At 38.6% G+C, this 72089-nt stretch overlaps 2 pseudogenes; both read left to right on the top strand.

Annotated features, from left to right (window-relative positions):
- Positions 1 to 14504: 14504 nt before the first annotated feature.
- LOC130023008 (uncharacterized) lies at positions 14505 to 14601 on the top strand (annotated as a pseudogene).
- A 47705-nt stretch (positions 14602 to 62306) lies between these two features.
- Positions 62307 to 62400, top strand: LOC130023030 (uncharacterized; annotated as a pseudogene).
- The last annotated feature ends 9689 nt before the right edge of the window (positions 62401 to 72089 follow it).

The following is a 72089-nucleotide window of genomic DNA, read 5'->3' as shown; positions in this document are numbered from 1 at the left end:
AGTTCTGAAACTTCTTAAGAAAAAAACAAAATACTAGTTTAAGACATGTATTTTACTTTTAGTGTGGTAATTCTGGAGGACTGCTGAACTAGAACAGTGTAAAATGCGGCATTCCCTGCCACAGAGGCTGGGTGGGATTGGGGCGATGGGTGTTGGGAGGAATAGTGGGATCCGTGGTGGTGGAGAATGGGCACTGGTGGAGGGATAGGTACTACATCTTTGTATAAATGAAATCTAAGCACAATAATTTGTAAGTCTACAACTGTGCCTCATGATTTTTAACTAATAAAAATTAAAAAAATATATGAAATAACTAGGGAAAAAATGTGGCATTCCTTTGTGTGCTCCTGCAGTTTCATTATATGAAACCTAGATATCCATTATACTATCATAACTTCCAATCTCCATTAGCAGCTCTTATGTTGAGTGTGAAAATAACATGTTGTAAAATGAGTGAGGGGAGTAAACATGAACTTCGTTTAGTTAACTTCATTTCGTAAACTTAAAAATCTCAGTGTATTTAAATAACACCTGTCTATGGACAGTTTTCCTCTTTTTTGACCCCAATTTTTGAATTTTATTTCCCTCCTCTCAGTTTACCTCACATTGATAACTCGATTCTGTGATGCGTTGAGCAGACACAGAGAAGTAGATTCCAGAGGAGGAGGTTGGTGTTTGGTTATTTGGGGGCTGGTCCTCCTTCAGAATCATAACCATTTCTCTAGATGAGATGCTGTAAGCTTGGGGGGCAGAGCCGTTTTGTTCTGTGTATGACATGGAGTCATAGGACTGCAGGCCAGAAAGGTGAGTTCCCAGAGAGCCTTGATGATTGTAATACACCTGGATTCGGTCCTGGGGGGGAAGTGACAGACTTTGACTCTGATATGGAAACCGAGTTGGTGTTTTCTCAACAAGACTGGCAGAAAGTGATGGGTACACAGACAGCGTGTTGTAGGTATCTAGTGTTCTCTCATAGCGAGCTGCCTTAGACATGGAAGAGACAGCAGTGTCTTGGTCAAGGACAGTCACAGAAAAGTCTCCCATAGAAGACTTCACTTCAGCACTTCCTGAATTATCCCATTCCAAAACACTAGTATAGGAAGAAGCTGAGGTGGATATATGACTCTGGTTAAACACTCCAGATATCATTGTTGTGCTGAAATGTTGGTAAAGTTAGGCACTAGCCATCAGTTTTTGAAAGAGGTGCCAGAGGCTGAGGGCAGGAGCCAAGAATAACTTAAAGCTGGAGCAGATAATCTGGAGTAGTTGCAGACACTTCCTGTTAGGGAAGCTGCATCGTACACCACGGGAAGGGAAAGCTGTCGAGTATGTGAAGTTCCCAATACAGATGGATTTTGAAAATTTTCTGTAAGGATCAAGAGGGTGATGAAAAAATTCTGTGAGACTAATAATCTCCTGCAATGCTGAGAGGAACAATATGAACCTAAAATTTAAGTCATTGAGATGCTTCTAGTACCAACAATCAATTGAGTTTCCAAAATTCCAACAATTTGGGGTGATTCAAAGCCTGGAACCTTTTGGCACTTTGTATATTTGATATCGTGCTCCCAAATAAACCCAAAACTGTAGAAGAACAAGGTGATCTTGTCCGTAACTGGATTTCTTGGAAGTCTAGGAGAATGGTTAACATTCCCTGGACAAGAAGAAACCTGAGAGCCAGAAATGACAAAGCGACTTCATGTTTTCCAATCATTTTTATTGGGCGTGGTAAGGATTATAATTTGGACCAATAACTGACAATGATCTTGGGCTCTTTCTGGCTCTACACTCTGGAGTGACCCCTTATAACATTCAGAAGAGTATATGCAGTGACAGAGATTCAACTAGATTGGCTGTGTACAAGGCAAGTGCCTCATCCCCTCTCCAGTACTATCTCTCTGTCCCTTATGAATTTCCAAGTTACGGAACCTAAGCATGTGGACTTTTTTCCAAGATTCTGCATGATCACTACTTTGCAGAAACGGTTAGGAATATACCTTACTTTAATATAGGCATTTGGGGTCTTTACAACTATTACCATTGTAATAATCAGGTTTCCATTTGACTTTTGAAATGAATATCTGTTACTTACGGTTCACTTATGACTTAATCTTGTTGATGCATAGAAGGTTACCCTGAGTTTTGATCCACTTCAAAAATGACTACTTGAGTTTTTCCCAAGAAATGTTTTTGGAAGGAAAACTTTATTTAAATTCTGTGTCTTAAGTTGTTTATCTAAAATGTAGTTACTAATATCTCTAAGAATAATAATGCATACATGAATATAATTTTTCCATTTCATGTGGTTTACATAAGAGGAAGTATAAAGAAAACATATTGAAAAATATGTATCACAGAACTGAAAAAGAAGTATATATATATCAATGAAATCTGGGCTCTGTAGCAAGCAGCATAGTACTGTAACTTATTGAGAGCAGACCCAAGAGTAAGCCCTGAATATCAGTGGATGTGGTCTCAAAAAAAACCAAATAAAACAGTCCAATAAGATTATTAATAAATTGTTCCACATATACAATATGAAGAGTCTATTCGATTTTAGAGAAAAAAGTTAGCCAAAAAAGGGAATAGAAGGTGATTTTTGAGTGCACACTTTACCAGTCCATCAAACAGAAAAGATTTACCAGTAACTACATAACAAAAAGAAAATAGGAATAAACGTGATTGTATTTCATAGACAAGAAATGTTTTAAATGATTAAAATGCAGAAACTTCGAAAGTACAAAAAAATGATTCTCATCAATACCTTTGAATATTAACCAGCAAACAACACATGTTAATCATAGCATAGGATTTCACTTGATCACACAAGAAACACAAAAGACCATTTAAAAAGTGATCACAAAATATTACAATTTTACTTTCAACACCTAGATTAGAATTATCTTTATCAGTCAGGAAAACGTTCTTCTCAATGTTTAATAAATGAGCACCAAATCCAATAAAATATCTTTAATGTAGGAAAACTCAGAATTCACAAATATGACAAAAATGTGCAATTAGACATGTGAGACTTGATTTTTCTATGTCCTCTTAGGATCTAAAAACAGAAGTTGACAATTATCAAAATATTCTCATGTTAGGAAGAAAAAATCACATGAAATAATATTTGTAAGATGACAAGCAGCTTTAACCTGGAACCTACTTACCACACAAATGAATCAAATATCCTGATTCAAGTTAAAATATACCATATTTTAATTTACATGGCAGCGAGTACATGTACTTAAAAACCAGAACGTAATAAAACCATTGAAGATTCCGTTTTCTTCCACCGCCTTAAATAAGCACTATTAGGTATTTATGGGAAGCATCTTTTCTGAAGCATGTTTATACGCCAAATTGTCAAGTACCACGTACTACTGTGTTCTAAGAGATAATAAGGAAAAAAGCCAGCAAGGATGGCTTTCTGATAAACTGCTTTTCTTTTGGTACCCTATTCAAGGCCTAGTATACTTTCTAGTCCTGGCATTTATTGAAGTAAATTGCTTTGACTTGTTCTCAGTGTATTTATGTCAGCATATTTAATATATATTCTTTCTTTTTTGATTTTAAATCTTTGGTTCTCTTCAACATTCTGTCCAAACGTTTTCCCCTTCCTTGATAATCGCCATCTATATTCTTTCTTTCTTTCTTTCTTTCTTTCTTTCTTTCTTTCTTTCTTTCTTTCTTTCTTTCTTTCCTATTTTATTCTCCCTCATATCGTCTTGGATTCTATTGGTCAATGTTTGAAGAAAGTGATCCCAAACGTTCTTACCTTTGAGGGATTGCCTCTCTACCACTCAGCACTCCACACCTTCCCCATGCCCCATATTTTCTTAATACCTGGTTTAAATAGAAAACTCAACGATCAATGATTATTACTGTGTAATAGCACCATATTTAAAATACTGAAGTATAAATACAAGTGGAGAGACCATTACAGAGAAAACATGCTAGTATATATTAACAGTTTTCCACAGCATCTACATTTTCTGTTTCTGTAAAAATACTGTCTCTTATTTATATTTTTTCAATGGATATCATGTAAAATTCACTATTAAAAGGAAAAAGAAACACAGAGAATTAACACTCATACATATATATGTGCATTTGAGCTTGTAAACATTTCTAAAATATAATGTAATCAATGAGGAAAAGCACTTTGTATATGAGAGAACGAAAGCCAATGTCTAAAATCACACAGCAAATGTCCACGTCAAGCTAAAATGAGGCTTATAAAATTCTATTTGAATACTTTCTTTCATTACTACATGTTGTTTTTATTTGACTGCTAAGTTTAGGGATGATATATCTAATGAAAAGCGTTGAAATGTATTATTCCTTACCTGTCATGGTCAGAGAAGAGGAAATACCAATGAAAGGTAGGCGAGAAGAGGAGACGGTACGAGAGTACGTCTGAACACTGAAGAGGCTTAAGACCAGAAGTGTCTAGTACAGATGACTGGTCACTGGTGATTGGTCATTGGTCACTCGTCACTTGCCATGATGATTCAAATTTATTTACAAACAACTGCATAGGAACTCCAAGATTCTACCAGTTGGTAGTTGGATGGGTGGGAGAATGATGCCATAAAGTAGGCAGTTGAAAGTTAGAGGCTAGCCAATCAGGAGGTCAGATTCCCAAGAAGAAGACCGGATTGCATAGAGAGAGAGGTAGAATGAAGCAGGCTAGGGAGATGGAATCCTATAAGACAGTTACAACAGTTTCACCTTCGTCAGAGTCTTCTGTTAGAAAAATACTCCCATTATACTCAAGAGCTTACATATTTCATTCATAAATCAAGAAAATTACTAAAAAATCGTTTATATTGTACTGTTAAAGAAACAACATTTGGTATTACTAGTATATTTTATATAACGTTTAAAGCACAGCGGGTAGGGGATTTGCCTTACAGGAGGCCAACCCTGATTCCGATTCCTCTGCCCTTCAAGATACCCAGAGTATCTTGTCCATAAAGCAAAAGCTTGGCAAACTAGCCATGACATATTCGATAGGCCAAAATCAGTGGCAACAAGTCTCAAAATTTCTTGTAAGATGTTACTGGTTCCTGCTTGAGCAAATTGAGGCATCGCGGGAGCATAGTGCTACAGTGCTATGATTGAAAAAAAATGGTGGTTTCTTTCAATATGACAACACTTACTATGATAAGTTGTAGATGAATCGAGATGTGTTAAAATGTAAAAATAATGAGAAGAAATTTTAAATGCACAGGTATCTTATTTGTACAAAACAAACAGTTGTTCTCAGTTTAAAACTGTAGAAGATAAAGAAAAACATATGCTCATTTGTGTCAAAATTTTACAATCTGAAAGAAAAGTTTAAAATTCAAATTACGTGATCAAAAAAGAAGTAAAACCAACAAGTACTGGCAATTAATATGATAGGCAAAGTATGAATGTTTTTAATAAATTAGTGCTGTGAAATAAATCAGTATTTAGCTAGTAAACTTGTATAGAAAAAAATAAGCATAAACCATGATCATAAAATCAGTATTGAAAGAAGTGTAAATGACTAGTAAACACAAGAGCAATTTCCTTTTTTTTAATTTTTTTTTTGCTTCATTATTGAAATTTCATGAGGTACTGCTGTAGACTTACAAGTTTTTGTGCTTGGGTTTCAGTTATACAATGATTGGGTCCCATCCCACCACCAGTGCCCATTCTCCACTCCAAACAATCCCAGTATCCCACCCAAACCCCATCCCCATCCCACCCTGCCTCTTTGGTAGGGCACTCCCTTTTGTTCTATCTCTCCTTTTGGTTGCTGTGGTCTGCAGAAGAGACACTGGGTGGCAATCATGTTCCGTTCATAGACTACTTTCAGCAGGCATCTCCCTTCCTGGGCAGATCTTCCCAGCACCCTTTATTGGGTGCTCCCTTCTCTATCTGTGCTGCCTTTACCCCTAGAGAATGCAACTGGCCTCTAAGCCATGGAGTGAACAACCTGGTATTTATCACATCTGTTCTTGTGTGTTAGTCTCTTATTTTGTTACTTTATGTTACCCAAATGAATGCAACCTTTCTATGTCTGTCGCTCTCTTTCTGACTCATTTCGCTTAGCATACAATTTTCCATGTAGTACCACACAAGAACAATTTTCAAGCTCACTAGTAGACAAAGAGCACAAATTAAAATGAGAAATTAAAATTTCCCCACAAATTACAAATATTTAAAAATCAGGTAATATCTTTTCCTAAAGATGATCAATATATCCTAGATATATCATAAAATCTAAGAAAAAGTATGCCATGAATGTATAAAATATATACAGATAATTTATTTGATTGGACCCCAGACTTAGAATAGGGGTTAAAGCAATTACCATGCACACAGTCAACCCAAATTAATGACTGGCTCCACCAGGAATGACCCTTGAGCACAGAGTCAGAAGTCCCAAGCACCACATACTATGGCCTAAATGCCCCACAAAAAAAGAAATATAATTTATCACTTATTACTATAAACTACAAATGTAGTATAAAGTCCATTATAAAATGCATTTTCATTTTTTAAAATATATCAAAATGTACAGATTTCCATAACACACATATCACTACTTGGACAATGTAAGTAAATAATATTAAAAAACCATCTTCTTGGTCAATAGCAAACTATTAAATTTGGGGGCTTTCAAAAGTTATATAGGAATTAGTACCCTTAACCTTTATGTTACTCAAGAATCAGTTATATGTTTTTCTTTTCTTCCTTTTTTGTGGCGATGGGAGTGCACCCATATGTGTTCTGGGCTCACTTTTGAATCTGCATGCAGAGATCACTTCTGGAAGGCTCAGGATTCTGGGGATTGAACTCAGATTCGCTGCATACAAACCCTCTACATATAGCACTAACTATGTGGCCCACATGTTTCTTTTTTAAATAACATTTTAATAAAAAATTTTAAATGAATTTTTTAAAAAACATTTTTAATGAAACATTTCATTAAAAAGATTAATGTAGGGAAATACTCTTTTAATGATTAAAGTAAATTTAAAAATTAGAATAATACTTGGTAAAGCATAGGAACACAGCAGAAATATATGATGAAATATATGATGGTATATATCCTATTTGTAAATTTGTAACTGTAACACATTGTCCTTTTCCATTTCAAGGATGAGATGAATCCTTAGAGTAGATTCGTTCACTCACAATACTATATTCTCTCCTGGATGCTTTTTAAAACTACTTGCCAATGTGCATGTTTCTAAACGTTTTGAGTACTATAGCCCTCTTTGCTATTGTTAGATCTTTCTCTTGTTTTATTTTTACTTTCTGTTCCAATCATAATGTTATCACCGTCTACTCAGTCAACCTAGCTAAACCCTAAGGTCTCTTCCACTTTCTCCTGCACAAGTCTCTGCTTTCTGACAAAAGGGAGGACCTCGGAATGCTGACATAAATCTAATACCCAGGGCTGCAGGAGATAGTGTAGTGCTTATGGAACTTGTCTCTCATGCTCTCAATTTGACTCCCAGCACCACCTGATTGCCAGAGTGTCAAAGGCTGTATAGCCTCAGAGGACCCCAGCACCATGGACACGTTTTCTGAGAATTGCCTGTGGGGCCCCCACACCTCCTGAGCATTGCTTTACAGACTCTCCCAGCAACCAATAAATATGTAATGCCCCAGAAACATGTCTTAAATAGGGACCCTCACTTGAGGTGAGGTTCACAAGGAAATATTGCATGAAAACATAAATCAAAGAGCAGGGGAGACAGTGTAAATCATGAGAGTACAGATCATATATTTGGTGAAATGTTTTAAGATTCAGATGCCTTAGTCTTCGCACCAGGGATATTCCTTCAAATATGCCCCCAATATACTGGAACGGTTCTAGAACATTAGATGACTGAAACTCAATTATGAGCAACTTTGTAACTGTGTATCTCTTAGTGATTCTAATCGTTAAAGTAAATTTTAAATATACCCATCAAATTAACCTTTTTACCACTAAATGGGAAAGATACTTTCTAATACTTATCCTCACCAAAAGCTCAACAGAGTGTGACACTTGCCAGGAAATGTCCTCCCTTGCATTTTTCTCATGATACTTATTAGTACTTCACCCTTCTGTTTCTTCCCACTTCTCATGCCAAATCTTCACGTCTCCCTTGCAAGCTCCTGAAACATTATCCATTCAACATTGATGCAACTTTGCCACTGCTCCTCTTGACGTCTTGTCCACAAACGGATTCTAAAACATAACATAGCTGCAATTACAGTATTCAGGCCAAAGACAATCATTGATGTATCTTTGGGTTTAGCATTCTTCAAGATATTGGCATACAGGTGAGTAATATATTTTTCCTACAGAGAACACAAATATATATATATATATATATATATATATATATATATAATGTCAGAGAAATATGTACTTGTCTTAAATAGGGACCCTCACTTCTGGTGAGTTTCACAAGGAAATATTGCATGAAAACATAAATCAAAGATCAGGGGAGACAGTGTAAATCATGTGAGTACAGATCATATATTTGGTGAAATGTGTTAAGATTCAGATGCCCTAGTCTTCGCACCAGGGATATTCATTCAAAAACACCCCCATTTTACTGGAAGGGTGCTAGAACATTATATGACTGAAACTCAATTATGAGCAACCTTGTAACTGTGTATCTCTTGGTGATTCTAATATTTAAAGTAATTTTTAAATGTACCCATCAAAGTTACCTTTTTACCACTAAATGGGAAAGATACTTTCTAATACTTATCCTCACCAAAAGCTCAACAGAGTGTGACGATTGCCAAAAAATGTCCCCCCTTGCATTTTTGTCATGATACTTATTAATACTTAACTCTTCGTTTTTTTTCCCTCTTCTCATGCCAAATCTTTCCGTCTCCCTTGCAAGCTCCTCAAACATTATCCATTCAACATTGTTGCTCTTTGCCACTGCTTCTCTTGACTTCTTCTCCATGAACTGATTCTAAAACATAACATAACTGCAATTACAGTATTCATGCCAGAGGCCAGCATTGATGTATCTTTGGGTTTAGCATTCTTCAAGCTATTGGCACCTACAGGTGAGTAACATTTTTTTTTCTACTGAGAACACAAAAATAGATATGCTGCTTTTTAAAGTTCTAACAGTAGTCTGAGATACCAATTAAGGATATATATTTTTAAATTTTTATTGAATATCTGTGAGTTAGACCATTACAAACTATTCACAATTTGCTTCCAGTCATACAACGATCCAACATGCTTCCCTCCACTAGTGTGAATTTCCCACCACCAATGTCCCTGGTTCTCTACAACATCCCCCAACACCCTACCCCACCGCCAGCCTGTCTCTATGGCAGGCTCTTTAAATTCTTTCTCTCTCCTTTTAATTTTGTGCATTATGGTTCTCATACAGGTACTAAGAGGTCATCATGTTTGTTCAAGTAATTTAGTATTTTTATTGGGGGGGTCACATCCGGCAATGCTCAGGCGTTATTCCTGGTGCTGTACTCAGGAATTACTCCTGGCGGAGCTGAGGGAAACATATGGGATGCTGATATTCGAACCCGGGTCGGCGGCATGTAAGGCAAACACCCTACCCACTGTGCTATCGCTTCAGCCCCGGAATTTAGTATTTTTATCAGGAAGGTAAGGCTGGAGTTGCTTTGAGGTATGGACATGACTGCTGCGGCTTCCATATGTACAGGGCAGTGAGGATGGGCTGCCCATCCTGACTCAGAGAAAGCCTAGAGATTTCAGTCACAAAACCCGCATACCCGAAATTTCAGCTGTTATATTTCAGTGAATCCATCCTGAGATGATGTAATGAGACTAGGGCATGGTGGAGATTTTGGTTTGTGGGAGCAAGTGGCTGCCCTGAGTTCTGGTTGCGTGGGCAACAAACTAACCTGCCTCCCTCCGATTTACCCTAGTGTGTTCTGCCGTGTGCAGGTCCAAGGTTAACTGTGACTTTTGATCTCTTTCAAGATTTATTTATGGGTCACTTAAGCAAGACCAATACATTAGCTTGTATAGCAGAGCCAGGGGTGGTTTGTGAACACGACTCCCACATATCTTTTGGGAGTTTAATTTCTTGGGAAACTTAGTCCTGAGGTGTTGGGATCCAGCCAGAGGCACAGTGGAAATCTGGCGTTATCAGGCAGCATGATGGCACCATTAGACTGTAGATGCACTCACCTCGAGGGTGCAGGTTGACTTCCTGGAGGCACTGCACCCCCAGACTAACAAATATTCGTTGAAATAATGAACAAATAATCAACATTTTCAAAATGTGTCACTTTATTGCATTTTAGAAGGATAACTTCTAACAGGGAAATCATTTTCATGGTATAATCAAGACCTCCGGTTCATCCTTAACATGTTTAATAAAAGCTACACATTTTGGAAATTCATACAAAGAAATTCTTTATATTATCTGTCTTCATAATCTACTTGTAAATTACTCAGATATCCCCGTTTATACCACTGTTCTTAGCATAGAAATTTACAGATAGAAAGTGTTTAGTAAAAATTAATTTTGGGGGCTGGAGCAATAGCACAGGGGGTAGGACGCACCCAAACTAAGTTCGATTCCCAGCATCCCATACGGTCCTTCGAGTACCGCCAGGAGTAATTCCTGAGTGCATGAACCAGGAATAACTCCTGAGCATCGCCGGGTGTGACCCAAAAAGAAAAAAATTCATTTTGGCACTTCTGTTGAATATAGTACAGGAAGTACTTCCAATAGGAGTTATATAAAAAAAGATATTAAGGTCAGTCATGTAGGAAAAGTAGAAATCAGGCTCTCACTATTCACAGAAGATGTGATACTATATTTAGAGAATTCTAAAACCTCTACCAATATACTCCTAGAAACAATAGATTTATATGGTAAAGTTGCCGGCTATAAAATGAATACCCAAAAATCTATGGCTTTTCTATATGCAAATAATAAGAGAGAAGAAAGTGACATGAAGAAAGCAACCCATTCACAATCATGCCTCAGAAAATCATGTATCTCAGAATCAGCTTAACTAAGGAAGTAAAGGACCTATACAACAGAAAATAAGAGGACACGAAGAAATGGAAACACATCTCCTGCTTATGTATTGGGAGAATTAACATTGTCAAAATGACAATAATCCCCAAAACATTGTACAAATTCAGTGTGATCCCTATAAAGATACCCATAATATTCTTCAAAGAAGTTCATCAATCACTCCTGAAATTCATATGGAACAACAAACGCCCACGAATAGCTAAAGCAATTCTTGGGACAAAGACGATGGGAGGCCTCACCTTCCCCAACCTCAAACTCTACTACAAAGCGATAATAATTAAAACAGCATGGTACTGGAACAAAGGCAGAGCCGCCGACCAATGGAACATCATTGAATATACTGACACACACCTTCAAATATATGTTCATCTAATCTTTGATAAGGGAGCAAGAAATGTGAAGTGGAGCAAGAAAGACTTCTTTAACAAACGGTGCTAGAAAAACTGGAAAGCTACATGCAATAAAATGGGTCAAAACTCTACCTAACAGCAAGCACAAAAGTCAGATGAAAATGGGTCAAAGACCTCAACATCAGAACAGAATTCATCAGGTACATTGAAGACAAGGTGGGCAAATCCCTCCACGACATTGAAGCTAAAGGTATCTTCAAAGATAACATGCCACTGGCCAAAAAAGTGAAAACAGAGATGAACAAAGGGGACTATCTTAAATTAAGTAGCTTCTGCACCTCAAAAGAAACAGTGACCAGAATACAAAGACAATCTACAGAATGGGAAAGGATATTCACCCAATGCCTATGTAATAATGGGTTGATATCAACGATATACAAGGCACTGGTTGAACTCTAGAAGAAGAAATCATGCAACCCCATCAGAAAATGGGATGATGAAATGAACAGTATCTTTCTCAAAGAAGATACCGAATGGCCAAAAGGCACATGAAAAATGCTCTTCATCAATAATCGTCAGGGAAATGCAGGTCCAACCAACAAAGAGATATCACCTCACACCACTGAAACTGACTCACATCCAAAAGAACAAAAGCTACCGCTGTTGCCATGGATGTGGGTTAAAAGGGACTCTCCTTCACTGCTGGTGGAAATGCGGACAGGTTCAGCCATTTTGGAAAACATTATGAACGGTTCTCCGAATACTAGAAATTGAGCTCCCATTTGACCCAGCAATATCACTCCTGGGAATATAGCCTGGAGAGGCAAAAAAGTACAGCCAAAGTGACATCTGCACTTGTATGTTCATTGCTGCCCTGTTCACAATAGCCAAAATCTGGGGAAAAAAACCTTAGTGCCCAAGAACAGATGACTTGTTAATAACACTTTGTTTCATCTACACAGTGGAATACTATGCAGCTGTTAGAAAAGAAGAAGTCATGAAATTTGCATAAAGTGGATCAACATAGAAAGTGAAATGAGTCAGAAAGATATGGACAGACATCGAAAGGTTGTACTCATCTGTGGAATATAAAGTAACAGAATGAGATACTAATACCCAAGAATAGAGTGATATGGACTAGGAGGTATGCTCCAGGCCTTGGAAGCCGGCATCACATGCTGGGGGGAAAGGCAGCTCAGATAGAGGCCAGAACACCAACTAAAGGGTATTTGGAGGACCCGCTCTGGGTGGGAGATGCATGCCAAAAGTAGACAATAGAGCCATTTTTTCTGCCCCACCAAGATCACGATTTGACCCCCAAAAGAGGCTATCCGGCGTGACCACAGCCCCAGAGGCACATGGATCCAATTCGGAACCCAGAGGCTTTGGGCAGAAATGAGACTGAACTATGCATTAAGCTTCGGCACCATTCGCCCTCAGGTGGGAAAGGGTATTTGTCGCTTCTGCATTTCTCTCCCCTGGTGGCACGATTCCCACCACCTCAGAGACTATTGGACAGCCAGGTATGAGCTAGGGTGACAGGGCAACTACAGCCTCGTTGGATTGGGGGTGAGGGGTGAAACCAGCCCATTCATCCAGCTAGCCAAGACCATGAGTTGCCCACCACGAGTGGCTCTCTGGCATGCCATGGCCCCAGAGAACAAAAGAGAATGCCCTGCCACAAAGGCACGTTTGGGGGCATGGTGGGAGGAATACTGGTATCATTGGTGGTGGAGAACGATTTCCTTGAGCAGGCACCAGTTACATCTCCATTCGTCCTAGCCCTGAGATTTTAGCAAGTACCTCATTGGAGGTTTTTTCACGGTCAGGGAAATGAGATACTTCATTGTTACTGAGTTTTGGCATATAGAATACACCACGGGTAGCTTGCCAGTCTCTGCCATGTAGGCAAGATATGCTTGGTAACCTGCCATGTTCTCCGAGAAAGAGAACTGGACAATATGAGTTGTTGTCTTATCAACAAGATCCAGTCTCTGGATCTTGGCCAATGATGGGATTACATGGCTCCAGAGGCAGTCCGTGGGTGTAACACTTAGCTACTGGAAGATGTGGGATCTGGATGGAGGAGGCCCATTCTTGGTCCGAGCAGACTTGAATATCTCAGCCCCGGGTCCCACACACCTGGGTTCCTCTGCCAGTAACTTCATGCATGAGGCTCCTTCAAGTGTGGTGAGAGTGGTCTTAAGCATACCTATTGCTGGTTGCAGAGGTCTTCAGCTGTCAGGTCTCTGCACGGGGTGGTGAGGGAAACACAACCCACACCCTTCAAGGGGCCCTGGTGAGGAAAGCCAGGTGCGGCGTCAGGAGACTGTCATTTCAGAGATATTTAGACTTAATTTTAGATCGAAAAGTACACATCACTCAAACAGTTGTATGTGCTTAGTAATAAAATATTACAAACATGGTCAATCACCTAAGAAAGCCCATTCTGCTCAGAGAACTAGATTTTTAATTACAGGTCTGTTTTGCCCATGTGGAATGACTGAGAATCACAATGAGTAGATATAAAACTCACTATACACACAAAGATGCACACAGGTTACTTTGAGTCATCTGTGTTGTTAATGTGTCTTGGCCATTAGACTACATTGAGCCCCCTCTTATCTCCTTTACAGGAGCCTCATGAGTCTCACCTTCCCTTCAAGTTGAACTTGTAGTAAGGAGGAATGAAATCATCAATATGCTTCTCACCTCTTCCTTCAGGAGAAAAATCCTACTTACTTTCAAGGTGGTCAAAGTGCGGACAACGCAATCCACCGTTTTTTGGAGATGTACACGGGACCGAGGTGAGAATATCAAAAAGCTCCAGTTTAATTTTCTTAATCAAGGTTTCAGTGTAGAGCATTAAACAAGACTGATTCACCATCTTCCAAAAGAATTATTTTGCAAAACTGATGCCCTGGGTATGGTAAAAGGTAATATGGTAAAAAAAAAATACTTTTCCTTCTGGGACATTAATGTTCTAAATTTATCACTTCAAGCTGCTTTGATATACCTTCCTAGATTGGGAATCACTGTCTGCCATAGGAGTGAGTAAGGACAACACTCAAAGAAATCAGAAGAGAAAAATAGGGAAAAAAATCAACTCTTATACTCAGTTTGGCAACACATATACTAAAATTGAAATGATACAGAGATTAGCATGATCCTTACACAGAGATGACAGGCCAACTTTTAAAGTGTTCCATATTTTTGTTGCATTAAGAATTAACAGGGCTACTTTAAGCTAAGACAAGCCCCACAAGTACTCCAAATTTCAACATAAAGATAACAAAAATCCCTATCACAATGATCTCTATCAATGTCAATGGACTAAATGCACCAATTCGAAGGCACAGGATGGCAGGATGAAATAGAAAACTGAACCCAACATTCTGTTGCCTGCAAGAAACACATCTGAATAATCAAAGCAACCATGGGCTCAAAGTCAAAGGCTGGAAAACAATTCTTCAAGAAAAGAACACCTCCAAAAAGCTGCAGTGGCAATACTAGTATCAGACCCCATGGACTTCAGGCTAAAGGTTATAAGAGACAGTGAATGTCATTTCTTAATGATCATGGGATCTGTACATCAGAAAGAACTCACCCTCCTAAATGTATATGCTCCTAATGAAAGACCAGCAAAATACGTAAAAACAACTTCTAATTGACTTAAAGAAAAACATTGATAGCAACACAATACTAGATGGAGATTTCAACAGTACTTTCTCACTTCTCAATAGATCAAACAGACAAAAACTCGGCAAGAAAATATTTTATTTGAGGGAAGTAATGAACAACCATTGGCTTATAGAAGAAATCAAAGAGGAAATAAAAAGATTCCAGAAAAAAATGATAACGAGGAACTACCAGAACGTGTGGGACAGAGCAAAAGCAGTTCTAAGAGGAAAGTTTATAGCTCCGCCAGAATTCAACTGGAAGAAAGAAAGGGCCTACAAAAATAACTTACATCTCAAGATTTTGGAAAATGACCAATAAAAGGAGTCCAAATTAGCCAGGAGGAAAGAAATAATAAAACCTGGAGCAGAAATCAATGAGATATAATCCCAAAATACAATCCAGAAGTCCAACAAAAGCAAGAGATTGTTCTTTGAGAAAAGAAATAAGATCGATAAACCACTAGCAAGACTCACAAAGAAGAAAAGAGAAAGAATCCTAATAAACCGAATCAGAAATGCAAAGGGGGACATCATAATAGAAACTACAAAATCCATAGGATCATCAGAGATTATTTTGAGAATCTTTACAGCAGGAAATGAGAGAATCTTGAATAAATTGATAAATTACTGGATTCCAATTACCTCCTAAGGCTGAACCAAGAAGATTTTGAAAACTCGAACCCATCACTACAAGGAAATTGAAATGATAATCAAAAGTATCCCCCAAAACAGTAGCCCAGGCCAAAATGGATTCACTAATGAAGTATTTCAAACCTTTCAAGAGGACCTACTGCCAACATTTTTTTAAGATTTTCCAGGAAATTGAAGAAACAGAAATACTCCCAAACAATTTCTATGAGACAAAGATCAGCCTGATACTCAAATCAGACAGAGACACCACAACAAAGAAAATTACAGACCTATTTCCTTGATAAATCCAAAGATCCTCAAGATTATACCAGCAAAGAGAATCCAGAAACTCATCAAAACGTCACACTCTATGTCCAAGTAGATTTATCTTGGGGATGCAAGAATGGCTTAACATTCTCAAGTCAATCAACAGAATACACCATCTCAATAAAATAAAGATAAAAATCACTTGATAATATCAATAGATGTAGATAAAGCATTTGAGGAGATCCAGCACCCATTCATGATTAAAAACTCTCAACAAAATGGGAGTTGAAAGTACTTTCCTCAATATAGTCAAAGCAAATTACCACAAATCCACACCAAGCATTATTCTCAATGGGGGAAATCTAAAAGCTTGGAGCAGAAATCAATGAGCTAGATTCCCAAAATAAAATCAGGCACAAAACAAGTTACCCACTCTCACCACTCCTATTCATCATAGTACTTGAAGTACTTGCCATATGATTTTGGTAAGAAAAAGATATCAAGGGCATCCAGATAAAAAACGGAAGAATTCAAGCTTTTACTATTTGTAGAAGACATGATAGTATACTTAGAAAATCCCAAAGAATCTACAAAAAAGCTCCTGGGAAGAATAGATTTGTTTACTAAAGTAGCATATTACAAAATCAATATCCAGTAGTCCATGGCTTTCCCAAATACTATTAATGAAAGAGAAAAAAGAGATAGGCGAAAAACAATCCCATTCACAATAATAACCTCAGAAAATCAAGTATACTAGAATCAACTAAAAAGGATAAGGACCTATACCAAAAAAGCTCTACAAAACACTACTTCATGAAATGAAAGAGGATATGAGGAAATGGAGTCACATCCCATGCTCATTGATTGAGAGGATTAACACTCTCAAAATGGCAATACACCCCAAAGAGCTATAAAGATTTAATGCACCTTCTATAAGGATACCCATAACATTTTTCAAAGAAATAGATTAAACACTCTTGAAACTCATACACAACAATAAACTGCCATGATGAGCTAAAGCAATCTTTGGTAAAAAGAAGAAGGGAACAGCTTCCCCAACTTCAAACCCTACTACAAAGTCGTAGTAATCAAAATAGCATGATATTCAGATAATGACAGGCCTGAGATCATTGGAATATAGTCAAATATCCTGACGCTGGCCCTCAGTTTATTATTACCTGATGTTTCATAAAGGCTCAATAAATATGAAGTTGAGCAAGGAAGTCTCTTCAACAAGTGCTGCTGGGAAAACTGGTCAGCAACATGCAAAAAAAATTTAACTCAGACCTCTTTATAGTGCCAGGCACAAAGTCAGATCAAATGAATTAAAGACCTCAATGTCATACCTGAATTCTTAAGATATATAGAGAAAAATGTGGGAAGATCCCTCCATGACATTAAAACTAAGGGAAACTTCTAGAATGATACACCACTGACCAAGGAAGAGGAAGTGAAGATAACCAAATGAGACTACATTAAACCAAGAAGTTTCTGCAACTCAGAAAAAATGGTGACCATGCTAAAAAGACAGCCCTCATAATGGGGGAAAGTTATTTATGCAATACCCATATAATTAACCCCTTATTGTATATAACCCATGATATATATGGCACTGGTCGAACTTTGTAAGAAAAAGACATCCAACCCCACAATAACATGAGCAGAAGAAATGAACAGAAACTTCCTCAAAGAATAAATACAAATGACCAAAAAACAGAGGTAAAATGTTCTACATCATGAATCATCAGGGAGATACAAATCAAAACAGCAATGAGATATCTCACACCACAGAGATTGACACACATCAAAAAGAACAAGAGCAACCAATGTCAGCATGGAAGTGGGGAGAAAGGGTCTCTTCTTCACTATTGGTGGGGATGCCGATTGGTTCAGCCTTTTCGGAAAACAATATGGGCATTTCTCAGAAAGCTACAAATTGAGCTTCCATGAATCCAGCAATACCACTTTTGGGAATATACTCCCGGGCCCCAAAACACACAGCAGAAATGATATCTGCACTTCTATGTTCATTGCAGCACTATTCACAATAGTGAGACTCTGGAAACAACTTGTATGCCCAAGAATTCTCATTGATTAGTTAGAGAAACTATGGTATATCTAAACAATGGAATACTATGCAGCTGTTTGTGAAAATGAAGTTGTGAAGTATGCTTATAAATGGATGTAAATGAAGAGTATCATGCTGAGTGAGATGAGTCAGAAGGAGACAGACAGACATAGGATTACATTCATTTGTGGGATATGAAAAAACATAACGTTAGATTAATACCTTAGGACAGTAGAAATAAGGGCCAGGATGATTGGTCCACTGTTGGAAGCCTACCTTATGTGCTGGGGGAGATGGCAGTTGGAATCGAGAAGAGACCACTATGGCAACGATAGTTAGAAATGATCATGCTGGAAAATAACTGTGAAGTGAAAATAGATAAAGGAAGAGCATGGTAACATATCAGTTGCTGTGTTGTAAACCATGATGCCTGAAAAGGTAGATAGGTAGATAGGTAGAAGAAAGGGAGAGACAGGGGGCGGAGGTAAGGAGAGAGAGAGGGAGAGAAAGGATTTCAGGGGAAAACTGGGGACACTGTAGGTGGGAAATGTTCACTGGTGGAGCAATGGGTCTTGGAACACTGTATGACTGAAACCTAATCATGTACAGCTTTGTATCTCTTTATGTCCTGGTGATTCATTCAACCACTCAATGGTGATTCAGTCAACCACTCATGGTGATTCAGTCAATCACTCAATCAATCAATAAGTAAATAAATAAAAATCAACTCTTTGGGCCCAAAGATACCTAGAGGGCACTCCAGCTTTATAGGCACATGAATCAAGCATTTTCTTAGTTTAAAATGAGTGTGATATGAGTTTGTCACTTTCAAACATAAGAATTCTGATTAATCACCATGGAATGTTTGTTTAATATAATGTTTTCTGAATAATTTTTATGAGACAAGATCTGTGAATAAAACCTTCAAGTGAAGAAACAACATTCAATTATTTCTGTTCCTTATTCATTTATTCAATTATTATTATGGAGAATAGGACTCAGGTGAGAAAAAAAGAAATCTTTTACTTATAGCATGAACCTCTAATGTCTGGACTGCAAATTTCTAACATCTTTAGAATGGCTATAATATAGCTAGTTCTGCTTGAGAAATAATTGACTTCTGTCCAATATTCTGAATTTTGCTTTATTGTGTGGCCTGAATAAGTACTTCTATGAATAGAAATTATTAATTATCATTAGAACCCACTTGAATGTTAACAATAGTTGTGATTTATATTTTAATCTAATTACTTTTTCTAAAAGAGACAAATTTGGATGTGGAAGATTGAATCCCATTGAGTCCTGAAGAGGTCAGGGAGTAAATGAAAATTATAGGAAGAATTTGATGAATTGGAGGAGGGGAAGGGCTTAAAGGCCAACATATTTCACCACATGAATTTAATAAAATTTATTTATTACATTCTCATAATGAATGACAGCATCACTTGGTACAGTAGTTCAGGTGAAATATAGGATTTTTCTAAGAACACACACACACACACGGATACATGCACACACACTCTCTCTCTCTCTCTCTCTCTCTTACTCACACATGCATGCATGAATTCTTATAAACTCAACATTCTCACACAATAGCACTCATAAACACACACACTTATAATCTCTTCCCATCTTTCCATCCTCCCCTGCAGTCCACACCACCCCTGATCCCTATCTCCAGCTACTTATATATATGGTACCCATCTACAGTTTTCATCCAAGCAATTGCTAAAGAAACAACAAAAGTGTTCATGTGTGTACAGATTTACTCATTTTATTTTGCCTCTTTTATATACCTTAGGCCTTCAACATTTTAAAAACGCAATATTGTTTATTATAGAATATACCACTGCCACCCCTAATATCTACAAGCTACTAGAGAAAAATAAATTATCAAAGAAGCTACACGACAGTCCTGAATTTTCTTGTTTGGTATCATTTAACATCTAACAAGTTTTATAATAGGTTGGGTCCAAAATGCTGCTGCGTGTCAGTATTTCCTGGGGCACTATCTTGAAAATCCAAGTATGGAAATCCTTGCTCATAGCATTGTCACTCCCGGTGTGGGTGTGGGCAGCAGCATTGGTACCTGACCACATTTTTTTTTATGCATTGCCTCACTTTTTATTTTTTAATGCTTATTACTGAAACACCATGAGGTACAGTTGTAGACTTACAAATTTTTGTGCTTGGGTTTCAGTTATACAATGATCCAGTACCCATCCCTCAACCAGTGCCCATTCTCCGTCATTTACGTTTTTTTTTAAATTTTTGTTAGTGAAACACCATGAAGTACAGTTATAGATTTACAAATTTCTGTGCTTGGGTTTCAATTGTACAATGATCAAATACCCATCCCTCCACCAGTGCCCATTTTCCACCACCACGGGTCCCAGTGTCCCTCCACCCCCTATCCCCCCATCCCACCATGCCTTTGTGGCAGGGCATTCCCTTTTGTTCTCTCTCTCCTTTTGGGTGTTGTGGTTTGCAAAAGAGGCATTGACTGGCAATCATGTTGGTCTATACTCTACTTTCAGAATGCTTCTCCAATCCTGGGAGGATCCTCCAAACACCCTTTATTTGGTGCTCCTTACTCTATATGAGCTCCCTTTCCCCCTATAATGTGTGGCTGGATTCCAAACCATGGAGCAAAACTCCTGGTATTAATCTCACTGGCCACTTTTTGAATGAAAGCTGGTGTCTCTGGTTCCATGCCAAACAATTTAAACAAGCATCTGCAATAAAGGTTCCCCACTTATTTTGTGAAATGAGGGTCTTTCTTAAGAGCCTTTCAGACTGGAGTGATAGCTCACTGGAACGACTGTGGACTTTGCCTGTAAAAGAAGCAGACTCATTTCCTGGCACAACATAGTATCCTGAGCAACACTGGAAAAGACCCTTGAGCCAAAGCAGCACCTGAACTTGACAGGATGTGTCCCCAAAGAACCAATAATCATCAGAACATCTAGTTAGAGTCACCGTCAACAAAATAGTGCCTCTTTTTTCCATTCATAATACTCAAAATTCTGACTGCAATATCATTAAGAATACTAAATAGTTCCTGTAAATTTTATTCTTCTTCACATATATTTACTCTAAAATAATTTAGATTTCGTTTTAAACTACCTGTAAAAAAGTAAAATTATAACTTTTTAAAAAAATATAAATAACGCCTATACATAGCCAGGTACGACTCAAAAAACAAAAAAGCAAGCAAGCAAGCAAGCAAGCAAGAAAGAAAGAAAGAAAGAAATTAAAAATTAAAAACAATGTTGTTTCCAGTGCTAAGCATCAATCACAGATCAGTATACAATGGAAGGCAAATGCTGTATCACTGAATTATAACCCTGTTCTTAAATATTTACAAAGGTCTTATTTGATGTCTCATTACATTTTCTCTTTTAATTAAAAAATGCTTTTTGTAGTAGACCTGATTGCCTCCTTACCTCCTACTTCATGACCTTTGCTTCTCTTGTATAATTTAATATACATATTATATTTTAATATAAGTAAATATATATAAATACTTATAAAATATTGTATATTTTAAGATATATATCTTGTATATTATAAGACCCAGTTGTCACCTTATCCTTCCTAAATCCATGCTTTCCTTTGACAGACTTTCCAAGATCATGTATGGCTTGCTTTAACTTGGCATAAATGGAAACCTTATTTTCTGTATGCTCTCACGCTAGAGGTGATGATGTTTTTGATCCTGGAGAAGTCTTTTCTGGGGAGTTTTCTGCCTGTTTCTACTTGCCTTCAAAATATCTAAAGGTAAGTCATCATCTTTTTTTTTTGCGTGTTTGGGTCACACCTGGCGATGCACAGGGGTTACTCCTGGCTCTGCACTCAGGAATTACTCTTCACGGTGCTTGGGTGGACCATACAGGATGCTAGGAATCTAACCTGGGTAGGCCATGTGCAAGGCAAATGCTCTACCTTCTCTACTATAGCTCTAGCTCCCACCCCCCCATCCCCATAATTCATCATCTTGAGGGCCTCAGATTTTTACCTTCCATTTAGAAACTTCCTCTTTACATTGACACAGTAAATTGAAACCACAAAACCATTGAATGGCATGTTATAATGGTAGCAACCTTGAGCAAACATTGAAAACCCATAAGTTGGTATGAATGAATTCTGTCTCAGAGGCTTCACTTCTGAGGATACCTGTCTGTTACGTATCCCAGGATCAGAATCTACATCAGGCCATCAGTAGAAATTGTCCACCCGAAAGCTAGCCATCCACTGGGATCAGAATCCTTGATCCATCTAACTTGTAATTTTTCATTCATGACTTGTTGACCTTGTTTCAGTTGGAGGCATCCAGAGCATCAACTCAGCTTTCCAGTAGTTTCCATAAGAAATCCAAATACCTAAGAATGTTATCATTTCTTATGCCACTGTTAAAGATTTTTTTTGGAATCCCACGGTAAGATACTATCATTATTGTTATAATATTTCTGTTCTCCATAGTCCAGATCTCCAGAAAGGACTCTCTACCCTTCTCACTCCAAGTGCAGACTCCTGTTTATGATGTTCCTGAACATACTTCTAATAGTTTCACTCAGGTTCTCCCCTAAAGTGCACAAGTTAAGTTCATACCACTCCAAGTTCTTATTCCTAAACTACCAGAGTCGGCTTGGTCTTAAAGCTTGTGTTCTAACTTGAAGAAATACCGTGCTTCCTTTCTCCATGTCTCTCTGTGCTTGCTTTGTTAAACGAGTGTTCTCTCTTGAACATATATTCCATTCCACCCTAAACCTGTTTCACAAGTTTCTAAGTGTTTTTCAATAAAATCTATTTTGCTTCACTAAAATAAGTATTTGAAAGCACCAGAGCAATGTTAAAACCAATATTTGTATCTTTTAAACCACAAATTTTGAAAATAAAAGGTGGTAAAGCAATGGAATACTAATCAGTTGTATGAAGTGAAATCTTCTTATTATTTGTATAAAAATGAATAACATGAGGATATTATGTTTAGTGACATAAACCAGGCAGAGAAAGATAGGCATCATACAAGTTCATGCCTATGTGGCATATGGAGAAAACAAATTAAAAGAATAAGTGGGACAGACAATCGTCTAAAATATTCTTTATATTCTATGATTCATAATTCAATTAATAATGGTTTTTCATACACATAATTCCAACATGACACTCCTCATTCTCTCAAAAAATAACCCCTCCCTCTCCCCCAAAACCCCCAAATCCCTCCCTCCCAATCCCCTGACTCAATTGTGTGGATCAGTTCTCCCCTTACATTGCCCTTGAACCTTTGTTGCTACCTTGCTGTGTGTCTTTACATCCCACATATGAGAAAAATCTCTCTGTATCTGTTCCTTTCCTTAAGGCTAACTTTACATGCATGATATCCTCTAGTTTCATCCAATGTTGAAAATTGCATAGTTTTGATCTTTTCAAAGCAATAAAAACAAACTATAGAACTATAAGACTATTTAGTTACCAGAAGGAAAGGTGTAATCAAAGTGGAAAAATTGAACAATGGTGAATGACAGAGTAGGCCTTTCAGTGGTGAGTGTAATATGATACATGCATGTTGATTCTGCATAATCCTAAAATATAAGCAGTTCTATAAAGTAATTATAAATAACAAAACAGTATTTAAATAATTGACATTTATCTATGATTTTGACATATCTTTTGTGTCAAACTATCAAAAATAATAATAAAGTGACATAGAGATATGGTGTATCACTATACTTTTAAATAAGAGAAGTGATGAAAATTTCTCTGTCTTGATGAACTGTCATATAAATTGATTCCAAAATCAAATTTATATACTCAAGGAAAAATAAAAGTAAACCAATTTAATCTTTTGCCTTCACTCAGGTTCCCATCTATTGATCTCTGGGAGACAAAACAATTTTTATTTTATTTTATTTTTAATTTTTATTAGTGAAACACCATGAGTTACAGTTGTACATTTACAAATTTTTGTCCTTGGGTTTCGATTATACAATGATCAAATGCCCATCGCTCTGTCATTGCCCATTTTCCACCACCATGGATTCCAGTATCCCTCCCACACACATCCACCCATCCCACCATGCCTCTATGGCAGGGCATTCCCTTTTGTTCTCTCTCTCCTTTAGGGTATTGTGGTCTGCAAAAGAGGCATTGAGTGGCAATCATGTTCAGTCCATAGTCACAATTTTAATTTTCAAGGGATTTCTTGGCAGAGATTTGGCATTTTTTGCTAGCAACCAACTCCTTTTCTTCTGCTTTTTTTTCTAGAAATATATACTTATACTAAGACTGACTAGTCATGGCACCAAATTGACAAATGTCCCTGTTTTTACTTCAGTTCTGTTGACTAATTATCATATATTATTTGCAGTGGATAGAAAGTAACTGCCTAAAATTCTTGGGTAAAGGAAAATGTTTATTCTTCCCTTAGTTTGGAAAATCCCTGTCACTAGTATAGTTACATTCATTGAAATTTGCAAACACAATGATTAATAAGGGGTAAACCATGACTGCCACTTCAAGGAAGAATGGGCCTTCAGCAGACATCTTCGTTTGCAGAAGGATAGCTCTGGCCTGGGTGTGGATAAAACATGAGACCTGTGAGCTACTGGCAGTTAACACATGCTCTGAGGTTATGTGGTGTCACTGCTGAGAAATGTGGAGAGCCCTGATTAGGTAGTGTCATGGGGGAGAATGGAATGATGAAAAGAAAGCCGAGCAACTCGACAAGGTGATAGATTCCTTTGTATAAAAGTTTTCATCTCTATTGTATTAATCTGTGAAAAAGAGAACCAGCTTCTTATCATTCTTTCTTGCAATATATTATACTTAAATAGTGCTTCAGGAAAAAAATGGTCCCCTTGTTAGTTAATATAACCTGAATATCTGTGAGGTCTTTGAACTCTATGTATACACTGCTGATGACTTAAACCAATCTCACTATTTAACTATCTAAACTGCTATGGTCTCACCATTTAACTCTCTAAACTCTGATGACTCCAAATCTTCTAAGATCAACTTTCATCTTTTCCATGATATCCAGGATTCTCTTCCCAACCTTCAACGTTCCCTTTCTTTCTCCATCTCTCTACCAACTATGCTCTCCATGCCAAAATTTGCTAAGACAAGCTTTCTTGAAATATAGAGAAGTTAAATTCTCTTTTTTTTAACATTTAGGCAATTTTGATTTACAAAGTCATTTATAATGGAGTTTTGTCATACAAATATTCCAATTCTAATCACACCACCAGTGTCTTCATCCCTCGACCAACAAACGAACCATTTCACCCTGCATTCCCAACGATTTCCTTGACGAACACATTTTGAAGTGTAACTATTGTACTTTGGGTTCCATACTTACAGTGGTTTTGGCATTGGTGGTTAAGACATACACCTGAACTTTTTCATGCTGGCCTTCCTAGGTCAATGCCAAATTATACCATGTAGGGAAAATATATGAGAACAAATCATTAAGCTCCATATTTTTTTCCTTTTTTTATTAGTGAAACACCATGAAGTACAGTTGTAGATTTACAATTTTTTGTGCTTGGGTTTCTATTATACAATGATCAAATACCCATCCGTCCCTCAGTGCACATATTCTGCCACCATGGGTAATATCCCTCCCACCTCTACCCCCACCACATCCCACCGTGCCTCTGTGGCAGGGCATTCCCTTTTGTTCTCTCTCTCCTTTTGGGTGTTGTGGTCTGCAAAAGAGGCATTGAGTGGCAAACATGTTCAGTCCATAGTCTACTTTCAACATGTATCTCCCCTCCGGGGAGGATCCTTCAAACACACATTATTTGGTGCTCCCTTCTCTATCTGATCTGCCCTTTCCCCTAGAATGCCCGGCTGGCCTCTAAGCTATGGAGTAATGCTCCTGGTGCTGATCTCAGCTATTCTTGGGTATTAATCTCACATTTTGTTACTTTATATCCCCCAGATGAATGCAATCTTTCTATGTCTATCCCTCTCTTTCTAACTCATTTCGCTTAGCATTATACTTTCCATGTTGTACCACTTGTATGTAAATTTTATGACTTCATCTTTTCTAACAGCTACATAGTACTCCATTGTGTAGATGTACCAAAGTTTCTTTAACCAGTCATATATTCTTGGGCATTCAGGTTTCTTCCAGTTTCTGGCTATTGTAAAGAGTGCTGCAATGAACACACAAGTGCAAATGTCACTTTGACTATACATTTTTGCCTCTCTGGGATATATTCCCAGGAGTGCTATTGCTAGGTCAAATGGGAGCTCAATTTCTAATTTTTTGAGAATCGTCCATATTGTTTTCCAGAAGGACTGAACCAGTTGCCATTCCCACCAACAGTGAAGGAGTGTCACTTTCTTGCCACTTCTGTGCCAGCATTGGTTGCTTTTGTTCTTTTGAATGTGGGCCAGTCTCTGAGGAGTGAGATGGTATCTCATCGTGGTATCTCATTTTGATCTGCATTTCCCTGATGATTAATGATGTAGAGCATTTTCTCAGGTGCTTTTTTGCCATTCGGATTTCTTCTTTGAGAAAGTTTCTGTTCATTTCATTGCCCCATTTTTTTGATGGGGTTGGATATTTTCTTCTTGTGGAGTTCAACCACAAATTTGTATATCCTTGATATCAACCCCTTGCAGATGTGTGTTCGACAAATATCCTTTCCCAGTCTGTAGACTGTTTTTGTATTTTGGTCACTGTTTCTTTGGAGGTGCAGAAGCTTCTTAGTTTAAGATAGTCCCATTTATCTATCTCTGTTTTCACTTGCTCGGCCAGTGGTGTGGCATCTTTGAAAATACCATTAGCCTCAATGTCATGGAGGGTTTTGCCAACTTTGTCTTCAATGTACCTTATGCTGTCTGGTCTGATGTTGAGGTCTTTAATCCATTTTGATCTTACTTTTGTACATGGTGTTAGGCAGATTTCTGAGCCCATTTTTTGCATGTTAAGCTCCAAATTTTTAAAATAATCTTTAAACAATTTTGATCGAAAAGAAAATAGTGTGAACTGGAGGGGATAACCTCCTGGAGCCTGCAAAGTCATTTTACTTTTCCACATTACAAAAGAGGAAATCAGTGAAGGAGGTCAGTCATAACGCAAGTTAGCTGACCCTGCCGAGCTGTGGTCAGTAGGGGATTTTGTGCTCTTTTCTCCTTCCACCAGAAGTCCCAACCCTATTAGTATTGTCTCTTAAGTCCCCATAAAACAAAAAAAGTTTTACCACACAGGCACCCATGTAATGAGCCCAGCCAAGGTGATAAAAATAAATTTCAGAAAACTCATAGGTTAAGCGTGGTGGTAGAAACTAAATATCATGTTTTTTGTATTGAATCAGCACGAATACACAAATTACAAACTTTTTCAGGATTCAGTTTCAATCATAGGATATTTTAACACCCAACCTCCTCTAGTATACAGTTTCATTGCTACTGTCCCCAGTTTCTCTCCCACCACTCCCTCTCCCAACCCCAAACCCCACCTGACAGCCTGCTGTCTCTACACTATGGCAGGCACCTCTCTCTCTCTCTCTCTCTCTCTCTCTCTCTCTCTCTCTCTCTCTCAACTTTTGGGCATTATGGATTGTAATACAGATACTGAGAGGTTATCACCTTTGTTCCTTTACCTACTTTCAGTACTCAGTTCTCATCCAGAGTTATCACTTCCAAATATCATTGTCATAGCAGTCCTTTCTTTATTCCAATTGCCTGCCTTCAGCACTTGTGGCAAGTGTCCAACCATTGACCAATTCTCCTGGCCTGTGTTTCTGTTATCCTTGGGTATTAGTCTCATACTCTGGTTTTTTTATAACCCAAGAAAAGGGGTAGTCCAATCAGTATATCCCTTTCCTTCTGACTGATTTCATTCAGCATGATATTCTTCCTTGTACATCCATTTATAAGCAAATTTCTTGACGTCAGTTTACTAACAACTGCATAGTATTCCATTGTGTAGTTATATCATAGTTTCTTCTGGCTATTGTGAATAGTACTGCAATAAACATAGAAGTGCAGATGGTATTTCTGTTATAACCATCATGTTTAATGTAGGTTTCCAGGTTCCATACATACAGAATCCACTTACAAACCCACCTTTTATAATTTTTTTAAAATAATTTAATTTATTATGAAGCTTTCTAAAAAACTGACGCTATTAACAAAAACTCAGGGAAAACATATTCTATAAAAGCAAAAAAAAATAACCTTAAGAAATGATAACAGCCATATGTTATTGATAATAGCTCCTCAAAGATCCTTGATATATTGTCAATATCTTTCTATAGACTTAAAATTCTTCAACTTCATTTCTAAACATTATTTAAAGTTATATTAATTTTAATAGGTGCAATTAGCTTTATAGAATATGTATTTGATTCCTTCATATTTTGCATAAACAAAGTTTGAATTCACCATATCACTGTAGCACTGTCCTCCCATTGTTCATCGATTTGCTCAAGAGAGCACCAGAAACATCTCTATGGTGAGAATTGTTGTTACTGTTCTTGGACTGTCGAATATGTCACAGGTAGCTTGCCAGGCTTTGCCATGTGGGAGGGTTACTATCAGTAGCTTGCCACGCTCTGGAGAGGAGCAGAGGAATCAAATCCAGATTGGCCGCGTGCAAGTCAAACGTCTTACCTACTGTACTATCGCTCCAGCCCATATATATATTTATACCTATATATGTGTATTTACACACACACATATGTATCTATATATTCATCTTACATGGCCCTTAAGCTCCAACTCTGATTTCTTCCTCCTCCAATTATTTACTACTTCTCTCCCCCTAGTTGGGGCTCAACTAATGTGCCGAGTGCCTTCAGAATGCATTTCTGAGGCCATGATAAAGGCATGCATAACACATAAATGCAAGGAAGGCACAACACATATGTAGATAAATATTATATGGACACATAATTGAGATGACTAGTTTACACACTGTATTGGCTTCAAGTACAGTGTTCCTAATCTCAGCAAGTGTGTATTCATACTCCATGCATTGTGAAATATGCAGCTACTGTCCACAACCAACCAACAACACTCCCCCACATTTTTCAGTCATTTACTTCCCCTCTTGTAAGCACCGTTTTGATGTCAGAGTGTAAAGGTTTGATTTTGTTTTTGTTTAATTAGTCCATTTGATATTTTTGTTACATTCCAGAAAAAAATGAAATATTTTTTAAAAAATAAAGGACAGGAGATGATATCAGGCAACAAATGAAATAGTTCACGTGGTTGAGAATCAGCAAGAGTTTTTGAGGTCAGTGTGAGGAAAGGAACATCCAGTTTTCCTTCCCAGCATATTTCCAAAGGGCTGGCTTGGAGCAGGGTACATGCTGGGAAGAACAGCAGGACAGTCTCAGTGTCTTGAACATATAGGGACCTATTTTCTTCTTTGAAATTGTAATGGTATTGACCTCCATTGCAAACCACAACACCCTAAAGGAAAGAGAAAGCAAAAGGGATGCCCTGAGGTGGGGCTGGCTGGGGGAGATGTGGTGTGGGAGGGTCACTGGGTTCATTGGTGGTGGAGAATGGGCACTGGTGGAGGGATGGGTACTTGATACTTGTATAATTGAAACCCAAGCACAAAGATATGTAAGTCTACAACTATACCTCATGGTGTTTCAGTAATAAAAATAAATAAATAAAAATTAAAAAATTAATAGTGCTCTCAGCTAGTATAAAAAAAGAAAATGTAATGATGTTGACTAGATTATATCAAGATCATTTTTAGCTATAGGTTTTGATGATTCATCCTTGATTCACTGATTGATACTTTGAAATGTACCAGTTCATTCTCATTCAGAGAAGTCATTTATTTTTCCTATTATTGATGTGTACAGGGAATTTGTCACAAAATTCTTTATATAAAGTATATTGAGGGACTCAATGATAATGTTCTTATTACAATTTTGCAAAGAATTAAAAAATACACTTTTAAAAGATTTTCTTGGTTCTATTTATAAAAGTTAAAGTACAACAATTAAGGTTAACTCAATATTTTCTTAAGTTGTTACATTTGTATTTGAAAAGAAATTTTAAAAGATTCTGGGAGATGGGATGGGAAAAAGTCATGGATCCTTAAAGATGAGTAGAAGTCTTTGGGTGTGCGGGGCAGGGTAGTGTCTAGGAAAGTTGAGATCACACTCAGCTATGTGATCTAACCTCTATGTATCTAATCTCTGAATTAGATACCAATGATATATCCTCACAGGTGTATTCATATGACTATCATGTACACTAGTGAGACCAAGTGAAATAATTCTTAGCACTGACATTCTTGGAAACAGAAGTAATAATCAGGTTTTTATGATTAAGTTGTTATGATTTCATAAGCAGTGTTTGTTTCATTAACCAAACTGGAATGTCTTTAAAAGACCAAATATAGTAAAATTGATTCACTTTTAATTTAATAGAGAAAATGCTGAATTTACAGGTTAAATAGAGATGGATATCTTTTTCAAAAGTCTTTTTGGGACACTATCCTTTACTTGTTTTATTAGGAACTGAATGTGGTAACCTATAATCTCTTATTCCATCTGTAGTCCTCCCTACTCTATTTCTACCAATCCAAATAAACTTCAATTTAGACCTAGTTTTCAGTAATCTCAACTAAACTTATAGTAAAAAATAAGTCTGATCAAATAATTCTGTTATCCAGCAGTTGTTGAAGATGCTTATACAAATGAGCAGAATTTTAAGAAATAAATTAAAACTCCAAATTGTCAATAAAGAAGGCAAAGAATACATGTTTTAAGTGACCATATAAAACAAAGAAAATTAAAGTCAATTCCTTGGTAAGTTCTGGTAGTCTTGCAACCATGTTGCCCATGGGGTAATCAGCTAGCTAAGTCTTCCTTAACTTGGATGTTCCTTGTTCACATCCCTGATATCGCTCTTTTCCTCCTCAGAACCCATTCACAGTAAATCATGTGCTCACCAGATCTTGTTGTTTCAAGCTTTGTTTTCGCCAAATTTCAAGTTCTTCCTTTTGCACTTATTGTCTCTTTTCCCATCATTTCAGACTTTTCTCCAGGCAATTTTTCCTCAGTGAATACAACTTTCCTTCAACGGAGTTGAAGCTTGTTAGTTTGGAGAGTTTACTGGGATCATTTTCCTCTAGCCATCCATGAAAGGTAGCAAAACACTTTTCAAGTTGTTCTGTTCCCAGCCAGTCAACTACGCTTTCCTGGGAAAATTTGTTAGCAGTTGAGTCTCAGTTCTGTCAGAAAATGCATCCGTGTTCCTCCATTTCCACCAAAGTAGTTACTGGTACCAAGCAAACTTAGTGAAATATATGTTCCTGTTAACTCACTTGCACTTGGGATCCATGTGAACACCTCCCACCTGGCTTTTATGAACCATGGTCATCCAGTTTGCTTTTCTGGAGGCATTCTGTTTCTCATTATTCCTCTCCGCAGCTAAGTGATGTAAAAATACCATCGTTAGTAAATGGTATGATTGAAAACTCCAGAAGGAATGCCAGCCCTTTCAGCTCTCTCGGTCTTATATGTAACCTGTTCTTTGGAACCTATCTTATTTTCGTATTTTTTTTTGCTTATCATTCACGAAAAACATGTTAACGCAATTAAAAAACATCCACCAACTCTCCCATGATGATCACCAGCTGTCCAGTTCCCTACCCTTCCCGGTTTCCCTGCCATCCATCCATCAGCCCATTAACTCTCCTAGGACCATCTCTTTCCGCCACCACCTTCCAGGCTCAAGGTCAAGCGGTACTGACCGCTTGGGGAGTGGTGACCTAGTGCGCATGTCTTAGTCCGGTACATCCCGCAACGCAGCCCCAACGACACTGATAACGTTGGTTCTTGGGTGAGCTGCAGTTAACAGCGATGTTTAGAGAAGGCTACAGGCACCCGGGACCATGGAAGACCACAGAGCAGCGCCTCAAGGTAATATAATTTGAGCTCCCCCCGACAGAAATGTCCAGATGTTGTTGCCTGAAAGCAGGCTTGGCCACCGTGGGGAGTTCACAAATCCAAAGACTTACAGAGGCAATGGACCTCATTGTTGAAACTAGCTAGCAAAGTGTCACCGTGATAGAGACTCTGAATATTGTTGGGAATAAGGGAAATGGTGCAGCTAGGGGTGCTGAACAGAGGACCCTAGGACATGGTGACTTATCTCTGCATCTCCCAGGAGCTCATCTTCAGGCTTCATGCTACAACTGTTTTCTTGGCTTGGTCCCTGTTAAGAGTCATCCTTGAATGACTCTGAGGGTGCTGACCACTCCTCTGGAAGTTTCATTCCCCAGTCTATGTGGTCGCATCCCCCAGCCATCATTTATGAATAGACCACCCAAACCTTTTAGAGATGTGTCTCAAATTTGGTTATTTTGTAAATGTGACCATGAGGCATAGATACAGCCTCCATGAAAGAAATTTAACTTTTCTTCTGGTCACCTTAGACTCATTTGCTTTCTTAAGCCTATTCCAAATTTATTCTTTTAATCCAAACCCCCAGACCGTGTCATTTCTCCCATTTTTTTTTGGAGGACACCAGGGATGGGGCATACTTGACTGTGCTCTGGTCTTACTCCTGGCTCTGAGCTCAAGTTTCACATCTGGCGGGTCTCTGGGGACCCTAAAGGATTGCAAAAATTGAACTGGGTCATTCTTGCTTGCAGAGCAAATGCCCTGTCAGTTATAATCTTCCTTTGACCCTAACCCACTCTTCATCAGGCCCATGCAATTTCTCCTCTGATGGACTTTAGAACCCTGGACAAGTTTCTCTTTCTCAGAGTCTTGATTATTCCCCCTTTGTCCTCTCTATAACTTCCCATTCTTTCCCATGCCATCCTTCAACCCGCAGCCCCTGCCAAAAACAACCACGTTTGACAGCATCTCAAACTTCAGAACATTTTTTAACAACCAATTAACTACGATGCATCTCTCCAATTTGTTAAAAATGTATTAGAATAAATAAACTGTTTATGGCATTTCTGTGTCTGTCTAAGGCAACTCTCTGGTACCTCAAGTGGAACCTAACATTCCAGCTACTCATATTACGTAGCCATAGTAGAGAGAGATGTCCATCTCTTTTTCTCTCTCAATAAAGAATTGCACTTTCCCCAAAGAGGTGTGTTTGGCAGCGTTCTCACGCTCCTGCTGAGCCTTCCTTTTCATAGCCTCACGCTATGGTCTCTGCTCTTTGGTGATGGGCTTTGACATGACTGGCTCGGGAACATTGGGCTTTCTCCATGGAATCAGTTGGAAACGGAAGTCTTGGAGGAGAAACTGAATCTGACGTTTCGGTGGAGACTGGCGCTTGTTCACACAGACAGGAGGACCGTCCCGCTGGGGAGAAGTGCTAGCTGTTGTCTTGTAGGAAGCAGATCTGGAAGCTGTAGGCTGAGGAAAGGGCCGGCTAGTAGGATTCAGCAAACCTGGACGAGATGGGTTGGTTGAAATGGACTGAGCAGGTTTGGCATGACCAGGCAAAAATGCAGTGGTTGGCCGGGAAGAATTGGCAGCAGTTGGCTGAGCTGCATTGGTAGAGCCGGGTTTGGCAGGGTAAGCTGCAGCAGGATGATGTGAGGCCACAGACTGTGGTCTCCGAGGAACAGGTCGAGCTTGAGGCCTCTCTATGGTCAGAAACGGCAAAGGTACCAATTTGACCTTCCCAGGAGGTGGCAGCTCAGACTGGGATGGAGATGAGCGTTTTTCAGCACAGCTTCTTGGTTTCTGTGCTTTGACCTGAGTTTTCTCAAGGTCTTTTCCATCCCGGGTAGCACCTAGCCATGACTTGACAGCTGAGGATGGCTTGACATCTTTGGGCTTCTTTGAGCTAGCCAGGACCTGGGAGGAAGAGATTCCAGGTTTCGTATCACTCTTCTTCCCCAGAGCATGAAACACTTGCACAGACTCCAGCATGTGCATGCGTAGGCAGCTGCGAGGCTTTTTAAAGGCCTCTTGGCAAAGCTCAGGTTAAATTTTCTTGCATTTCATCTTGCCAATGGTGGGCTTTTCTTCTGCCTTGACCTTGTTCCCTGGATGCTTACACTCCTTAGCTTTCTTAGAGTTTACTCTGGTGTTTTCTATCTTCTCCTGCCCGTGGCTCTTTGTCTTGCTGATCCTGCTGGATGCAGCATTCTGTGGTTTGCTGTTAGTTTTGGCCATGGTCACAGGACACCTATCACTGACTGTAGCATTACGAACAATCCCTGCTCCCCCTAGCAAGCATTCTTGGACTTTTGGCTAGATTTTGGCCTTGGATTCTCCCTCAAGAGGTGCAGAAGCCTCGTTTTTATTCTTCCGTGTTGGACGGGAGGTCCCCTTGTTGCCACTTGAATTTTCATGCACCTGCTTCAGAGTGATGGTGTCAGTGGTGTTCATTACCTGCAGATCTTTTTATTGTTCTAGGTCTACTGGGATCTGGTAGGTCTTCAGAGATTTTGAGTGCCCCGTTTTCATCTGGTCAAAATTCTTAACATTTTGTTCCTGAGTTGGTGTTGAGGTCAGCGCCAAGTTACTTTGGGCTGCAGATATTATGGGAACTTCCCGAAGCTCAGGTGGTGGATTCCTCTCAAGTCTTTGAATCCTGCTAATGCAGGTTGGTGGCATTTCTGAAATTTGTGTCAGACCCAATGTAGGAACTGAAGCTTGAGATGGCAGGGAAGTCTCCATCCCCAGGAAATTCATCACTAAAAAGGAACCAAGGAAGGAATCAGTCCCTGGGAAATGAGATATTCCCTCCACACAAGTAGTGGTGCAACGACAGTGCACCTGCGAGCAATAGGCAAGGCATTGTTACTGGCTATTCTAAGGATATTGGACAACGCCCTGTGCTAGAAGTGGAGGTAAATGTTGCAGTTCTTACTGTTTGTCATGTGCTGCTGCTATTTTTGGTTCTATTTGTATTTGAAAGAGTTTCTGTGTAAACTACACTTAAAAATAAGAGACTTGGAACAGAAGGATAGTCCATTTGGTAAGGCACTGGCCCTGCGCACAGCTGACCTCAGTTTGGTCTTTAGTATCACGTATGATCTCCTAAGGACCTTCAGGAGTGATCCCTAGTATAGACCCAGGAGTAATCCCTGAGCGGTACAGGGTATCAACCAGATTCAACCTGTTCCAAACTAAAGCTTTTTTTAAAAAAAAATTAAAATAGATATTTTTAAACCATTAAGTTCCATACAGAGCTTAGCATTGTAAAGTAGTCTAGTCTCAATGTATTCGATTTCTTGAAAAAAATAATAGGACGTTCATATCATGCAATAGGGGTATGAATGATATAATCTCGGTGTATTTCACTTAAATGCCACCAGTTTATGGAGAGTTTTCGTGTATTTTGACCCCAATTTTTGAATTTTGTTTCCCTTCTCTTAGTTTTACTCACCTTGAAAACTCGATTCTGTGATGGGTTGAGCAGACAGAGAGAAGTCGATTCCAGATGAGGAGGCTGGTGGTTGGTTATTAGGGGGCTGCACACCCTTGAGAACCATAATCATTTCTCGCGATGAGTTGCTGTAAGTTTGGGGCGCAGAGCCCTTTTGCCCTCTGTATGTCATGGAGTCATAGGACTGCAGGCCGGAAAGGAGAGTTCCCAGAGTGCCTTGATGAAAGTAATACACCTGGCCTCCTTCCTGGTAGGGAAGTGACAGGCTTTGACTCTGATGTGGAACCAGAGATGGTGTTCTCTCAACAAGACTGGCAGAAAGTGTTGGGTACACAGACACCGTGTTTTAGATGTCTAGGGTTCTCTCACAGCGAGCTGCCTTATACATGGAAGAGACAGCAGTGTCTTGGTCAAAGACAGTTACAGAAAATGTCTCCCATGGAAGACTTCTCTTCAGAACTTCCTGCAATATCCCATTCCAAAACACTCGGATAGGAAGCAGCTGAGGTGGATATATGACTCTGGTGAAACACTCCAGATAGCATTGTTGTGCTGAAATTTTGGTAAAGAGAGGCACTACCCATCAGTGGTTGGAAAGAGGTGCCAGAGGCTGTGGGCAGGAGCCAAGCAGAACTACCAGCTGGAGCAGATATTCTGGAGTAGTTGCAGACACTTCCTGTTAGGGAAGCTGCATTGTTCACCATGGGAAGGGAAAGCTGCAGAGTATGGGCAGTTCCCAATACAGGTGGATTTTGAAAATTTTCTGTAAGGATCAAGAGGGTGATGAAAAAAATCTGTGAGACTAATAATCTCCTTCAACGCTGAGAGGAACAATATGAACTTAATATTTAAGCCATCGAGATGCTTCTAGTACCAACAGTCAAATGATTTTCCAAATTTCCAACAATTGAGGGTGATTCAAAGCTTGGAACCTTTTGGCAATTTGTGTATTTGGTATCGTGCTCCCAAAGTGAACACAGAACTGTAGAAGAACCAGGTGATCGTGTCTGTTCCTGGATTTCTTGTTTATAGATAGTTTCTCCTTACCCTAGCAATGCCTGTAGCTTGCTCTCCTATTGACCCATATGTTATTTCCTATAAGGCAAGCTTTTCCAAACTAGGAAGTCTAGGAGAATGGGTAACATTCTCTGGACAAGAAGAAACCTGAGGGTCAGAAATGACAAAGAGACTTCATGTTTTCCAATAATTTTTAATGGGCATTGTAAGGAGTATAGTTTCGACCAATAACTGACAGTGATCTTGGGTTCTTTCTGGCTCTACACTGCGGAGTGACCCCTTGTAATATTCAGAAGAGTGTCTGCAGTAACAGAGATCTAACAGATTGGCTGTGTACAAGTGAAGTGCCTTATCCCCTCCAGTACTATATCTCTGCCACTTATGAATTTCCAAGTTTCGGACGCTAAGCATGTTGACATTTTTCCAGGACTCTGCATGACACTACAAGGCCAAAAACCGGAAGGAAGATACCTTACATTAATATAGGCATTTGGGGTCTTTACAACTATTACCATTGTAATCATCAGGTTTCCATTTGAGTTGTGCAATGAATATCTGCTTGTACGGTTCACTTATGACTTAAACTTGTTGATGCATTGAAGGTTACCCTGATTTTTCATCCACTTCAAAAATGATTACTTGAGTTTTTCCCAAGAAATGTTTTTGGAAGGAAAACTTTATTTAAATTCTGTGTCTTAAATTGTTTATCTACAATGTAGTTACTAATAACTCTAAGAATAATTATGCATACATAAATATAATTTTTCCATGTCATGTGGTTTACATAGGAGGAAGTATAAAGAAAACATTGTGAAAAATATGTATCATAGAACTGAAAAAGAAGTATATAGATATCAATGAAATCTGGGCTCTGTAGCAAGCAGCATAGTACAGTAAGTTATGGAGAGCAGACCCAAGAGTAAACCCTTAATAACTGTGGATGTGGTCTCAAAAAAACCCAAATAAAACAGTCCAATAAGGTTATTAATAAATTGTTCCACATATACAATATGAAGAGTTTATTCTATTTTAGAAAAAACTGCTAGCCAAAAAACGGAATAGAAGGTGATTTTTGAGTGCACGCTTTACCAGTCCATTAAAGAGAAAGGATTTAGCAGTAACTACATAACAAATAGAATAGGAATAAACGTGATTGTATTTATAGGTAAGAAATGTTTTAAATGAGTAAAATAGAGAAACTTTGTAATTACAAAAAATTATTCTCATCAATACCTCTGAATATTAACCACCAAACAACACGTTTTAAACATAGCATACGATTTCAGTTTATCACACAAGCAACAGAAAAGACCATATAAAAATGATCACAAAATATTGCAAATGTACTTTAAAAACCTAGAGTAGAATTAACTTTATTAACCTGGAAAACGTTCTTCTCAATGTTTAATAAATGACCACGAAAATCCCATTAAATATTTTTAATGTAGGAACAATAAAAATTAACAAATATGACAAAAATGTGTAATTCGACATGTGAGGCTTGATTTTCCTATTTTCTCTTAGGATCTAAAACAGAAGTTGACTACTCTCAAAATACTCTCATGTTAAGAAGAAAAAATCACATGAAATAATATTTGTAAAGATGATAGCAACTTTAACCTGGAATCTAATAACCACACAAATGAATCAAATCTCCTGAATCAAATTAGAAAATACCATTTTTTAAATTTCAACAGGCAACGCGTACATGTACTTAAAAACCAGAACGTCATAAAACATTGAAGATTCCATTTCTTCCACCCACCTAGATAACCACTATTAGCTATTTATGGGATGCATCATTTCTGATGCATGTTTATATTCCAAACTGTCAAGTACCATGTAATGTGTTCTAAGAGATAGTAAGGAAAAATGTCACCAAGGATGCCTTTCTGATATACTGGTTTTCCTACTGGTACCCTACTCAAGGAACAGTATACTTTCTAGTCCTGGCATTTATTGAAGTAAATTGCTTTGACTTGCTCTCAGTGTATTTACCTCAGCATATTTAACATATATTCTTTCTTTTTTGATTTTAAATCCTTGGTTTTCTTCAACATTCAATCCAGACGGTTTCCGCTTCCTGGATAATTGCTGTCCATATTCTTTCATTCTTTCTTTCCCATTTTATTCTCCCTCATATCGTCTTGGTTTAGATTGGTCAATGTTTGATGAAAGTGATCCCAAACTTTCTTACCTTTGAGGGCTTGCCTCCATATCTCTCAGCACTACACAACTTCCCCATCCCCCAAATTTTCTTATTACCTGGTTTAAATATAAAACTCAAAGATAAATGATTATTACTGTGTAATAGTACTATATTTAAAATACTGAAGTATAAATACAAGAGGAGAGACTATTACAGAGAAAACGTGCGAGTATGTATTAGCAGGTTTCCACAGCATCTACATTTTCTTTTTCTGTAAAAATACTGTCTCTGATTTACTTTTTTCAAAGGATATTATGTAAAATACACGATGAAAAGTAAAAAGAAACACAGAGAATCAACATATATATGTTTGTATTTGAGCTCATAAATATGTCTAAAATATAAAGTAATCAATGAGGAAAATCAGTTTGTATGTGAGAGAAAGAAAGCCAATGTCTAAAATCACACAGCAAATGTCAAAGTCAACAAAAATGAGGCTTATAAAATTCAACTTGAATACTTTCTTTCACTACTACATGTAGTTTTTACTAGACTGCTAAGTTTAGGGATGATAAATCTAATGAAAAGCTTTGAAAAGTATTATTCCTTACCTGACATGGTCAGAGAAGAAGAAATACTGATGAAAGGTAGACGAGAAGAGGAGACAGTACGAGAGTACGTCAGTAAACTGCAGCGGCTTAAGACCACAAGTGTCCAGTACAGATGACTGGTCAATAGTGATTGGTCATTGGTCACTGGTCACTTGCCGGGATGATTCAAAATTTTTACAAACATCCGCATGGGAAACCCAAGGTTCTACCAGTTTGTGGTTGGTTTGGTGGGAGAATGATGTCATAAAGTAGGCAGTTGAAAAGTAGAGGCTAGCCAATCTGGAGGTCAGATTCCCAAGAAGAAGACCGGATTGGATAGAGAGAGGGGTAGAATGAAGCAGGCTAGGGAGACGGAATCCTACAAAACAGTTATAACAGTTTCAAATTCTTCAGACTATTGTGTTAGAAAACTACTCCCATTATACTCAAGAGCTTACATATTTCATTAATAAATCCAGAAATTACTAAATAATCATTTTTATTGCACTGTTAAAGAAACAACATTCGGTATTCCTAGTATTTTTATATAACGTTTACATCAAGGCGGGTAGGGCATTTGCCTTGCAGGAGGCCAACCCTGATTCCGATTCCTCTGCCCAGCAAGATACCCAGATACCCAGATTATCTTGCCCTCATAGCAAAAGCCTAGCAAGCTACCCATGACGTATTCAATAGGCCAAAACCAATAACAACAAGTCTCACAATCTGTTGTAAGATGTTACTGGTGCCCACTCGAGCAAATGGACGAACCACGGGAGGATAGTGCTACAGTGCTATGATTGAAACAAATGGTGGTTTCTTTCACTATGACAACACTTACTGTGATAAGTTGTAGATGAATCGAGATGTGTTAAAATGTAAAAATAATGAGAAGAAATTGTAAATGCACAAGTATCTTATTTTACAAAACAAACAGTTGTTCTCAATTTAAAACTGTAGAATATAAAGAAAAACATATGCTCATTTGTGTGAAAATCTTACAATCTGAGAGAAAACTTAAAAAGTAAATTAAGTGATCAAAAAACAAGCAAAACAAACAACTAATGGCAATTAATATGATAGGCAAATGATGAATGTTTTTAATAAATTACTGCTGTGAAATAAATCAGTATTTAGCTATTAAACTTGTATAGAAAAAATAAGCATAAACCATGATCATATAATCTCTATTGAAAGAAGTGTAAATTCCTCGTAAACACAAGAGCAATTTTCAAGCTCACTAGTAGACGAAGAGCACAAAGTAAAATGACAAATTAAAATGTGTCCCCAAATTACAAACATTTAAATATCAGGTAACATCTTTTCCTAGCAAATATGCTAAATAGATCTTTTCAAGTTATTTTATTGAGAATTAAATCTGTATAATAGTACGGCAATATATACTTGGTTTAAAGCAGTTTGATATTCTTTAAGTAAAATAGCTTTTGTGAGCGTATATGGAAATTCAGGGATCGAACCCATAACCTCACAAATGTGAGCCAAATATTTTACCACTGAGATATGTTTTCAACCACAGTTAGTGATTTTGGTTTTTTTTCTATAGTGTGAGGAATAAAACCCAAAATTTCATACTTGCAATCCAAGTGCTTTAGCCCTGAGCTACATACCCAGTCATAAGTAAGTTAGCCTTTTTTTTGGCGGGGGGGTCACACCTCGCGATGCACAGGGATTACTCCTGGCTCTGCACTCAGGAATTACCCCTTGCGGTGCTCAGGGGAACATATGGTATGCTGGGAATTGAACCCAGGTCGGCCGCTTGCAAGGTAAACATGCTACCAGCTGTGCTATCGCTCAAGCCCTAGTAAGTTAGCTTTTAATATCAGATCTTAAGTAAACAATCAGAAAAATAGACAAATAGATATAAATGTTCACAACAATATCATCTTAGCAGTAAAACATTGCAATTATAAAAAACTCAATAAAATGTTATAGTATCTGAGATTTATATTTTAAAGATTATACTTGTATATATACAGATATAAATACATAATTGAAAGACTCCTGCATTTTACTTGTATGTTTAATGTGGTTCTATTTTCTTCTTAATATAGTTATCCCATGAACAATAAAAATTTGGACTTATATAGGATTTTCTGTCAATAATTATATTTTGAAACTTTTTTGGAGATTGGTATTGATGTGAAATAATTAAAGATGATCAATATATCCTAGAAATATCAAAAAATCTAAGACAAAGTATGCCATGCATGTATAAGATATATGCAGATAATTTATTTGATTGGCCCCCAGAATTAGTAGAGGGGTTAAAGCACTTACCATGCACACAGTCAACCGAACTTAATGTCTGGCATCACCAGGAATGACCCTTGAGCACAGAGTCAGAAGTCCCAAGCACCACATACTATGGCCCAAATACCCCACAAAAACAGAAATACAATTTATCACTTATTACTCTAAAATACAAATTCATTATAAAGTCCATTATAAAATCCATTATAACTTTTTTAAATGTATCAAAATTTACAGATTTACAGGCCACAAATAGCACTACTTGCAGACAATGTGAGTAAATACTATTAAAAAACCGTTTTCTTGGTCAACAGCAGACTATCTCTTAAATTTGGGGGTTTTCAAAAGTTATAAACCAGTTAGCACCCTTAACCTCTATGTTACTCAAGAATCAGTTATATGTTTTTCTTTTCTTTTCTTTCTTTTTTGTGGGAGGGGAGCGCACCCAGATGTGCTCTGGGATCACTTCTAACTCTGTATCCAGAGATCACTCCTGGCAGGCTCAGGGTTCCGGGGACTGAACTCAGGTTAGCCGCATACAAGGTAAACACCCTCTACATACTGCACTAACTCTTTTGCCTATATGTTTCTTTTTAATAATGACATGTTAATAAAACATTTTTTTAATTAAAAATCACTTCCAAATTGTGTTTGAAGAAGGCAAATAATACATGTTGTAAGTGACCATATAAAAGAATGAAAATTAAAGTAAATTCCTTGGTAAGTTCTGGTAGTCTTGGAACCATGTTGCCCATGGGGTAATCAGCTAGCTAAGTCTTCCTTAACCTGGATGTTCCTTGTTCACATACCTGATATCACTCTTTTCCTCCTCAAATCCCATTCCCAGTAAATCATGGGCTCACCAGATCTTGTTGTTTCAAGATTTGTATTCAGAGGAACCCAAATTTCAAGTCCTGCCTTTTGGACTTATTGTCTCTATGCCCATCATTTCAGACTTTTCTCCCAGCATATTCTCCTCACTGAATAGAACTGTCCTTCAAGAGATTACTGTTATTTTTAAGAGATTACTGGGATCATTTTCCTCTAGCCATATATGAAAGGTAGCAAAATACTTTTCAAGTTGTTCTGTTCCCAGCCACTCAACCACCCTTTCCTGGGAAAATTGATTAGCAGTTTAGTCTCAGGTCTGTCAGAAACTGCATTTGTTTTCCTCCATTTCCACCAAAGAAGTTACTGGTACCAAGCAGAATTAGTATAATATATGTTCCTGTTAATCCACTTGCACTTGGGATCCATGTGAACATCTTCCACCTGGCGTTTATGAACCGTGGTCATCAAGTTTGCTTTTCTGGTGGCATTCTGTTTCTCACTATTCCTCTCCACAGATAAGTGAGGTGAAAATATCATCTTTAGTAAATGGTATGATTGAAAGCTCCAGAAGGAATGCCAGCTCTTTCAGCTCTCTCGGTCTTATATGTAACCTGTTCTTTGGAATCTATCTTAGTTTCGTATTTTTGTTTTGCTTATCATTTACGAAAAACATGTTCACGTACTTAGAAAACATCTATCAACTCTCCCATGCTGATCACCAGCTGTCAGTTCCCTACCCTTCCCGGTATCCTTCCCATCCATCCATCAGCCCATTAACTCTCCTAGGACCATCTCTTTCCACCACCACCTTCCTTTTGTTTTGCTTATCATTTACGAAAAACATGTTAACATACTTAGAAAACATCTATCAACTCTCCCATGCTGATCACCAGCTGTCAGTTCCCTACCCTTCCCTACCCTTCCCGGTTTCCTTCCCATCCATCCATCAGCCAATTAACTCTCCTAGGACCATCTCTTTCCACCACCACCTTCCAGGCTCAAGGTCAAGCGGTACCAACCCCAAGATTCTACCAGTTTGTGGTTGGTTGGGTGGGAGAATGATGTCATAAAGTAGGCAGTTGAAAGGTAGAGGCTAGCTGATCAGGAGGTCAGATTCCCAAGAAGAAGACCGGATTGGATAGAGAGAGAGGTAGAATGAAGCAGGCTAGGGAGATGGAATCCTACAGGAGAGTTATAACAGTTTCACATTCCTCAGACTCTTATGTTAGAAAACTTATCCCATTATACTCAAGAGGTTACATATTTCATTAACAAATCAAGAAAATTACTAAATAATCATTTATATTTCACTGTTCACCAACATCATTAGGTCTTATTATTAGTATATTTTATATAACTTTTACAGCACAGTGGGTAGGGCATTTGCCTTGCAGGAGGCCAACCCAAAGTTTAATACACGCAAGCCAAGTGCTTTAGCCCTGAGCCACATAATCAGTCATCAGCAAGTTAGCTTTTAACTACTGATCTTAATTAAACAATCAGAAAATTAGACAAATAGATAAAAATGTTCACATCAATATAGACTTAGCAGTAAAACATTACAATTATGCAAAACTCCAAAATTTTATTGTCACTGAAATTTATTTTTTAAAAATCATGCTTGTATATAGACTAATGTAAATACATAATTGAAAGACTCCAAAGAAATGTAACTTCATTTTACTTGTATGTTTCTTGTGGTTCTATTTCTTCTTAATATACTTATCCCACGAAGAATACAAATTTGAACTTCTATATGATTTTTTTAATAATTACACTTTGAAACATTTTTGGACATTGGTATTGATGTGGAATAATTAAAGATGATCAATAAGGGGACGGGCACGGAGGCCCAGCTCTGGCAACCAAGCTGAACGGCTCCTATTCCAACCAGTTACAGCCCGTGCCCAAGGGCCTGGGACCCTCTGTGCGCATGCACAGCTAGCTCCACCTCCTAGAAAGCTGGTTTCACCCCTGATCTGCGCGGGACGGGCACGGAGGCCCAGCTCTGGGCAAACAAGCTGAACGGCACCTATTCCAACCAGGTACAGCCCGCCCCCAAGTGCCTGGAACCCTCTGTGCGCATGCACAGCTAGCTCCACCTCCTAGAAAGCCGGTTTCACCCCTGATCTGCGTGGGACGGGCACGGAGGCCCAGCTCTGGGCAACCAAGTAGAATGGCTCCTATTCCAACCAGGTACAGCCCGCCCCCAAGGGCCTGGGACCCTCTGTGCGCATGCAGCTAGGTCCACCTCCTAGAAAGCCGGTTTCACCCCTGATCTGCGCGGAACTGGCACGGAGGCCCAGCTCTGGGCAACCAAGCTGAACGGCTCCTATTCCAACCAGGTAAAGCCCGCCCCCAAGGGCCTGGTACCCTCTCTGCGCATGCACAGCTAGCTCCATCTTTGTTCCCAACTCCACGCTCAGTGCCAGGTACTCTTTCCGGAGCCGCAGCCGCATTAGCGGCCGCAAAATATTTTCCCACTACATATGCCATAGGAACCATAAGCTACCTTTTTCGATGGAAACTTCTCTAGTTTAGTTCAGTCACTAGAAACACAGTAGCCAATAACTCATAAGCCTATCTTAACTCACACTGCATATCAAGCAGACTAGCAACAGTGAATGTTAAGGACTAAACCACAGTTTTCACAATGGTAAAGCAACGCAAAAGCCCACCAAACTTTCTTATTGAAGTGTCTAGCCCAGATGACACCAACAGTACTGCAGTGTTAGACAACCTCTCTGACAAGGAATTCAGGAGGGAGCTACTTAGGATGCTTAGGGAACTAAAAGAAACAATGGAAAGCAATGCCAATAGAAGACAAGAGGATTTGAAGGCAGAAATGAGGAAAATGCAGTCAGAAATGTCAGACCTGAAAAATCTCGTAGGCAAATTGAAAAAATCAGTGGAAGGCCTCAGCAGCAGAGTAACAGCTGCTGAGAACAGAATCAGTGAGCTCGAAGATGAAGTTCAGAGACTCTAAAGTAAAGAGCAGAAAATGGAAAAGAGACTCACAATTCGGGAACTGATGGCAAGAAAAGATCGTGATGAAGCCAGTACGGGTAACATAAGAATTATTGGAGTCCCAGAGGTACAGGAAGAAAACCTTGATGAAGAAGAAACTGTCAAAGACATCATTGCTACAACGTTTCCAGAGCTGAAGAAAACTTGTGACCATATTCAGCAGGCCCGAAGGGTACCAGCTAGAAGAAATCCGAATAAAAATACCCCAAGACACATTCTGATCAAAATGACCAAAACCTTAGACAGAGACAAAATTCTGAAATCAGCAAGATCGAAGAAAGAAATCTCTTACAAAGGAGCATCCTTAAAATTCACAGCTGATTTTTCTGATGAAACCCTTATGGCCCGAAAACAGTGGTGGCACATAGTGAAAAAACTCAATGAAATAAATGCCTCCCCAAAAATACTTTACCCAGCGAGACTCTCATTCATAATAGAAGGAACAACACACAGTTTCACAGACAAACAACAGCTCAGGAAATTCATAGACTCAAAACCATGGTTACAAGTACAACTAAATGGGCTACTTTAAGGCAAGACAGGCATCTCAAATACACCAAATATCAACAGAACAATGGGACAAAATCCCATAACAATAATCTCTCTGAATGTCAATGGGCTAAACGCACCAATGAAAAGACATAGAGTGGCAGGATGGATTAGAAAATTGAACCCACCATTCTGCTGCCTGCAAGTAACACATCTCAATAGTCAAAGCAATCACAGACTCAGAGTCAAAGGCTGGAAAACAAACCTACAGGCAAACAGCTCCCAAAGAAAAGCTGGGGTAGCCATCCTAATATCAGACCACATCGATTTCAGAGTGAGGAAGGTCATAAGAGACAGTAAAGGCCATTTCTTATTGATCAAAGGATCTGTAAAACAGGAAGAACTTACAATAATAAATGTATATGCACCTAATGAGAGACCAGCAAAGAACTTAAAACAACTATTCATAGATTTGGAAAAAGACATCAACAGCAACACAATACTAGCGGGAGACTTCAACACTGCTTTGTCACCTCTTGAAAGATCAACCAGACTCAAGCTTAGCAAGGACATACTTCATCTGAGGGAAACAATGGAAGAAAGGGACTTAGTAGATATATAAAGGACACTTCATCCACAAAAAGATGAATACACATTCTTCTCAACCGTACATGGAACATTCTCCAAGATAGACCACATGCTGAGCCAAAAACATACCTCCAAAAAATTAAGAAGATAGAGATTGTATCGACAATCTTTTCAGACCATAATGCGCTGAAATTAGAAGTAAATCACACACAAAAACAGAAAACTAAATGAAACACCTGGAAATTAAACAGTGCTGTACTGAACAACGAGTGGCTTAGACAGGAAATCAAAGTGGAAATCAAAAGATTCCTAGAAACGAATGAAAATGAGGACAACACTTACCAAAACTTATGGGACACAGCAAAAGCTGTGTTAAGAGGAAAGTTTATAGCTCTACAAACATTCCTCAGGAAGGAGGATTGAGCACACATAAGTAACCTAACGTCACAGCTTAAGAGCTTGGAGAAGGACCAAAAAAACGAGCACAACCCTAACAGGAGAAAGGAAATAATAAAACTCAGAGCAGAGATTAACGAGATGGAAACCCAAAAAACAATCCGAAAGATCAATGAAACCAAGAGCTGGTTCTTTGACAAAATAAACAAGATTGATAAGCCTCTAGCAAAACTCACAAAGAAAGGGAGAGAGAAAACACTAATAAACCGAATCAGAAATGAAAAGGGGGTCATTACAACAGAAACTACAGAAATTCAAAGGATCCTCATGGAGTATTTTGAGAAACTGTATGCCACGGAACATCAAAGCCTCGAGGAAATGGATCTGTAAAACAGGAAGAACTTACAATAATAAATGTATATGCACCTAATGAGAGACCAGCAAAGAACTTAAAACAACTATTCATAGATTTGGAAAAAGACATCAACAGCAACACAATACTAGTGGGAGACTTCAACACTGCTTTGTCACCTCTTGAAGATCAACCAGACTCAAGCTTAGCAAGGACATACTAAGATTCCTAGACTCCTATAGACTCCCAAGGCTGAACCAAGAAGACGTGGAATACCTGAACAGACCTATCACCATCAAGGAAATTGAAATGGTAATAAAAAGTCTCCCCAAGCACAAAAGTCCTGGCCCAGATGGATTCACTAGTGAACTCTTCCAAATCTTTAAAGAAGACTTACTCCCGATGCTCTTTAAGCTTTTCCACGAAATTGAAATATCAATAACACTTCCAAACAGTTTCTACGAAGCAAATATCACACTGACACCAAAAGCAGACAGAGATACCACAAAGAAAGGGAATTACAGACCGATATCCCTGATGAACATAGATGCAAAGATCCTCAACAAACTACTAGCAAATAGAATCCAACTACTCATCAAAAAGATCATACACCATGACCAAGTAGGATTCATCCCAGGGATGCAAGGATGGTTTAACATTCGGAAATCAATCAACATAATCCATCATATCAACAAAAGAAAATATAGAAAGCATATGATCATATCAATAGATGCAGAGAAAGCATTTGACAAGATCCAGTACCCCTTTATGATGAAAACCCTAGCCAAAATTGGTATAGAGGGGACCTTCCTCAACATAATTAAAGCCATCTGCCACAAGCCTACAGCAAGCATCATCCTCAATGGGGAAAAACTGAGAGCCTTCCCTCTAAGATCAGGGACGAGACAAGGATGCCCACTCTCTCCACTGCTGTTCAATATAGTACTTGAAGTACTTGCAATAGCGATTAGGCAAGAAAAAGATATTAAGTGCATTCAGGTAGGAAAGGAAGAAATCAAGCTCTCACTATTCGCAGATGATATGATACTATACATAGAGAACCCAATAACCTCCACCAAATAACTCCTAGAAACAATAGACTCGTATAGTAAAGTTGCAGGCTATAAAATCAATACCCAAAAGTCCATGGCTTTCCTATATGCAAACAGTGAGAGAGAAGAAAGCAACATGAAAAAAAACAATCCTGTTCACAATTGTGCCCCAGAAAATCAAGTAATTAGGAATCAGCTTAACTAAGGAAGTAAAGGACCTGTACAAAGAAAACTACAAAACGCTACTTCAGGAAATAAAAGAGGACATGAGGAAATGGAAAGATATCCCCTGCTCATGGGTCAGGAGACTTAACATTGTCAAAATGGCAATACTACCGAAAGCATTGTATAAATTCAATGCAATCCCTATAAGGATACCCACGACATTCTTCAAAGAAATGGAGCAAACACTCCTGAAATTTATATGGAGCAATAAGCCCCCACGAATAGCTGAAGGAATTCTTGGGAAAAAGAAAATGGGAGGAATCAACCTCCCGAACTTCAAACTTTACTACAAAGCAGTAATAATTAAAACAGCATGGTACTGGAACAAAGGTAGAACTGCAGACCATTGGAACAGGGTTGAATACACTGACATCTCCCCTCAATCATATGATCATCTAATCTTTGATAAAGGTGCAAGTAATGTGAAGTGGAGTAAGGAAAGCCTCTTTAACAAATTGTGCTGCATCACTGGAGGGCTACATGCTAAAAAATGGGCTCAGAACTCTGCCTAACTCCGTGTACAAAAGTAAGATCAAAATGGATTAAAGACCTTAACATCAGACCAGAAACCATAAGGTACATTGAAGACAAAGTTGGCAAAACCCCCCATGACATTGAAGCTAATGGTATCTTCAAAGATGCCACGCCACTGTCTGAGCAAGTGAAAACAGAGATAGATAAATGGGACTATTTTAAACGAAGAAGCTTCTGCACCTCCAAAGAAACAGTGACCAAAATACAAAGACAGTCTACAGAATGGGAAAGCATATTCGCCGAATACACACCTGACAAGGGGTTGATATCCAGGATATACAAAATACTGGTTAAAATCCACAAGAAGAAAACATCCAACCCCATCCAAAAATGGGGCAATGAAATGAACAGAAACTTTCTCAAAGAAGAAATCCGAATGGCAGAAAAGCACATGAGAAAATGCTCTACATCATTAATCATCAGGGAGATGCAGATCAAAACCAAAATGAGATACCATCTCACACCTCAGAGACTGGCCCACATTCAAAAGAACAAAAGCAACTGATGCTGGCGCGGATGTGGCGAGAAATGGACTCTCCTTCACAGTTGGTGGGAATGTCCACTGCTTCAGCCCTTCTTGAAAACAGTATGGACGATTCTCAAAAAATTAGAAATTGAGCTCCCATTTGACCCAGCAATACGACTCCTGGGAATATATCCCAGAGAGGCAAAAATGTATAGTCGAAGTGACATCTGCACTTGTTTGTTCATTGCAGCACTCTTTACAATAGCCAGAAACTGGAAGAAACCTGAATGCCCAAGAACAGATGACTGGTTAAAGAAACTTTGGTACATCTACACAATGGAGTACTATGTAGCTGTTAGAAAAGATGAAGTCATGAAATTTATATACAAGTGGTACAACATGGAAAGTATCATGCTAAGCGAAATGAGTTAGAAAGAGAGGGATAGACATAGAAAGATTGCATTCATCTGGGGGATATAAAATAACAAAATATGAGATTAATACCCAAGAATAGCTGAGATCAGCACCAGGAGGATTACTCCATAGCTTAGTGGCCATTCGGGCATTCTAGAGGAAAGGGCAGCTCAGATAGAGAAGGGAACACCAAATAAAGGGTGTTTGGAGGATCCTCCTAGGAGGGGAGATGCATGTGTAAAGTGGACTATGGACTGAACATGTTTGCCACTCAATGCCTCTTTTGCAGACCACAACACCCAAAAGGAGAGAGAGAACACAGGGGAATGCCCTGCCACAGAGGCAGGGGGGATGGGGGTATGGGGGTGGGGGGGATATTATCAATGGGCACTGGTGGAGGGATGGGTATCTGATCATTGTATAATCAAACCCAAGTACAAAAAATTGTAAATCTAACACTGTACCTCATGGTGTTTCACTAATAAAAAAAAAATTTTAAAAAATGATGATCAATGTATCCTAGAAAAATCAAAAAATCTAAGAAAAAGTATGCTATGTATGTAGTAAGTATCATGCTGTTTTAATTATTACTACTTTTAGTAAAGTTCGCGGTTCGGGAGGTTACTTCCTCCCATTTTCTTTTTTCCTAGAATTGCTTTAGCTCATCATGGGGGTTTATTGTTCCATTTAAATTTCAGGAGTGTTTTCTCCAATTATTTGAAGAATGTCATGCGTGTCCTAATAGGGATCACATTGAATTTGTACAGTGCTATTGGAAGTATTGCCATTTTGGCAATATTAATTCTCCAGATCTATGAACAGGGGATATTTTTCCATTTCCTCGCGTCCTCTTTTATTTCAAGAAGCAGCGTTTTGTAGATTTCTTTGTACAGTTCCTTTACTTCCTTAGTTAAACTAATTCCTAGGTAGTTGATTTTCTGGCACACAATTGTGAATGGGATTTTTTTCATCTTGTCATCTTCTTCTCTCTCAGTATTTGTGTATAGTAAAGCCATGGACTTTTAGGTATTTATTTTATACCTTTAACTTTACTCTCGAGTGTATTATTTCTAGGAGTTTCTTGGTAGAGGTATAATGGTTCTTTAAGTATAGTATCATATCATTTGCGAATAGTGAGAGCTTGGTTTCTTCCTTAACTCTTTGGATGGCCTTAATCTCTTTTGCTTGCCTAATTGCTATTGCTAGTATTTCCAGTACTATGTTCAACAGCAGTTGAGAGAGTCGGAATCCTTATCTCATTCCTGATCTTAGGGGGAACGCTCTCATATTTTCCCCATTGAGGATGATGCTTGCTGTATGCTTGTGCTAGCTGGCTTTAACTATATTGGGGTAAGTTCCCTCTATCCCCAATTTGGCGAGGGTTTTCATCATAAACGGATGCTGGATCTTGTCAGTTGCTTTATCTACATCTATTGATATGATCATATAATTTTTATCTTTTGTTTTGTTGATATGATGGATTATGTTGATTGATTTCCGAATGTTAAACCAGCCTTGCATCCCCGGGATGAATCCCACTTGGTCATGGTGTATGATCTTTTTGATGAGTTCTTGAATTCTATTGCTAGTATTTTGTTCAGAATCTTCTCATCCATGTTCATCAGTGATATCGGCCTGTAGTTTTCTTCTCTCGTGGTGCCTTTGTTTCCATTTGGTATTAGAGAGATATGGGCTTCATAGAAACTGTTTGGGAGAGTTTCTGTTTTTTCAATTTCCTGGAAAAGTTTGAGAAGGACGGGCAGTAGATTCTCTTTAAATGTTTGGAAAAATTCAGTAGTTAATCCATCTGGAACTGGACTTTTGTTTTTGGGAAGAATTTTGATTACAGTTTCAATTTCATTTATATGACTAGGTCTATTCAGGTATTTTATATCTTCTTGACTCATCTTTGGGAGATTATAGTAATCCAGGAAGTTATCCATTTCTTCTAACTTCTCTTTTCTCTTGGCATACAGACTTTCAAAGTAGTCTCTGATGATTTTTGAATTTCTTTGGTTTCTGTTGTGATATCTCCATTTTTATTTCTGGTTCGGTTTATTAGTGTTTTCTCTCTCTGTTTCTTTGTGAGTGTTGCTAGTGTTTTATCTATCTTGTTTATTTTCTCAAAGAACCAGCTCTTGGTTTCATTGATCTTTCGGATTGTTTCTTAGGTTTCCATGTCTTTGATTTCTGCTCTAAGTTTTAGATCTCTTTCCTTTTGCCCAATTTAGGCTCCTTTTCTTGATCCTTTTATAAGATCTTGAGCTGTGAAATAAGTTGCTTATGTGCATCTTTTCTTCCGTCCTTAGATATGCTTGCCGAGCTATGAATTTTCCCCTTAATAGGGCTTTAGCTGCATCCCATAAGCTCTGGTAGTTCGTGTCTTCGTTCTCATTTGTTTCCAGGTATCTTTTGATTTCTTCCTTGACGTCCTTCCTCACCCACACATTGTTCAGCAGTGACTTGGTTATTTTCCAGGTGTTTGATTTGGTTGTCCGTGTCTGTGTGTGATTCACATCTATCCTCAGTGCATCATGGTTCTAAAAGATTGTTGATACTCTTTCTATCTTCCTGATTCTATTGAGGTATGTTTTGTGGCCTAGCACATAGTCTATTTTGGAAAATGTTCCATGCGCACTGGAGAAGAATGTGTATTCTTTCTTTGGGGGGTGTAAAGCCCTGTATAGGTCTATAAGTCCTTTCTCTTCTATTTCTTCATTCAAAGCCAATGTTTCCTTGCTGAGTTTTGTTCTTGTTGATCTATCCAGAGATGATAAGGCGATGTTGAAGTCTTCATCTACTATTGTGTTGCTAGCACTGTCCTCTTTAAGATCTGTTAGCAGTTGTTTTAAATATCTAGCTGTTCCTTCATTAGGTAGGTATACATTTAAGAGTATGATTTCTTCCTGTTGTATATATCCCTTGATGAAGAGAAAGTGGCCTTGGCTGTCCCTTCTAATCTTTTTCAGCCTGAAATCAATGTTGCCGGATACTAGTGTGGCCACCCCAGCTTTTGTGAGGGAATTGTTTGTTTGCAGGATTGTTTTCCATCCTTTCACTTTGAGTCTGTGTTTGCTCTGATTGTTCAGATTAGTTTCTTGTAGACAGCAGAATGATGGTTTCAGTTCCTGGATCCATTTTGCCACTCTGTCTCTTGGTAGGTGCATTTAGACCATTGACATTAAGGGAGATTATTGTCAAGGGGTTTTGTGCCATCTTCCTGTAGGAGTTGATTGTGTTTACACTTGTTTTCCTTCTTATCTTACAGGAGCCCCGTTAGTTCTTCTTTTAGATTTGGTTTTGAGTGTATGACGTTCCTGAGCTTGTGTTTATCTAAAAAGTGGTGTATCGTTCCATCGAATTTGAGTGAGAGTTTAGCTGGATAGAGTATTCTTGGTGAGGCGTTCATTTCTTTGAATTTTTTCACTATATACAACCATTGCCTTCGGGTTTGGAGGGTTTCCACTGATAGGTCTTCTGTGAATCTAAGGGGTGCTCCTTTGTGTGTAATTTCCTTCTTTGACCTTGCTGCTTGTAATATTGTGTCTCTGTCCACAGCATCCATCGTTCTATGATGTGCTTGGAGTGTTTTTTCTCGGGTCTCCTTTAGCTGGTACCCTTCTGGCTCCTTGGAACAGGATGTCTGCTTTCCTTAACTCTGGGAACTTTTCAGCAATGGTTTCTTTTACTCTAGCTTTTTCAATGGAGTTGTTTCCCTGTCCTTCTGGTACTCCAATGATTGTAATGTTGTTCCTCTTGGCGCCATCCCCTAGGTCTCTGATTCTCCTTAGAACCATTTTGAGGTCTTTTCCTATTGCTTGTTCTTCCCAGTGGGATTTCTGTTGCTCATCTTCAAGCTCGCTGATCCTCTCTTCAGCTGCACTTATCCTATTGCTAAGGGCACTTACTGAGTTTTTAATTTCATCCACTGAATCCTTTATTTGTGACTCTTCTTTATGTAGCTTTTTAAAATTCTGTTCTCTTTTCTTCCTGTATTTTCTTGGCTCTCTGTTCTATTGTTTCTTTCATTTCTTGTTTTAGTCTTTGGATATCTCTTCCATTGATTCTTTGAGTAGATCCTTGAACACCCTCTGCATTTTATCCTGGAATTCTTTATCAAATAGAGCGCAATTGTGGACAACCTCCATTGAGGATTTTTCTTTTCTTCATATTCTCCTTGTGGTGGAGATTTGCGCTTTGGAGGAGGTACTTTTTAGTTTTGAGCTTGTACAGCACATTTCATACAGGTCTTTTGTTAGAAATGGAGTAGGCGAGTGGGATGTTGTTGTATTCTAGTAGAGGTGGTCAGAAATTTTTAGTCGGTATTAGGCGACAAAGTGAGAGATGAAAGTCCTGAGTGCCCAGATTGGGAAATATAACTGCGGCTGCCCACCCAGGAGAAGGCCACGCCCACTTCTGGGAGGACACACTCCCTATATGGTGGCCACGCCCCTGGCCCATCCAGGGTCACTCCCACCCAGGATCCTGGAATATAGGAGGAGCGATGGAATATCCCATGGAGCTGCCTCATGTGTCCCCTTCTGGAGGGTGTCCAGTTCTGCAGGAAAAGGCAGGGGGCTGGGGGTTAGGAGTGGTGAACCTGGCTTGTGCTCCCCCTACCCACCTGGAGGGGAGGGGCTGATTAGGTGATGGACAGTCCAAAGGAGCTGCTGCAGGTGTTCCCCGCTGGTGTCCCCCTGTGGAGGGTGTCAAGTTCAGCGGGAAAAGGCACGGGGCTCTTGTTTTATTTTTACTTTATGTTCCAATCTTAATGGTATCACCAGTTTCTCAGTCAACCTAGCTAAACCCTAAAGTCTCTTCCACTTTCTCCTGAACAAGTATCTGCTTTCTGACAAAAGGGAGGACCTCATAATGCTAACATAAATCTAATACCCAGGGCCGCAGGAGATAGTGTAGTGCTTATGGAACTTGTCTCACATGCACTCAATTTGACTCCCAGACCACATGATTGCCAGAGTATCAAAGGCTGTATAGCCTCGGAAGACCCCAAGCACCATGGCCACATTTTCTGAAAATTGTCTGTAGGGCCCCCACACCTCCTGAGCATTGCTTTACAGACTCTCCCAGCAACCAAAAAATATGTAATGCCCCAGAAACATGTACTTGTCTTAAATAGGGACCCTCACTTGAGGTGAGATTCACAAGGAAATATTGCATGAAAACATAAATCAAAGAGCAGGGGAGACAGTGTAAATCATGTGAGTACAGATCATATATTTGGTGAAATGTGTTAAGATTCAGTCTTCGCACCAGGGTTTTTCCTTCAAATATGCCCCAAAGTACTGGAAAGGCTCTAGAACATTAGATGACTGAAACTCAATTATGAGTAACTTTGTAACTGTGTATCTCTTAGTGATTCTAAATGTTAAAGTAAATTTTAAATATACCCATCAAATTAACCTTTTTACCACTAAATGGGAAAGATACTTTCTAATACTTATCCTCACCAAAAGCTCAACAGAGTGTGACACTAGCCAGGAAATGTCCTCCCTTGCATTTTTCTCATGATACTTATTAGTACTTCACTCTTCTGTTTCTTCCCTTTTCTCATGCCAAATCTTCCCATCTCCCTTGCAAGCTCCTGAAACATTATACATTCAACATTGATGCACTTTGCCACTGCTCCTCTTGACGTCTTGTCCACGAACTGATTCTAAAACATAACATAGCTGCAATTACACTATTCAGGCCAAAGACAGTCATTGATATATCTTTGGGTTTAGCTTTCTACAAGCTATTGGCACACAGGTAAGTAACATTTTTTTCCTACAGAGAACACAAAAATAATTATGCTGGGTTTTAAAGTTCCATCAGTATTTTTAATGTTTTATTGAATATCTGTGACATAGACCATTACAAATCTATTAATAATTTGCTTCCAGTCATACAACCATCCAACTTCCATCCCTCCTCTAGTGTACATTTCCCAAAACCAATATTCCTGGTTCCCTAAAACCATCCCCCAACAAACTACCCCCACCCCCAGCCTGTCTCTATGGCACGATCTTTAATTCTTTCTCTTTGTCTCCTTTTTATTTTGTGCATTAAGTGTCCCATACAGGTACTAAGAGGTCATCATGTTTGTTCAAGAAATTTAGCATTTTTATCAGGAAGGTAAGGTCAGAGTAGCTTTAAGGTATGGAAATGACTGCTGAGGCTTCCATAAATACAGGGTAGTGGTGGTGGGATGCCCATCGTGACCAAGAGAAAGCCTGGTGATTTCAGTCACAAAACCTGTATATCCGAATTTTCAGCTGTTATATTTCAGTGAGAGCCATCCTGAGACAGTGGAAATCAGACGAGGGCATGGTGGCGATTTTGGATTGTGGGAGCAAGTGGCTGCACTGGGTTCTGGTTGGGTGGGCACCCAACTAACCTGCCTCTCTCCGATTTACCCTAGTATATTCAGCCATTTGCAGGTCCAAGGTTAACTGTGGCTTTTGATCACTTTCAAGATTTGTTTATGGGTCTCTGAAACTAGACCAATCCATTAGCTTGTATAGCTGAGCCAGGGGCGGTTTGTGAACATGGCTCCCACATATCTTTCGGGAGTTTAGTTTCTCTGGAAACTTAGTCCTGAGGTGTTGGTATCCAGCCAGAGGCACAGTGGCCATTTGAGGTTATCAGGAAGCCTGAAGACACCATCAGACTGTTGATGCACTCACCTGAGGGTACAGTTGGACTTCCTGGAGGCACTGCACCACCAGACTAACACGGATTCCATGAATTAAAGAACGAATAAATAACATTTTCAAAATGTGTCACTTTATTGCATTTTAGAAGGATAACTTCTAACAGAGAGGGGAATGAGATCCATTTATTACTGGATAAATGGATCTCATTCCCCTCTCTGTTAGAAGTTATCCTGGTTATGTCTGAGGCTTATGTTATGTTATGTTAGGTTATGTTATGTTAGGTTATGTCTGAGACATGGGAGTCTCCCGATGGACGGTTCCACAATGAAATAGACCACATCATATTCAATCGGCGGTTTTGCCTAACCGATGTTGCTGTTGTCCCAAAATTCCAAACGGGATCAGACCACCGTCTTCTTCGTGCAAAATTCTACCTCACAGAACGAGGAGAAAAGAATGCAAGGTTTAAGAAGAAGACTCCCAGAACAACCACCAACTGGGAACTCTTTGGCTCTGTTGCAGCAACATGGGAAGATGCCGTCATTGACAACATTGATGAGGAATACGATCGAATGATTCAGCACCTCCATGATTGTGCAAAGAATGCCAAGAGAGAGATAACCACAAAAAACCGTCTTTCTTCGAACACTCTTGAACTTATTCGCCAACGTGGCGTGGCACGTGCCTCAGGCAACCACAAGCAAACGTCCGAACTGGCAAAACAGTGCAGAAAAGCCATCAAGGATGACCTCAAAAACAGGAGAGCAGCAGTACTGGTAGATGCAGCAGAAGCTGGGAAAAACATTCGTAATGCCCGCCTGTCCTTCACCAACTACAAAACCAAGATGACTGCCCTCCGACATCATGATGGATCTATCACATCTTCCAGAAGGGCAATGGAGAAGATTATTCATGAATTCTACTCAGATCTCTTTAATAGCCACATCCACTTGCCCACATACCACATACCACATGATGGATATGTCATTCCCAATGTTCTCCCTTCCGAAATCCAACATGCCATCTCGTCGGTAAAGAAACAAAAAGCACCTGGCCCAGACAAGATCAGACCTGAACACCTGAAGAACTTACCATCAGTACTCATCAATACATTAGCTCGACTCTTCACACGCTACCTGTCTGAATGCAAGGTTCCATCCCAATGGAAAACCAGCAAGACTGTACTACTATACAAGAAAGGAGACATCCACGACATTGGCAACTATCGCCCAATCTGCCTATTGTCTGTCATCTACAAACTATTCACTCGAGTCATCCTGAATAGGATTAGCAGAACACTAGATGAAGGACAACCATGTGAACAAGCTGGATTCCGAAAAGGATTCAGTACCATCGACCATATCCACACAATAACCAAGCTCATTGAGGTATCTCGGGAGTTCAAGATGCCGCTCTGTCTAACGTTCATTAATTTAAAGAAGGCCTTTGATTCTGTTGAGACGGAAGCGGTCATGGAAGCCCTAGCCAATCAGGGCGTACAAACTCAATACATCAGGATCCTTCGTGAGCTCTATTGCGGATTCACTACCAAGATCTCACCATTCTACAAAGAAGTAATCATCCATATCAAGAGAGGGGTTCGGCAGGGTGATACCATTTCACCAAAACTCTTCAGTGCCACCCTCGAGAACATCATGCGACGACTAGAATGGGAAAACATGGGAGTGAAGATAGATGGTCGGCAACTACACCACCTCCGCTTTGCTGATGACATCGTTCTAATAACACCAAACATCAGCCAAGCGGCACAAATGCTTGCGGACTTTGACCGTGAGTGTGGAAAGGTTGGACTACAGCTGAATCTTACAAAGACAATGTTTATGAGAAACAGCCTTGTTCCTGACGCTCCATTCGCTCTCAACGGAACCACCATCTCCGAATGCAACAGTTATATATACTTAGGTCGAGAAATCAACATGATGAATGACCTGGCACCTGAGTTACGCAGGAGGAAGAGAGCGGCTTGGAATGCCTTCAAGAGCATTGAAGAAATAACTAAAAGGACAAAGAACCTCCAACTACGAGCACATCTCTTTGATTCCACTGTTCTTCCTGCATTAACATATGCCTCAGAGACCTGGACCCTACGAAAACAGGATGAGAACACTATTCGGGTCTCTCAAAGAGGAATCGAAAGAACTATGCTTGGAATATCACGATTCACTCAAATGAGAGATAGAATCCGGAGTTCTGATCTTCGTCAACGCTCAAGAATCAGAGACGCTGTCTCATTTGCCAAGACATCAAAAATCAGATGGGCTGGACATGTAATGAGGTTTACAGACAACCGCTGGACTAGAGCCATTACTGATTGGATTCCACGAGACATCAAAAGATCACGTGGACGCCCACCTATAAGATGGTCAGACTTCTTCGTCAAGACCCTAAATGATCGGTTTGAGGCTCTACATGTTCCTAAAACGAACAGATACCATTGGGCTACGCTAGCACGCAACCGGGATGAATGGAGACGTTACTGGCACCCGCTCGAATAAATCGATGAATAACGGGGATTAAGTGATTAAGTGATTAAGTGATAACTTCTAACAGGGAAATAATCTTCATGGTATAATCAAGACCTACGATTTATTCTTAATATATTTAATAAAAGCTACACATTTTGGAAATTTATACAAAGAAATTCTTTTATATTATCTGTCTTCATAATTTACTTGTAAATTACTAAGATATCACTGTTTCTTCCACCGTTCTTAGCATAGAAATTTACCGATAGAATGTGCTAAGTAAAAATTCATTTTGGCACTTCTGTTCAATGTAGTACTGGAAGTACTTGGAATAGAAAATAGATAAGAAAAAGATATTAAGGGTTTTTCATGTATGAAAGGTAGAAATAATCTCTCACTATTCACAGAAGATATCATACTATATTTAGAGAATACTAAAATCTCTACGAAAAAACTCCTAGAGGCAATAGACTTTTATAGTAAAATTGCAGGCTATAAATTCAATACCCAAAAGTCTATGGCTTTTTTATATGCAAATAATGAGAGAGAAGAAAGTGACATGAAAAAGCAATCCCATTCACAATCGTGCCTCAGAAAATCAAGAACCTTGGAATCAGCTTAACTAAGTAGGTAAAGGACCTATACAAAAGGAAATTAAAAGGGACACGAGGAAACAGAAACATATATACTGCTTATGGAATGGGAGAATTAACATTGTCAAAATGGCAATTCTCCAAGAAGCATTGTAAATACTCAACTTGATCCCCATAAAGATACCCATGACATTCTTCAAAGAAATTGATCAAGCACTCCTGAAATTCACTTGGAACAAAAAAAGCACACGAATAGCTAAAGCAATTCTTGGGGAAAAGACGATTGAGGCATCACCTTCCCCAACCTCAAAATCTACTACAAACGATAATAATGAGAACAGCATGCGACTGAAACAAAGGCTCAGCTGTAGACCAATGAAAAGGATTGAATATACTGACACACACCCTCAAATATATAATCAGCTAATCTTTGATAAGGGAGCAAGAAATGTGAAGTGGTTCAAGAGAGTCCTCCTAAACAAACGGTGCAGAAAAAACTGGACAGCTACATACAAAAAAAAAAAATCGCTCAGACGTCTACCTAACACCATGGACAAAAGTCAGATAAAAATAGGTCAAAATCTTCGAGCTCACTGATTCTGTTCTCAGCGGCTGTTACTCTGCTGCTGAGGCCTTCCACTGAGCTTTTCAATTCGCCTACGAGATTTTTCAGGTCTGACATTTCTGATTGCATTTTCCTCATTTCTGCCTTCAGATCCTCTTGTCTTCTATTGGCATTGGTTTCCATTGTTTCTTTTAATTCCCTAAGCATCCTAAGTAGCTCCCTTCTGAATTCCTTGTCAGAGAGGTTGTCTAACACTACAGTACTGTTGGTGTCATCTGGGCTAGACTCTTCAATATGAAAGTTTGGTGGGCTTTTGCGTTGCTTTACCATTGTGAGAGGTGTGGTTTAGTAACAAAGTAAGAAAGTATGAGATTAATACCCAAGAATAGCTGAGATCAGCACCAGGAAGATTACTCCATAACTTAGAGGCCAGCCGGGTATCCTAGAGGAAAGGGCAGTTCAGATAGAGAAGGGAGCACCAAATAAAGGATGTTTGGAGGATCCTCCCAGGAGGGGAGATGCATGTCGAAAGTAGACTAAGGACTGAACATGTTTGCCACTCAATGCCTCTTTTGCAGACCACAACACCCTAAAGGAAAGAGAGAACACAGGGGATTGCCCTGTCACAGAGACAGGGGGGATGGGGGGATGGGGGTGGGAGGGATATTATCCATGGTGGTGGAAAATGGGCACTGGTGGAGGGATGGGTATCTGATCATTGTATAATTGAAACCAAAGCACAAAAAATTGTAAATCTACAACTTTAAAAAAATAAAATAAAATAAAGGGGAAAAAAAATAGGTCAAAATCCTCAACATCACACCAGAATCCCTCAGGTACAGTCATGACAAGGTCGGCAAATCCCTCCATGACATTGAAGCTAAAGGTATCTTCAAATATAACACGCCACTTGCCAAGCAACTGGAAACAGAGATAAACAAAGGGAACTATCTTAAATTAAGCAGCTTCTGTACCTCAAAAGAAACAGTGACCAGAAACAAAGACTCCGCCATGCGGGCAAGATACTCCCAGAAGCCTACCAGGTTCTCTGAGAGTGAGAACTGGACAATCAGAGTTGCTGTCTTCTAAATAAGATCCAGTCTCTGGATGTTGGACATTGATGGCATTACATGGATCCAGGGGTAGTTTGTGGTTGTAACACTTAATTACTGGAAGATGGAGGATCTGGATGAAGGGGGCACAGTCTTGATCTGAGCAGCCATGGAGATCTCATCCCCCGGTCCCGCACATCTGGGTTCCTCTTCCAGTTCCTTCATGCATGAGGCTCCTTCAAGCTTGGGGAGAGTGGTCTTAAGCGTACCTATGGCTGGTTGCAGAGGTCTTCAGCTGCCGGGGCTCTGCTCAGGACGGTGAGGGAAACTCACCCCACCACCTCCAAAGGGCCCCGGTGAGGAAAGCCAGGTGCGAGGTCAGGAGACTCTTGTTTTAGACATATTTGGAATTAATTTTAGATCGAAAAGTACACATCATTCAAAATACTTATGTGCTTAGTAATAAATTACTACAAACTTGTTCAATCACGTCAGAGACCCCACTCTGCTTCAGAGAACTAGATTTTTAATTACAGATCCGTTTTTCCCATGTGTCATGACTGAGAATCACTATCAGTAGATATGAAACTCACTATACACAAAGATGCACACAGGTTACTATGAGTCATCTATGTTGTTAATGTGAGTTGGCCATTAAATTTTACTGAGACCCTTTGTTCTGTCCTTTATAGGAGACTCATGAGTCTCACCTTCCGTTCAAATTGAACTTGTAATAAGGTGGAATGAAATCATCAATATGCTTCTCACCTTATCCTTCAGGAGAAAAATCCTACATACATTCAAGGTGGTCAAAGTGCAGACAACACCATCCACCTTTTCCTGGAGATGTACACGGGACTGAGGTAAGAACAGCAAAAGGCTCTAGTTTAATGGTCTTAATTAAGGTTACAGGGAACGACATTAAACAAACTCTTATACCATCTTCCAAAAGAATTATTTTGTAAAACTGATGCCTAGGGTATGGTAAATGATAATTTGATAAAAACCATATTTTTATTTCTAGGACATTAAAGTTCTAAATCTATTTATTCATGCTGCTTTGAAATACATTCCTTGATTAGGAATCATTGTCTGCCATAGGAGTGAGGAAGGACAACACTCAAAGTAATAAGAAGAGAAAAATATGGAAAAATTAACTCCTGCTAGGTTTAACACATATACTAAAATTGAAATGATAAAATGATGAGCATGGTCCTTGCACAGAGATGATATGCAAGCTTGTAAAGCATTCCATATTTTTGTTGCAAGAAGAATGAACAGGTCTACTTTAAGCTAAGACAATCCCCACAAGTACAAAAATTCTATATAAAAAGAGCACAAATCCCCATCACAACAATCTCTCTCAATGTCAATGGACTAAATGTGCCAATTCAGAGGCACAGAATGGGAAGATGAATTAGAAAACTGAAACCAATATTCTGCTGCCTGCAAGAAACACGTCTGAACAATCAAAGCACCCATGGGCTAAAAGTAAAAGTCTGGGAAACAAGTTTTCAAGAAAATATCACCTCCACAAAGCTGGAGTGCCCATACTAGTATCAGACCACATGGACTTCAGGCTAAAGGTTATCAGAGACAGTGAAGGTCATTTCTTAATGATCATGGGATATGTACATCAGAAAGAACTCACCCTCCTCAATGTATATGATCCTAATGAAAGACCAGCAAAACACTTAAAAACAACTTCTAATTGACTTATAGAAAAATATTGAGAGCAACACAATACTAGTAGGAGATTTCAACACTTCTTTGTCACTTCTCGATAGATCAAACAGACTGAAGCTCAGCAAGGAAATATTTTCTTTAATGGAAGTGATGAACAACCATTGGCTTAGAGAAGAAATCAAAGAGGAAATAAAAAGTTTCCAGAAACAAATGAGAATGAGGACATGAGCTACCATAACTTGTGGGACACAGCAAAAGCAGTGTTATGAGGAAAGATTATAGATCTGCCACAATTCATCAGGAATAAAGAAAGGGCTTACATGAATAAATTAGAACTCAAGATTTTGGAAAATGACCAACAAAAGGAGTGCAAACTAGGCTGGAGTAAGGAAATAATAAAATTTGTAGTAGAAAGCAATGAGCTAGGAACCCAAAATACAATCCAGAAGACCAATAAAAGCAAAAGCTGGTTCTTTGAGAAAATAAATAAGATCAATAAACCATGAGAAGCCTCTCAAAGAAACAAAGAGAAAGAATTCTAATAAATCGAATCAGAAATGCAAAGGGGGGTATCCTAATAGAAAGTACAGAAATCCATAGGATCATCAGAGATTATTTTGAGAATCTTTGCAGCAGGAAATGAGAGAATCTTGAGTAAATTGATAAATTATTGGATTTCAATTACCTCCCAAGGCTGAACCAAGAAGATTTGGATTACTTGAACCTATCACTACCAATGAAATTGAAATAATGGTCAAAAGTATCCTCCCAAACAGAATCCATGGCCTAGATGGATTCAATAGTGAAATATTTCAAACCTTTATAGAGGAACTGCTTCTAACATTTTTAAGATTTTCCAGGAAATTGAAGAAACGGAAATACTCCCAAATAGTTTCTATGAGGCAAAGATCACCCTAATACTCAAATCGATAGAGACACCACAAAAAAAGAAAATTACAGACCTATTTCCTTTGTGAATACAGATACAAAAATTTTCAAGAAAATACCAGCAAAGAGAATCCAGAAACTCAACAAAAGATCACACACTATGACCAAGTAGGTTTAGCTTGGGGATGCAAGTATGGCTTAACATTCTCTAGTCAATCAACAGAATACACCATCTCAATAAAATAAAGATAAAAGTCATATGATCATATCAATAGATGTAGATAAAGCATTTGATAAGATCCAGCACCCATTCATGATGAAAAACTCTCAACAAAATGGGAGTTGAAAGTACTTTCCTCAATCTAGTCAAAGCAAATTACCAAAAACTCACAGCAAGCATTATTCTCAAGGGGGAAAATCCAAAGGCTTGGAGCAGAAATCAATGAACTAGAATCCCAGAATACAATCAGGCACAAAACAAGTTACCCACTCTCACCACTCCTATTCAACATAGTACTTAAAGTACTTGCCATATGATTTCGGTTAAAAAAAAAAAAAGATATCAAGGGCATCCAGATAAAAAAGGAAGAAATCAAGCTTTTACTGTTTGGAGATGACATGATACTATACTTAGAAAATCCCAAAGAATCTACAAAAAAGCTCCGGGGAACAATAGATTTGTTTAGTAAAGTAGCGTATTACAAAATCAATATCTGGTAAGCCATGGCTTTCCCATATATTAATAATGAAAGAGAAAAAAGAGATAGAGATAAACAATCCCATTCACAATAATACCTCAGAAAATAGAGTATAATAGAATCAACTAAAAAGGTTAAGTTACTATACCAAAAAAAAAAAAAAAACCCTACAAAACACTACTTCACGAAATAAGAGAGTATATGAGGAAATGGAATCACATCCCATGCTCATGGATTGAGAGGTTTAACACTGTCAAAATGGCAATACACCCCAAAGCTCTATAAAGATTTAATGCACTTTCTATAAGGATACCCATAACATTTTTCAAAGAAATAGATTAAACACTCTTGAAACTCATACAAAACAATAAACTCCCATGAAGAGCTAAAGAAATCTTTGGTAAAAAGAAGGGAACACCTTCCCCAACTTCAAACCCTACTACAAAGTTTTAGTAATCAAAATACCATGATATTCAGATAAAGACAGGCCTCAGATCAATGGAAAATAGTCAAATATCCTGACGTTGGCCCTCAGATTATTATTACCTAATCTTTCATAAAGGCTCAAATCCATCACAGGTAGCATGCCAGGCTCTGCCGTGAGGGCTAGATACTCTCGTAGCTTGCCGGGCTCTCCGAGAGGGGCGGAGAAATCGAACTTGCGTTGGACATGTTGACTGCGTGCAAGGCAATCGACCTACCGGCTGTGCTATAGCTCCAGCCCATTAGATGTATTCGATATACCAAACACAGTAAGAACACGTCTCATGATAGAGATGTTACTGGGTCCGCTCAAGCAAATTGCAGCCAATATGGCCGACCCGAGTTCGATTCCCCTGCCCCTCTCGGAGAGCCTGGCAATCTACCGAGAGTATCTCGTCCGCATGGCACAGTCTGGCAAGCTCCCCATGATGTATTCCATATGCCAAATACAGTAACAACAAAGTCTCCAATGGAGACGTTACTGGGCCCGCTCGAGCAAATCAACGAACAATAGGAGGGCCTTTAACTTTACCTTGCCTTCATAAATGCTCAAGAAATATGAAGTTGAGCTAGGAAGTCTCTTCAGCAACTGGTGCTGGGAAAACTGGACAGCAACATGCAAAAAAAAATGAACTCAGACCTCTTTATAGTGCCAGGCACAAAGTCAGATCAAATGTATTAAAGACCTCAATATCATACCTGAATTCTTAAAATATATGGAGAAAAATGTGGGAAGATCCCTCCATGACATTAAAGCTAAGGGAAACTTCTAGAATGAAACACCACTGACCAAGGAAGAGGAAGTGAAGATAAACAAATGAGACTACATTAAACTAAGAAGTTTCTGCAACTCAGAAAAAATGGTGACCATGATAAAAAGAGAGTCCACATAATGGGGAAAAATTATTTATGCAATACCCATACAATTAACCTCAAAATTCTGCCTGCTGTATCATTAAGAACACTAAATAGTTCCCGTGAATTTTATTCTTCTTCATATAAATTTACTCTAAAACATTTTAGATTTCCTTTTAAACAACAGATAATAAGGTAAAATTTTGAGTTCTTAATTGATGTCTCATTGCATTTTCTTTTTTTAAAAAATGCTTTTCTAAATATTCCTGGTTGCCAATGTACCTCCTACATTTTGACCCTTGCTTCTCTTCTATATTTGACCTCTATGACTCAGTTGTCACCTTATCCTTCCTATAGGGATGTTTTCCTTGGAAAAATTTTCCAAGATCACGTCTGGCTTGCTTTAACTTGGCATAAAATGGAAAACTTATTTTCTGTATGCTCTCACGCTACAGGTGATGATGTTTTCAACCTAGGTGAACTCTTTTCTGGGGAACTTTCTGGCTGTTTCTACTTGACTTCAAAATATCTAAAGGTAAGTCATCATCATTTTTTTTTTTGCGTTTTTGGGTCACACCTGCCGATGCACAGGGGTTACTCCTGGCTCTGCACTCAGGAATTACTACTCATGGTGCTTGGGGGGACCATACAGGATGCTGGGAATCTAACCTGGGTAGGCCGTGTGCAAGGCAAATTCTCTACCTGCTGTACTATAGCTCAAGCTCCCCCCCCCCCCCCCGCATCCCCATAATTCATCATCTTGAGGGCCTCAGATTTTTACCTTCCATTTAGAAACTTGAAATTTACATTGACACAGTAAATTGAAACCACAAAACCATTGAATGGCATGTTATAATGGTAGCAGCCATGAGCAAACATTGATAACCTATAAGTTGGCAAGAACGAATTCTGTCTCAGAGGCTTCACTTCTGAGGATACCTTTCGCTACCTCCTTTCTGTTATATATCCCGGGATCAGAATCTACATCAGGCCATCAGTAGAAATTGTCCACCCGAAAGCTAGCCTTCCACTGGGATCAGAATCCTTGATCCATCTAACTTGTAATTTTTCATTCATGACTTGTTGACCTTGTTTCAGTTGGAGGCATCCAGAGCATAAACTCAGCTTTCCCGTTGTTTACACAGGAAATCCAAATACCTAAGAATATTATCATTTCTGACGCCACTGTGAAAGATTTTTTTGGAATCCCACCATAAGATACTATCATTAATGTTATAATATTACTGTTCTCAATAGTCCGGATCTCCCCAAAGAACTCTCTACCCTCCTCACTCCAAGTGCAGACTCCAGTTTATCATGCTCCTGAACGTACTTATAATAGTTTCACTCAGGTTCTCCCCTAAAGTGCACACGTTAAGTTCATACCACTCCAAGTTCTTACTCCTAAACTACCAGAGTGGGCTTGGTCCTCAAACTTGTGTTCTCCCTTGAAGAAATACCGTGCTTCCTTTCTCCATGTCTCTCTGTGCTTGCTTTGTTAAACGAGTGTTCTCTCTTGAACATATATTCCTTTCCACCCTACACCGGTTTAACAAGTTTCTAAGTGTTTTTCAGTAAAATCTATTTTTCTTCACTAAACTAAAAATTTTAAAACACCAGAGCATTGTTTAAACCAATATTTGTATATTTTAAACCACAAATTTTGAAAATGAAAGGGGGTAAATCAATGGAATACTACTCAGTTGTATGAAGTGAAATCTTCTTATTATCTGTATAAAATTGGATCACATGAGGATATTATGTTTAGTGACATAAACCAGGCAGAGAAAGATAGGCATCATGCAAGTTCATGCATATGTGGCATATGGAGAAAACAAATTAAAAGGATAAAATGAGATAGACAAACGTCTAAAACAATATTTATATTCTATGAATTATAATTCAATTAATAATGGTTTCTCATACACATAATTCCAACATGACACTCCTCATTCTCTCAAAAAATAACCCCTCCTTCTCCCCCAAATCCCCAGAATCCCTCCGTCCCAATCCCCTGACTCAACTGTGTGGATCAGTTCTCCCCTTACATTGCTCTTGAACCTTTGTTGCTACCTTTCTGTGTGTCTTTACATCCCACATATGAGAAAAATCTCGCTGTATCTGTTCCTTTCCTTAAGGCTACCTTTACATGCATGATATCCTCTAGTTTCATCCAATGTTGAAAATTGCATAGTTTTGATCTTTTCAAAGCAATAAAAACAAACTTTAGAACCATGAGACTATTTAATTACCAGATGGAAAGGTGTAATCAAAGTGGAAAAACTGAACAGTGGTGAATGACAGAGTAGGCCTTTCAGTAGTGAGTGTAATATGATACATGCACGTTGATTCTGCATAATCTTAAAATTTATGAAATTCTAGTAATTCTATAATGTAATTTTAAATAATCAAAACAGTATTTAAATAACTTACATTTATCTATGATTTTGACGTATATTTTGTGTCAAACTATCAGAAATAAAAAGAATGTGAGATAGAGATATGGTGCATCACTATACTTTTAAACAAGAGAAGTGCTGAAAATTTCTGTGTCATTATGAACTGTCATATAAATTGACTCCAAAATCAAATTAATATACTCAAGGAAAAATAAAAGTCAACCAATTTAATCTTTTGCTTTCACACAGGTTCCCATCGGCTGATCTCTGGCAGAAAAAACAATTTTTAAATTATTTTTTTAAATTTTTATTACTGAAACACCATGAGGTACGGTTGTACATTTACAAATTTTGTTCTTGGGTTTCGATTATACAATGTTCAAATGCCCATCCCTCCCCCTGTGCACATTTTCCACCACCATACATTCCAGTATCCCTTCCACACCTATTCCCCCATCCCACCCTCCCTCCGTGGCAAGGCATTCCCTTTTGTTCTCTCTCTCCTTTTGGGTGTTGTGGTCTACAAAAGAGGCATTGAGTGGCAATTATGTTCAGTCCATAGTCACAATTTTTATTTTCAAAGGATTTCTTGGCAGAGATTTGGCATTCTTTGCTAGCAACCAACTCCTTTTCTTCTGCTTTTTTTTTCTAGATATATATACTTATACTCAGAATGACTAGTCATGGCACCAAACTGACAAATGTACTTGTTTTTACGTCAGTTCTATTTCCTTATTATCACATATTATTAGCAGTGGATAGAAAATAACTAGCCCAAATTTCTTGGGGGAAAGGGAAATGTTTATGCTTTTCTCAGTTTGGAAAATCCCTGTCACTAGTATAGGGACATTCATCTAAATTTGTAAACACAATGATTAAGAAGAGGTAAATCATGACTGCCACTTCAAGGAAGAATGGGTTCTCAGGAAATATCCTTGCTTTCAGAAGGATGGCTCTGTCTTGGATGGGGGCAAACATGAGAGCTGTGAGCTACCGGCAGTTAACACATGCTCTGAGGCTATGTGGTGACAATGCTGAAAAATGTGGAGAGCCCTGATTAGGTAGGGTCATGGGAGAATGGAATGATAACAAGAAAACAGAGCAACAGGACAAGATAATAGATTCCTTTGTACAAAAGTTTTCATCTCTAATATATTAATCTGTTGAAAAAGAGAACCAACTTCATATCATTCTTCCTGGCAATATATTATCCTTATACAGTGCTTCAGGAAAAAAAAAACGCTTCCCTTGTTAGTTAATATAGCCTGAATATCTGTGAGGTCTTTGAACTCTCTCTATGTATACACTGCTGATGACTGAAACCAGTCTCTCTATTTAACTATCTAAACTGCAATGGCCTCACCATTTAACTGATGGCTCCAAATCTTCTAAGATCAGTTTTCATCTCTTCCATGATATCCAGGCTTCTCTTCCCAACTGTCAACTCTCCCTTTCTTTCTCCCTCTCTCTACCAACTATGGTCTCCCTGCCAAAATTTGCTAAGACAAGATTTCTTGAAATATAGACGTAAGTTGACTTCTCTTTTTTTAAATTTAGGCAATTTTGATTTTCAAAGTCATTTATATTGGAGATTTGTCATACAATATTCCAATTCTAATCACACCACCAGTGTCTGCATCCCTCCACCAACAAATGACCCATTTCTCCCTGCATTCCCACCGATTTCCTTGACAAACACATTTTGAATTTTTACTATTGTACTTTGGGTTCCATACTTATATTAGTGTTGGCATTGGTGGTTAAGACATTCACCTCAACTTTTTCATGCTGGCCTTCCTGGATCAATGCCCACTGACACCATGTAGGGGAAATATATGAGAACAAATCATTGAGCTCCAAATTTTTCAAATATCTTTAAACAATTGTGATCGAAAAGAAAATAGTGTAAACTGGAGGGGACAACCCCCTGGCAGCCTGAAAAGTCTTTTCATTTTTCCACATTAAAAAGAGGAAATCAGTGAAGGAGGTCTGGCATCACGCAAGTTAGCTGACCCTGCTGAGCTGTGGTCAACAGGGTTTTTTGTGCTCTTCTCCCCTTCCACCATAAGTCCCAACCCCATTAGTTTTGTCTCTTTAGTCCGCATAAAATAAAAAAATTTTACCACACAGGCACCCATGTAATGAGACCAGCCAAGGTGATAAAAATAAATTTCAGAAAACTCATAGGTTACTCATGGTGGTAGAAACTAAATAACATGTTTTTGTATTGAATCTGCAGGAGACAAAAATTACAAACCTTTTCATGATTAAGTTTCATTCATAGGATATTTCAACATCCAACCTCCACTAGTGTACAGTTCCATTACTAATGTCCCCAGTTTCTCTCCCACCACTCCCTCTCCCAACCTCAAACCCCACCTGACAGCCTGCTGTCTCTACACTATGGCAGACACCTCTTTCTCTCTCTTCATCTCTCTCTCTCTCTCATCCTTTGGGTATTATGGATTGTAATACAGATACTGAGACGTTATCACGTTTATTCCTTTACCTACTTTCAGCACTCAGTTCTCACCCAGAGTAATCACTTCCAACTCTCATTGTCATAGCGGTTCCCTCTTTATTCCAAAGGCCCGCCTTCAGCATTTGTGGCAAGCATCCAACCATTGACCAATTCTCCTGGCCTGTGTTTCTTCTATCCTTGGGTATTTGTCTCATATTCTGTTTTTTTATATCCAAAAAAAGGGGTAGTCCAATCAGTATACACCTTTCCTTCTGACTGATTTAATTGAGCATGATATTCTTCCCTGTACATCCATTTATAATCAAATTTCATGATGTGATTTTCCTGCCAACTGCGTAATATTCTATTGTGTAGGTATAACATACTTTCTTCTGGCTATTGTGAATACTACTGCAGATGGTATTTCTGTTATAAATATCATGTTTAATGTAGCTTACATAGGAAAATACTTCCCAGGTTCCGAACATAGAGAATCCACTTACAAACCCAACTTTTTTTATTTTTTAAATAATATAATTTATTATGATGCTTTCTAAAAAACTGAAGATATTAAAAAAACTCAGGGTAAGCATATTCTATAAAAGCAAAAAATAATAATCTTAAGGAAGGTCAACAGCTACGTGTTCTTGCTCCTCAAAGATCCATGTGTTTCTTGATATATTGTCAATATCTTTATATAGCCTTAAAATTCTTCAACTTCATTTCTGAACACTATTTAAAGTTATATTAATTTAATAGGTGTAATAAGATTTATAGAATGTTTATTTGTTTCTTTCATATTTTGCATAAACAATGTTTGAATTAACCATAGCACTGTAGCATTGTCCTCCCATTGTTCACCGATTTGCTTGAGCGGGCACCAGAAACGTCTCTATGGTGAGACTTGTTACTGTTTTTAGAATGTCGAATACGTCACATGTAGCTTGCTAGGCTTTGCCATGCGGGAGGGTTACTCTCAGTAGCTTGCTGGGCTCTCCGAGAGGAGCAGAGGAATCGAACCCAGGTTGTCCGCGTGCAAGGCAAACGTCCTACCCACAGTGCTATCGCTCCAGCCATTATATAGATTTGTACATATATATGTGTATTTACACACACATACATATCTATATATTCCTCTTACACATCTCGTGAGTTCCAACTCATATTTCTTCCTCCTCCATTTATTTACTAATTCTCTCCCCCTACTTGGCGCGCAACTAATTTTCCGAGTGCCCTCAGATGCATTTCTGAGGCCAGGATAAAGGCATGCATAACACATAAATGCAAGGGAGGCACAAAGAATATGTAGATAAATTTCATATGGACATATAATTGTGATGACTAGTTTACAAACTGTACTCGCTTCAAGTACAGACTTCCTCATCTCAGCAACTGTGTATTCATACTCCATGCACTGTCAAATATCCAGCTAAAGTCCACAGCCAACTAACAACACTCCCCTACCAATTTCAGTCATTTA

The sequence above is a fragment of the Sorex fumeus genome, unplaced genomic scaffold (assembly GCF_029834395.1).
Source record: "Sorex fumeus unplaced genomic scaffold, SorFum_2.1 ptg000021l, whole genome shotgun sequence".
NCBI lineage: Eukaryota > Metazoa > Chordata > Mammalia > Eulipotyphla > Soricidae > Sorex > Sorex fumeus.
This window is presented reverse-complemented; position numbering and strand designations above follow the sequence as displayed.